The 72089-nt window shown below is 39.3% G+C and overlaps 1 protein-coding gene across 2 annotated transcripts; it reads left to right on the plus strand.

Moving 5' to 3' along the window:
• The first annotated feature begins 4139 nt into the window (after window positions 1-4139).
• LOC131691550 (zinc finger protein 239-like) lies at window positions 4140-17466 on the plus strand. 2 transcript variants are annotated; one of them, XM_058978069.1, is made up of 3 exons: window positions 4140-4701; window positions 8522-9064; window positions 16660-17466. In XM_058978069.1, the coding sequence occupies exons 1-3, from the start codon at window positions 4454-4456 to the stop codon at window positions 17252-17254; spliced, it is 1386 nt and encodes a 461-aa protein (XP_058834052.1). In that variant the 5' UTR covers window positions 4140-4453; the 3' UTR covers window positions 17255-17466. The 2 variants fall into 2 exon arrangements, with proteins under 2 accessions (XP_058834052.1, XP_058834044.1); XM_058978061.1 differs by lacking the exon at window positions 16660-17466 and having other exon boundaries at window positions 4143-4379; window positions 4450-4701; window positions 8522-9732.
• The last annotated feature ends 54623 nt before the right edge of the window (window positions 17467-72089 follow it).

Consider the following 72089-nt stretch of genomic DNA (forward strand, 5'->3'; position numbering starts at 1 on the left):
ACTGGATTAAATCATTTAACTGGAATTCTGACCGGTTCTAGTTAGTTTTCCAGATCCAGTGACACAACCAAACCGGAATAATAACTAGAACCAGCAACAAAATATCTAACACCACACTTGACATTGGAACTAAGTGAAAATTTAACCAAATCAATATACCTCATTAACCTTATGTTCATCCCTTCTGGATCACCCGGGACGGCCTTTTTTATGTCAACACTCCAACATTTGTCCAAAATATAATTCATTCGTAAAACTGAATCGTGTTGCTAAAGAAGTTATCCGAACGTTGTCCCAAAGTAGTCAAATCCTGAAAATAGACGACACACCTTTTTGAATCGGTTAACTCGTATGACTTGCAAACTCCAGGTGTATAACGTCCATACGTATACGAATAGGAAATAGAAAATATTGAGAAATTCCAGTGATTGGCATATATTTTGCTGTCGCAAAAATAATAGAAATAGAACTTAAAAAGAACTTACAGTGGAGAGTGATTGCCTTTTCTCTCAATTCATGCAACTTTAGATCGTGCATTTTTAGAAACCGTAGGGGATAATGTCGAAGCTCTAGAAAGAGTGAACAGTTTTGGATTGAATTGTGAACTACGTATTAAAACATTTCAAAAATAATATTCCGTTCATCATCGAGTATGAAATATACAAAACAAAAAACGAATTTCTAAAACATATCCGAAATTTCAGTGGTTGAATTCTTCTAGGCGCACTCATACGACCTTTGGTGATGTGATGACGATTTCAAGACATCCTAGCTCCGCAAATTTGTAATGCAAAGTGTAATGGTTTAATTATTAAGAACAAAAATAATATTCCGCAGCGATAATAGCACGTGTCAAAATAATTATCTCAAGTCTTTCGCAAAAAAATTGAAATAGAATTTGAAAGAAATCACAGTAGGCTGGCGTCATGTTTCTCCGACCGCTCCCATACGAATAGGAAATAGAAAATATTGAGAAATTTCAGTGATTAATTCCTACTATCGCAAAAATAATAGAAATAGAACTTAAAAAGAACTTACAGTGAATGGGTTAATTGGCTCGCACTCATGCGACCTTTGGTCATATGATGACGACTTTTCGGGAAACCTAAAAATAATATTCCGTAGTGATAATATCACGGTTCGGCACAGTTTGGCTCAAACTAGGATAAACTATAGAATTTCTTCGAAATTTCAGTTGAGTGGTTCTTTCTTCCTAGTAAAAGATGTACCTGCTCCGAAAATTCGTTGAAGGTAGCCAACAAGAAATGAAAGGCTGAAAACAGCTAAAAGTACTGCTAATAACTATAGCGATGACGAGGAATAAACATATTAACAAAATAAGATTTAAATTTTGGAATTTGTTGACTGAGAAATTTAAAAATTCCAGATTTTAAAGGTTCGAGATTTTAAAGGTTCTAGAATTTAAAAATACAAGAATTCAAAAACGTAAAAATTATGAAAATGAAAATTGTGTATTTATGAATAATACAACGAAACAAAAATTATTAGTACACAAAAATAGACCAATAAAACAATGACAAAATTTTATATATGCCGCAAATAATCAATCTAAAACTTTCCCAATGAACTGAAGTGCAACGAACGCATTAAAATTACGTTTCCGGGAAACATCATGCCCAGCTACAGAATCAATGAAGTTACTGGTATTATGATTTATTGAACATGGCGACCATGGCAGTTCGGTAACGAACTTATTACGGTCGCGCATATCGCAAGAGGAGTGAGCAAAAAAACAACCGAAGTAGAATTCGAAAGAAATTAAAGGAAGAAATGCAATTCAAGTAAGTTTAGCCTTAAACAACCATCCAATTTAAATTTAAAAAAAAAACTAAATCTTATTAACAAATATTCGAACACATTCGAAAGAAGCAACATTTACGAAATTTCAACGGACGATAAAACTGCTATCTAAATATACAAATAGTCAAACGATGCGATGTTTTTGGCCATCCAAAAGAAATGGTCAGGCAATTCACCCGACCCAAGTAGGCGTCTTTTTTCAAGAAGCCGCAGTTTGTTTTGGCCAATTTGTTCTTGACAATTTAATTCATAGGGCAACAAATATTACTTTGAGTTTTCTTACGGTATTAAACCGCTACGAAGACACAGCTGTCGGTGTACAGCATTGTAAATAGAAATACATATAGAAATTACAGTGGCCATATCTTTTAGCAGTTACGCAAAATTGATAGAAACTGAATCTGGTTGTCATTATTCGCACTCATGCGACCTTTGGTCATATGATGACGACTTTTCGAGAAAACTCTAATCAAGCAAAGTTAGATTAAAATTAAGCTAAACTGTAGTATTGTTCGGCACTGCTGATGCTTTTCCGGATCAACCTACCCAGTCAAGTAGCTCGTATCTACTAGCTCCAAATACTTGAAGCAGATGCCACTAATCACCATTTTTGTGGTACCTTACCGATACTCCAGCAATGTTGGCATCGAAAACTAGTACAACGATTCGCCTTCTTTCAGAAAAAATGTTCCGCCCGAAAAAAACATTCGCTGACATCTTGTCAATCGGTAGGTGGTAATCGTGGAAAACATCCTGTAAAATGATATAAAAGATTATATAAACACAAAGCCAACATTTTTTGAAGCACAATTACTCACACTCTGCGCACATGAAGCTACCGTATTTTCGACTGCATTCGAAATCGATTAGATGCCGCCGGCAGCCATCTTGAATAGACGACAAGATTAACAACGTGGAATCGGGTCCATCCTGGTATACACGAATGGTCTACAACGAATTCGAAATTCGTTCCAACGTGGTCTGTATTTTCATTAGTGACCGCAAAATTTACCTACGGAACGGACAGTTCAAGCGAAAATCACTTTGCCACGGCGTGATGCACTAAAAAATTATCGGAAAATTTATTAGCTTATTCCATCGAAAGATTGAATCTCAACTTACTTACTTTTGATAGCAAGCGATTTTCCACTTCACTAATTCAGACGTTTCACATTTTAGTCAAAAGCCCATTTTCACACTTCAATTATCTTACAAAAAACTTTTTAAAGCAAAATGGCACTCAATCGATACACTCTATTGAGGCACAGCATCGTCGAAGCACACTGTTCCACTATTCAGACCCGAATGATGCTGACTACGAACCGCAGTAGGCTATTTATTGCACGTTGTCGGTTACGTCTGTAGGCCTGCTCTGGTTGGTGTAGTGTAGGTAGGCACTCGCACCAATACCAGCGGCCGGTACAGTTTCATCAGGCGGGATTTGTTTTCCGCCAGCTGTCACGGACAAACAGTTTTGTCTGCCTGTCGTTGGACGTTTGTTGTATTAATGCGCATCGGTATCGGTGTCGTACTAATGGGGGGCAATGAATTTGATTCACCGCGCTTTGTGTGCGTTAAGAGCTGGAATGAAATAAAAATGATATGTATTTCAGCTTTTCCGTCGACAATAAAACTCAATTCAATTTATTTGACACGCACACATATTACATCGGGTTGGTTTTCCTGCAGCTGCCAAAGACTATTAAAATTTCTGACAGCTCATTTACTACCACAGATGCAAAGTCAAACCAAAGGAGTTTGGTTTGTTTGCATTACGAAATACCTAACCTCAACCGGTTTTTGCAGTGCAATTTTTTTGTTTTCCTCACGAAATAATTCGGACCATGTCTTTTTTAACGGGAGTAGAAAGGTCAATTCTCGACCAACGTATGATTACGGCGTAAAAGCCAACTGTTAAAATTCGCTTTGTCAAAATTCTGGACAAACGGTCACTCGCCAATAACAGATGTTGGGAGTAAACAGAAGAGAAAAGTTTTCTCTTGCATTTAGTGCTATGAACGGTGTTCGACGAGTAACGGTTTGTCCGGAATTTCCCTTTAAAGAGACAGTTGGCTTTTACGCCGTAATCATATGTTTATCGAGAATTTTGTCTGATAGAGGTTGAACTTTGTTTGCCTCCAACTGTCATAATGTTAAACTAATACAGTTACAGATTGTTAACTACTACCTGTTCATACGTATTGTCCTTTCTATTTCCGTTAAAAAACAAAAGGCGTGAGGAAAACAAAACTTTTTGCGCTGCAGAAACCTGTTGAGGTTAGGTATTTCGTGAGGAGAACAAACCAAACTCCTTTGGTTTGACTTTGCATCTGTGGTTGTAAATGAGCAGTCAGAAATCTTAATTACCCACGGGTACGCACAAAAACTAGATACTCCAATGAGTTGTTTTTGGCTGTAAACTTTCAAGGCGTTTTCGGAAAATCATGTGAAATTTCTTGTAAAACCTCCAGAAAATAAGTGTGTTTGACTCCCTCACTCCGTAATTCCAGTTTAGCGTGTCTTGATAGGTCTTGACGGGTGACACTTTTGTGTTTATAGTAAGAAAAGAAAGCGTGTGTTTGGTTAAAAAAAAAATGATTTCAGCTGGAATTGTTTACTAAATTCTAGTAATATGGAAATCAAACAGGAAGCGAATTTCGATCCAATAGCGAGCCAGTTCAGCATTAATGGAGCAGATCGGACGATAGAATATCTCAAACAAGACTGTGATTCAACAAACACATCAACGGCTGTGGAAGTACTTAATTCTAATTCGTCAAATGCGAAGAGTGATCCAGAAACGAGTAGTCAATTTTTCGAAGAGCCCAGCTCAGAGAGGAAAACAATCGAATCAAGAAGTTGCAATGAATATGATCAAAGGTGAGTTTGTGATTTTTTTTTCTCGTGGGTTGAGAACCCGAACTTTGTATACAGTTTACTGGAAGGGAACCCTAAAATTTTAAAATTGAGCGAATTTTATGTGTTTGGTTGGAGATGCAATTCGGCCACTTTTGGTTTTTCATAGGGTTTCGCAGGACAGTCTCGCACTTCTAGTTAAAATCGGTTGTATCACTGGAGCCGGAACCGCCGTCGGAAGCAAGCGAACCTGTGATCCACCTGTTTGCCCGGCTTACTCAAACATAGGGGCTATCTCTAGTTTAAGACGACAGTACGCGCAAAAGCGATGTGGCTTAGCCACATTAGGCGGTGGAAACAAAATAAAATTGGCAACGCTAGCAAAATGTAAACACAAATGAACACTCCGGATGAACCTATCGTCAATTGACATTTCGACGTGTTTTGATTCGAGTCAACAATATAGGCCCGATAGCTGGTGTGGCGGCGCTAGCGTTTAAACGTATATTATATCATATGATTATACAAGTTTTTTTAGTATATTTGTTCGATCATGGATGTCTGTTCTCTGTGTTACTTGACAGAAAATCTAGACTGGATGTCGTTGGCTCGAATCAAAACTTGTCGAAAGTAAACAAAGTTCATTTCATATCGTCAACATGGCGCCCAGGTGGTGAAATCATTAGAATTCAACGGGGTGCTGGAGCGTTACCAGGAAATTTTTATCTCCAGATAAAATTTTACTAAACTTCCCAGTTAAGCTCAGTCGGAATGCTAGCTGGTTCTAATTCGTATTCCGGCTCCGGTGACACAACCGATTCTAGTTAGAATGTTTAAGGGGTACCATTTCGATGCGGCTTAGCCGCATAACCGAGGCCTAGGAACTGAAGCGGAGCAAAGCCGCTGAGGATTCGCCGGACGAGGTGGCCATCGACCCGCCGTCGGAAGCAAGCGAACCTGTGACCCACTCGTTTGCCCGGTTTACTCAAACGTAGGGGCTATCCCTAGTTTAAGTCCGACTGAGCGGTAGCGACGTCGGACAGCACGCGCAAAAGCGATGTGGCGTAGCCACATTGGGTGGTGAACACAAAATAAAATTGACAACGCTAGCAAAATGTAAACACAAATGAACACTCCGGATGAACCTATCGTCAATTGACATTTCGACGAGTTTTGATTCGAGCCAATAGTATGGGCCCGAGAATCTATTAAAAATCTACTGAAATGAAAATCTGTCATTTCATTCATGAATTTTCCCCATACCTATGTACTTACTTGATACTTGATGGGCAACGATTCGCTTCGTTGAATCTATGCCGAGTGAAGAATTCTCCTCCACTGGACCCGGTCCTTGGCCAATCTCTTCCAGTCACCCTGGACATTGAGATCTTTTAGGTCCTTTTCCACTGCAAACAGCCATCGTGTTCGCGGCCTGCCACGGAGTCGTCGGCCTCTTCCCGGTACTCTACTGAATGTTATCTTCGCCTGTCGTTCTTCCGGCATTCGTGCCACATGACCAGCCCACCGCAGCCTTCCGTTTTTTTATTAGCTTGATAATATCTTTATATACTTGGTATAACTCGTGATTCATGCGACGCCGCCAGATGCCATTTTCTCCTTTACCGCCGAGTATTGTTCGCAGCACCTTATGTTCGAAGACACCGAACGCTCTACGATCAACTTCCTTTAACGTCCACGTTTCATGACCGTACAAGGCAACCGGAACTATCAATGTCTTGTACAACGCGAATATTGTGTTCGTCTGCAAACTACGGGACTTCAGCTGGCTACGAAGTCCGTAAAAAGCCCTATTTGCAGCTGCAAGACGTCTTCTCACTTCGCACCACCTTCACTAAAGTTCCAAGGTACACAAACTCTTCCACTTTTTCAAATTTATCACCTCCTAACATCACTTCACCACCAACATCACTATTGGACCCACGTATACTTCCAGCTATCATGTACTTCGTCTGGTGTTGATTGTGAGACCAATTCTTGCTGTCTCCCTTTTAAAAAGGCACGAAAGCCTTTTCCACGGCTCGGCGGTCGATTCCAACGATATCAATATCATCCGCAAATCCTAGGAGCATATGCGACCGTGTGACGATGGTACCGTTCCTTTGCACGCCTGCTCTCCTGATGGCAACTTCAAGAGCAATGTTGAACAGCAAGTTTGACAGCGCATCACCCTGCTTCAATCCGTCTAAGGTTACGAAGGACATCGAAATCTCATCCGCAACCCGAACACTAGATTTCGATGCATCCAGCGTTGCACGAATCAGCCTAATCAGTTTCGTCGGAAAACCATGTTCTACCATTATCTGCCATGACTCGTTTCTTTTCACTGAATCGTACGCCGCTTTGAAATCAATAAATCGGAGGCTCCACAGCTTGTCCATCATCACTTATCCTTATTCTGTTCGTTGACGCGCTAACATTCTCTCCACTCAACAATGTCTCGAAGTGCTCTCTCCACCTGGCTGGCACCTTTTCTCCGTGCGCCATTGACAGTTTCATAAAATTTCCGCATATCATTTCATTCCATACTGTTTTGCGCCTCAGTAATGACGTTCTCCTCATACTGCTTTTTCTTTCTGCTGTGAATTCTTTTTTCGGCTCCTCTTGCTTCCTTGTACCGCTCTCTGTTCTGCCGGGTACCAGACACTAACATCCGGCTTCTGGCAGCATTTTTCTCATCCGTCACTCTCTGGCACTCCTCATCGAACCAATCGTTTCTGGGTCGTCTCTGAGCAGTACCTATTACGCTGCTGTGCTCACCGCTCCCTGGATTGACTCCCACAGATTGTTGAGGTTGTCGTCTACGTTGATTCCCCTTATCCGCTCATCAAGCTTCTGGCGGACATGGTCTATTTGATTGCAAGTTTCGCCATTCGGATGCATGCAGGTGCGCTTACGGATGTCTTTGCGTGCAAAGTTAGTGCTGCTGATGGCCATCCCTCTAGCTGCAGCGAAGGTCACTAGTCTCAGGCTAGGTCGTCATTGGTTACAGAGTGAAGGCTCTCCTTACCAATGATTGGACGGAAAAAGTCCTCTCTACCGACCTGAGCGTTGGCGTCCCCAATAAAAATTTTTACGTCATGCTTTGGGCACTCTCCGTACGTTTTGTCGAGACATTCGTAAAACGCGTCCTTCACGTCATCGGGTTAAGCTTTAGTTGAAGAATTTGTCCCGTACCCTCAATACACGGAATCGCTCGCTAACCGGTTTCCACCTTATAACACGCTTCATCTGATTGCCGATCACTATAAAAACCGACTCCATGTTCTGCCTTTTCGCCGACGCTATAGTAGATGTTGTATTTGAAGGAAGTGTTGGCGTTGGGATTCACCGCCCAGAATTCACGTTCTCCAGTTCTAGGCTACCGCACCTCCTGAATCGCAGCCACGCTTACTCCAACCGTCTGCATTTCGTGAGCCAAAAGACTCACTCGTTCGGGGTTTATTCAAAGTCCTGACATTCCATGTTCCGAGTTTCCAATCATTGTCCTTATTTCGTAGCCGGGTCGGTTGCCGAATGTATCGTTCGTTTTTCTTTTCTTCTTTACTTTTCGTGGTAAGTGGGAGGGTTGGGTAGACTACCTTACCGAGGTCGCGCTACCTACATCGCGCTGGTGGGGCTGCCACCTTAGGTATATCTGACGCGATACAGCATTTCATACTCAGCCTCTGGATGTCAGAACAGACGCCGCACCTCCTTGGTGAACAGACGCTCGGGACGTACCTCCTCAATCTAGCTGAAGTCAGAAGGACAACAGTGCCCACACCCATGTACTCTTCATTAAACAACCCTTTTGTTTTTAATATTTTTTTTTCTATCAAACTAGCTCACCGAGTTCCCGTGCTTCCAGCGAGCAACAGGTAGCCTCTACCCCACGGAACCCCATGCAGACCAGCGTGACCGAAATCCTGCAGACCGCAACTCCAACCGATTCCACACGACCACACGAATGCGAGCTTTGCGGGAAACGATTCCAACTGAAGGCGAACCTTAAAGCACACTTCCGGATACATTGCGATGAACGGCCGTACGGTTGTGATGTTTGCGGCAAGGCCTTTGCAAATAGCAAAATTCTAAGGGAACATCGGTATACCCACACCGGTGAGCGACCGTTCAAGTGTACCGTGTGTGACAAGGACTTTGCCAAACCAGCTTCACTAGTGTTGCACAAGCGTCTGCACACGGGTGAGCGACCCTGCAAGTGCACCGTGTGTGGCAAAGATTTTGTGACCAAATCCAACCTCAACGTACATATGCGCCTGCACACGGGTGAGAGACCGTACAAGTGTACCGTGTGTGGCAAGGATTTCCCCGCAAGTTCACGTTTGAAAGAACACAAACGCACTCATACGAGCGAGCAACCGTACAAGTGTACCGTGTGCGATAAACAGTTTGCCTTTAAAACCAACCTAAACGTGCACATGGGCCTTCATACCAGCGAGCGCCCGTATAAGTGCACCGTGTGTGGCAAGGGTTACATACAGCGAACACTGCTAACATTACACATGCGCGTTCATACGGGCGAGCGACCTTACCGGTGCACAATGTGTGACAAAGACTTCACTTCAGGTTCTGCTTTGCATAAGCATGTACGTCTTCATACGCGACCGTACGAGTGCACTGTGTGTGGCAAAGGTTTTCCCCGCAAACTCGCGCTAGCCTCACATATGGCTGTTCATACTGACTGAAAATTGTGATTTCCGTGGCGAAGGATTCAAGAACGGTGTTCTACCGAAGGAGCACAAATACAGTGTTAACGAAAATGCGCGACTAAAAATTCGATCAGTGACTTGATAGGGACATTAATGCCCCGAAAATTGCGGTAATGAGTCACTAAACGAGCAGCTACTAGTACTAGTCTTCATAACATGAGATTTGTTACACTACACTTTCAACAAATTTGCTTAAAATATGAACAGTGTATACGCCGTTAGAAAAATAAAAGATGAAACAAGTTAAATAAGTACACTAGCACTGACAAAATTCCAGTAGTTTAAGTAGTGAAAAGTTTGTACCTTTCTTATATTTATCAAATAAATACGCATAAATACGCTTGTAACAAAAAAAGTTATTACATTGTTTATTACATTGTTAAAGACCCATACAGTAACTCAAAATTCACTTCAGTCAGTCTAGCTGGTTAGCTTCCGCCAGAATGTTGTTTCAAATGGCAACTACGTCGGAATCAGTTTTCATTGGAGCCAAAATTTTGGCATATGCCAGCCGGAAGTTCGGTTAATTTTCCCTAAATGTTTGCAATGTTTGTAAGTACTTACCAGTAAAGTTCAGCCAGAAATAAGCTGGAATTCCGGCTTTTTTTAAACTTTACTGGGTTAAATTTGTTTCAAAATGACAAGCCGTTGGGTATGGATCTGTCAAACTACATCTAGGACAGTGTTCCCAATGCGATGATTTAGCCACCTGTTCTAAATACTGTTAAATCGATTTTTTTTATAGTTAATCACTAATGTTGTAATGAAAAATAACAGTGCTCTATTCGTGATTCAAATTGTGGAAAATTTAAAACAGAAGAGTCGAGCTGTTCTCAATCTGATCCAAAAAAGAGCTCGAAAAATAGAACTTCATTTCAGTGTTGTGACCGATCGGTTTTAATCGGTAAAAAAGATAGTAATGTAAAATAGAACAACCCATATAGAATACATCAGACAAAGAGAACAGAGAACCATGATCGAACAAAAATATTTAAAAAACGTGTGTAAACATTTGAATTAATATACGATAAACATTAGCGCCGCCAATCCAACTTATTCCGGCTATCCGTCAAATCCATTCCGGAACCGGTTCGAAATCCTGAATGGATTCAGTATGGAATCTTGCTCCAAGAAAACAACCGATTCCGACTCTATCGGTTCATGCATTTGAGCTGGAATTCATACTGGCAGTCCGAACCGGTTCCGGACTAGTTTGACTGGGTAGAGGAATAATCGCTGTCAATTCAGTCGAACTCAGCCACAAAAAAACATGACGACAGTACTCCTGGTTTGGATATCCCCAGATAAACTCATTCCGGAACCGGTTCGGATTTCTGAATGGAGTCATTATGGATTCCAAATCAAATGCAACAACCGATTCCGACTCAGAATCGGTTGTTGCATTTGATTTGGAATCCATACTGACTCCATTCAGGATTCCGAATCAAATTCTGAATGGTTTGACCGGGTCCCAACTACCTTCGAAACCGTTAGAGATTTCTACACAAGTGAAATGCTGTAGATGGATGTCTGTTCTCTGTGCATCAGAGTTGCAAATAGCTTTAGTGCGAATTCAACAGCGAATCACTTTACATCAATGTGTGAATTTTTTATGATAAACTCTTTCGGTTTTTTTGACAGCTTAATCCCCTGCATGTTCAACCAGAATGCTGGCTGGCTCTAATTAGTATTCCGACTCCATCGACACAACCGCTTCTAACTAGAATCAGTTGTGTCACTGGAGCCGGAATACGAATTAGAACCAACCCCATTCATTTTCCGGCTGAACATTACTACCCTCTAAGAACGGTTGGTTTCAAAATCATCCAATGACGGACGTTCGTTGGACCAATTTGGACAACGTCCAAATAACCGTTCAACGAACGTCCATCGTTGGACCCGTGTTGAACGATTTTGAAACAAATTTTTGAGCGTCTCAGTGGGTAGGTTAACACGAATAAACAAATACAAATTATGTTATAAAATTACCATTACCACGACCACACCTTCCATTGAACTACCTTGGTCCCTATTGTTTTGCAGGAATAACTGTCAAAAATTCTAACCCATGTGGCTAAGCTCACTGTCAAGGAAGACGGACGGGCGTGTTAACACAGTTTTATAAAATCAACTAAAAATCATTCTGAAGTTTTAAAGGTTGAAAAAAAAAAAAAAATATATATATATATATATATATATATATATATATATATATATATATATATATATATATATATATATATATATATATATATATATATATATATATATATATATATATATATATATATATATATATATATATATATATATATATATATATATATATATATATATATATATATATATATATATATATATATATATATATATATATTGTTATATTTGGAAAGATGAGCTCTATCGGTTTATGAAATAAAAGGAGAATTTTATTCTTCATTTAGTGACCAAATTTTCGAAATCCTTAGTTTTTTACTATAAAACCTGATTTAATGCATAGGTAAAAATAAACAGGAATCATGAACGCATCATGTTATGCTTTCATTTCCAAGAAAAACTGTTCTTAAAAACGCGGAACTATGTATTACGTACCTTTGAGATGTTTCAAGATTATGCGACCTTCTTTGCCGACCTTTGGCAATAATCAGTGCTGCGAAATTTCATATGTCTGCTGACATTGACCGAAACCAACATTCAGATTTAACCCATTCAAATTTCACACTTTGAAGTCAGAAGTTGACATCTTCTACATTTCCGAACATAAGTGTAATCTATATTCGGCGCACTTTCGCTGAATAATCGCTTTCAGAGCTAGCATAGAAACAAAATTCAGTTTGCTTCTGAAACCGAACATATCCGAACCTGAGTCCGCTGTATCGGCAGAACCAATAAACGAGGACAACGAACAAAACATTTCATTCATCGCGGCGGGCATGAATCGAATTTCGTATCTCGTTCAAGCTCACGCAGGGGTGTCAATTTTTTTAAGCTCTGGCAATAATTTTGTGCCGATGAGACCTCCAAATAAAACTCTTGCAGCCCAATACATAAATCTTGCCTTTATTTCGGTGTGGTTTAATGGCGTTTTATTTTAGTGTGACAATTTCTTTTATTGAAAATATAATATTGAAGATATATTTTATTGTGAAAATATATTCATCATCGAAATTCTCCGTACATTTAAGATTCGAGCAGTGAATGGCACAAGCTGCACTTTATTACCACCAACCCGGAATTCTATTTTCCGTTCTGCATCCGTGTTTATATCCACGAATGCTGGATCGAAAAAACCGGTAAACATGTATAGGTGTTTCAACGGCTAGATACAAATATTTTAACATTTTTAGGGAAAAGATAGTCAGCGAATAGTGAAGGTGACAAGATAACTAGTAAAGTGGGATTTAAATATTGCGTGTTCCACTCTTCAGTAACTGACACCAGTTTGCTACTAGTTAGACGATATATCCAAACTAAATGCAAATGGGCGTCAGTTAGAAAGCTAAAACGTAGTTGATATCCCGATGCTGTACTCTCCATAACAGGAATTAGTGGGCTGCGTGTCGAGTAATCATCTCATCGTGGGGATAAGCGCGAGAGGTTTCGTATTAGAGATGCTGGATGCTTCATACTTGTTCATGAACAAGTCGAGAGGAGTATGTTTTAAGTTAGACATTGACAGATCGATTGGAATAGTGGCCATTTGCGAATGAAAGAATCCTGTACTGCAACCACAGACTAACAGATATAACACTATGAAGGAATTCCCTTAAAAATTATCGATCCGGCAATTTACCCAGAACACTAGCTCCACCTTTTATTCAAGGTCCCAAACACTTATTTGCTGGTGGCTTACCCCTCAGACTTGGGAAAAAATTTTAACTAGTGGTCTATCCCCCATATACTTGTTCATATGTGAGTGGCTCCATAATTTCAAAAGCGGCCACAGTCCCAACTACAAATATATTTGTAATGACCGTAAAAGTGGGCGAAGCATTATTATCGAGTGTTATGTCTGTTAGTCTGTGCTGCAACGACGAGCTGGCTACCTCCTCAAACAAAACAGCTATTGTTACCGAACACAGACGTCCCTACAAAAAATTTTCTACCATATCCGCAGCTAAAAATGGTAAACATCCTTTCTTTTTTGCTCTCATATTTAAAATAAAACACATTTCCTGAGTCAAACATCCATGTTTCCGATCTGGTGTTCAAAAATATATAATCATCAACTGGTTTTCCAGTATATTTTAAAATTACGGCTGTTGAGGAGCGCATGAAAGTTGGCAGATGAAAAACGGTCGGTAAAGCAGGGCGTACTGAAGACCAATCGATTATAATGGCCTAAGCCGTTTCAATGTTAACCTCAGACAGATTACGAAATACATATTTTAATCCATTCAAATCATTAGATCGTTAGGTTATAGCATAGAGAACAGACGTCCATCTTCAGCATTCAACTTGTTTAAAATCTCTAACGGTTTCGAAGGTAGTTGGGATATCCAAACCAGGTGCGCTACTGTCGTCATGTTTTTTTTGTGGCTGAGTTCGACAGAATTGACAGCGGTTTCTCTTCTACCCAATCAAACTAGTCCGGAATCGGTTCGGACTTTCAGCATGAATTCTAGCTCAAATGCATCAACCGATAGAGTTGGAATCGGTTGTTTTCTTTGAGCAAGATTCCATACACGCTTACCAGCCGTCACCTAATTTTGGGTAGAATTCTATCCAAAATGGACTAAAGTGCATCTCCTCACTTTTGGGTAACAAGCTTTGAACGTAAATTTTGGGTAGTGCGAGGACTACCCAAAATTTGGGTTACAGATAACCCAAGCCCAAGTCGGATAACCCAAAATTTGAATACTGAGCGGATAATCTAAAATTTGAGTACTGAGCGGAAAACCCAAAATTCGAGTAAAAGTTTGAGTACTGAGCGCATAACCCGAAATTTATAACAAGCGGATAACCAAAAATTTCTATAACATTCGGATAACCCAAAATTTAGGTTTCCAATATATATTATATGGATGCTTGGCATTCTCACTAAGAACAACCATCAATATGGGTATCATTTGAAAAGTAGCCATTCGTAGAAGCTGAAAATTGATGATTCGTCAATTGAACATTTCGTCGCATCTTTTAGAATTACCCCGTTTACTAAATTCACACCGCTTGAGGTTTTTGCCTGCTTTTGATCAATAGACTCGAAACAATATGGTAGAATTGTTGCAGCCTGGAACATTTGGTATATAATTGCCAAACTGTATCACTTTGTAGCTGCTATTGTTACTCATTACTTTAACCTGCTTGTGTCAGGGGCAACAAATGTCAATCTAATGAGCCCATCATATGTAAGAGCGAGAAAATATTTAATCATCGCTAGCCGCTGCAATTGCCCTCTAGTAGTTATATTCTATTTCAACTCTAGTGATATGCATTTCTGACATTTCCAAAAAATATGAATCATCAACGTCCCATCATGAGTTCAATGTGTCTTTCGAGGTCCGATCGGGTTTCGGAATGATGCGGTGGCCGCTATTTAAATGATATGAAAAACACAACATGAACCCACAATCAAAAAATAAACAACGTTTCAGTACTCACCGACTCGTGTTTTAGATCCAGCGCTAATTGCTTTATCCTAGGTTTCTAGGCTGAAATAAATTAATCATTAATTTTATTTAAAATATTGCATTATGCATTATAATTACCATTCTTTTACAGAGCCACTTCATGCAATTTTATTCACAACAATAACAATGGCTGTCAAAAACATTACCTACTACTTTGTATGAGATGGGCTACCCAAAATATAAGTACGAAGCGATGAACTTGAATTCGAGTAGACGTCATTATTCAATTCCTACCCAACACGAAGTTCACAGCGACCAACTCAAATTATGGGTAATCGTAATATATTCGTAATATATTGTTATTCAACTAAATATAGAGGGCGTAATAACTCGATTTCACATCCGTCGAAGTTAAAATAAACCCTTCTAAATATTCTTAGTAAGGCCACAGAGAACAGACATCCATGATCGAACAAAAATATATAAAAAACGTGTGTAAACATTTGAATTAATAAACGATAAACACTAGCGCCGCCACACCAACCTATCCCAACTATCCGTCAAATCCATTCTGGAACCGGTTCGAAATCCTGTATGGATTCCGTATGAAATTTTGCTCAAAGAAAACAACCGATTCCGACTCTATCGGTTGATGCATTTGAGCTGGAATTCATGCTGGAAGTCCGAACCGGTTCCGGACTAGTTTGAGTGGGTAGAGGAATAACCGCTGTCAATTCTGTCGAACTCAGTCACAAAAAAAAACATGACGACAGTAGCGCACCTGGTTTGGATATCCCAACTACTTTCGAAACCGTTAGAGATTTTACACAAGTTGGACGTCTGTTCTCTGTGGTAAGGCGGTTCAGTTAAATAATCACAAAAAAAATATATTAGTGTTTATGGTTATTTAGAGCAATAGTTGCAATTTTAAACATAAAACTGGTTTGTTTACATTTTGCTCTTAGACCCTTCTGAGAAATCGTGCTAGAATTTGAAATCAATATTTTTGACAGCTGAAGTGAAATGACACTAACAGATAAATAGTAAATAAACGATTGAGCCGGCGAATCTTTATCTAGAGAGATTCAGCGTCGTTAGTTTTGTTATTGTTCTTGTTTGTGAAGTCAATGATATTTTAGTGAAATGAATGAGTCCTTACAGGTTAAACTGGAGACAAATAATTCCGATCTAACAGGTGTCATCGGTGCTAGGTATGCTGATGGTATGGAAGGAAACGTAAAGCAAGGCTGTGTTGCTGCCAATGAACTAACAGATATGAATGTGCTTAATTTCGATTCCTCGGAACCAAATAATGGATCAGAAAATAAAATCGGCCAATTCTTTATTGAATCTAACTCGGAGCGACCAACGATCGTTGCAGAAAGACGTATTGAATCTGTTGAAAGGTAATTACATTATTTTATTCTATTTATTTCTTGACCAGATGTATAAATTTTTTTGCTCGGTACTCATACTGACAGCGGCGAAAAACGGACGTGCTATTATCCACCGAATGACGTTCAAAACAACGATCATCCACCCAACGACCTACCGTCAGCATCTCCCGTCGCGCCCACTGATTCCACTCAGCATCACGAATGCGATCTTTGTGGAAAACGATTTCTCTACAAAAGGTACCTACTGCAACATCTCCGCGTACATCGCGGCGAACGACCCTTCAGCTGCGATATCTGTGGTAAGGCATTCTACACCAGCTGCTTTCTAATGCAGCATAGGAACTGGCACACCGGTGAACGACCGTATAAGTGTCCTATGTGCGGTAAAGATTTTGCCTTTAAAAGCAATTTTACCAGCCACGTGCGCGTTCATACAGGAGACATTAGGCGGCACAAGTGTGACACGTGTGGTAAAGAATTCCAGTCAAGCTATTACTTAAAGAAACACAAACGCACTCACATCAACGAGCAGCTGAGGTGCACCGTGTGCGACAGGGACTTAGTCTATCGCGCTGCCCTAACCTTACACATGCGCCGCCATACGGGTGAGCGACCGTTTACCTGTTCCGTGTGTGGCAAAGATTTCGCTGCCAAGACTAACCTATCTGCGCACATGCTGTGTCATACGGGTGAGCGACCGTACAAGTGCACCGAATGTGGCAAAGGATTTGCCCGTAAAACTACGCTGAATGCACACATGTCCGTTCACACTGGAGACTATCCGTTCAGTTGTGATGTGTGTGGCAAAGGATTCAGTCGGGAGATGCGCATGAAGGAACACAAACTTGTTCATGTAGATGGCGAACCGCATAGGGTATGATGTTGGAGGAAGCTTCAACAATCCATACTGGCACACGGTCTCTCGAATCAGTGTAATGTGGCTAAATCATTCATCAATGTATGCCTATTTTGGTTCGAGTATTGTATGCTTTAATATGTAGTATCTAAACAACACGTATTGCTCGAATAGTTGAGTAATGGGAACATAAACGCAACAATAGTCCGTGGCAGGTTTTTGTTATTTTCGACTGATTGACAAGTGCAGTTCTTATTCCGAAAAAAACCCAGGCTTAGTTATGGAATTTGCGTTTCGAGTTTGTCTCATCAGAATCCGACACTAACTTAGTGGCAGGACTAACCCACACTCATTCATTTATTTAGTTCAACATCAATTTCAAGATAACACTGAATCAAAAATTTGCTCTCCAACGTCGGTTACGCCCAACACTCGCCAAATCACGTTCCGCCTGGTCCGCCCATCGTGCTCTCTACGCTCCTCGCCTTCTTGTACCAACCGGATCATTAGCGAACACCATCTTTGCAGGATTGCTGTCCGGCATTCTTGCAACATGCCCTGCCCACTGTATCCTTCCAGCTTTGGCCACCTTTTGGATGCTGGGTTCGCCATAGAGTGCAGTGAGCTCGTGGTTCATCCTTCGCCGCTACACACCGCCGAAGATCGTCCTTAGCACCCGTCGCTCGAAAACTCCTAGCGCTTGCAGGTCCTCCTCGAGCATGGTCCAAGTCTCGTGCCCGTAGAGAACCACCGGTCTTATAAGCGTTTTGTACATGGTGCATTTGGTGCGGGAGTGAATCTTTTTTGACCGCAGTGTCTTCTGGAGCCCATAGTAGGCCCGACTTCCGTTAATAAGGATCCTAGGTAGACAAAATCCTCCACTACCCCGAAGGTATCCCCGTCGATCGTAATTCTGTTTCCTAACCGGATCCTCTCATTTTCGGTTCCACCTACCAGCATATACTTTGTTTTGGACGCATTTACCACCAGTCCGACCTTCGCTGCTTCACGTTTCGGGCGTCTGCCACCGTTTCAAATGTTCGGGCGATAATGTCCATGTCGTCCGCGAAGCATACAAATTGGCCGGATTTCGTGAAGATCGTGCCCTGGCTGTTGAGCCCGGCTCGTCGCATCGCACCTTCCAGAGCGATGTTGAATAGTAGACACGAGAGTCCATCACCTTGTCTCAGTCCCCGTCGAGATTCGAATGGACTGGAAAGTTCACCCGAAATCCTTACGCTGTTTTGTACACCGTCCATCGTTGCTTTGATCAGTCGAGTCAGCTTCCCGGGAAAGCTGTTTTCGTCCATGATTTTCCATAGCTCTACGCGGTCGATACTGTCGTATGCCGCCTTGAAGTCGACGAACAGGTGATGCGTTGGGACCTGGTATTCACGGCATTTCTGGAGGAGTTGCCGTACGGTAAAGATCTGGTTCGTTGTCGACCGGCCATTGATGAAGCCGGTTTGATAACTTCCCACGAACTCATTTACTTTAGGTGATAGACGACGGAAGATGATCTGGGATAGCACTTTGTAGGCGGCATTCAAAATGGTGATCGCTCGGAAATTCTCACGCTCCAAATGGTCGCCTTTCTTGTGAATGGGGCAGATCACCCCTTCTTTTCACTCCTCCGGTAGCTGTTCGGTTTCCCAGATCCTGACTACTAACCGGTGCAGACAAGTGGCCAACTTTTCCGGGTCCAACTTCATGAGTTCTGCTGCGCTACCATCGTTGCCAGCTGCTTTGTTGTTCTTGAGCTGTTGGATGGCATCCTTAACTTCCCTCAATGTGGGAGTTGGTTCATTCCCGTCCTCAACTGCACTGACGTAGTCAAATCCTCCGTTGCCTTGGTCATCTGTACCTACATTCTCCTCGCCGTTCAGGTGCTCGTCGAAGTACTGCTTCCACCTTTCGATCACCTCACGGTTGTCCGTCAGCTTCTGGTAGAACTTCCGTGTATCTTCAGTGCCGTTCTCAAGCAGTTCCATTTCCTCGCACTCCGCTTCTTCCAGGCGGCGTTTTTTTTTCTCCCGGAAGAGGAGTGTCTGCTGCCTCCGCTTCTGTTTGTATCGTTTCACATTCTGTTGGGTTCCATGCGCTGCATTCTTCTCCTCCAAAACCGCTCTGCACTCCTCGTCGAACCAATCGTTCCGTCATCTCCGTTCCTCGTACCCAACAATGTCCTCAGCTACGTTGTTGATGGCTGCTTTTACTGTTCTCCAGCAGTCCTCTAGAGGGGCCACGTCGAGCTTTCCCTTGTCCGGCAACGCTGCCTGGAGGTGCTGCGCGTATGCAGTGGCGACATCTGGTTGCTTTAGTCGCTCCAGATCGTACCGAGGCGGCCGTCGGCACCGTACATGAATAATGACGGATAGTTTTGGGCGCAATTTAACCATCACCAGGCAGTGGTCCGAGTCGATGTTAGCGCCACGATAGGTCCTGACGTCGATAATGTCGGAGAAGTGCTGTCCATCGATCAGGACGTGGTCGATTTGCGATTCCGACTGTAGCGGTGATCTCCAGGTGTAACGATAAGGGAGGCTGTGCTGGAAGGTGCTACGAATGGCCATGTTCTTGAAGGCGGCGAAATCAATGAGTCAAAAGCCGTTCTCGTTCGTCAGGTGGTGAGCGCTGCACTTTCCAAGCGTCAGTCTGAATTCCTCCTCCTGGCCTACCTGAGCGTTTAAGTCTCCACTGATGATCTTGACGTCGTGGCTTGGGCAGCGGTTGTATTCTCGTTCGAGCGTAGAAACCGTCTTTGTCATCATCGGTGCTTCCGGAGTGAGGGCTGTGCACGTTTATTATGCTGATGTAGAAGAAACGGCCCTTGATCCTCAACCTGCACATTCTTTCGTCGATCGGCCACCAACCGATCACGCACCTTTGCATATCGCCCATCACAATAAAAGCTGTCCCTAGCTCATGTGTGTTGCCGCAGCTCTGGTAAATGGTATGATTACCTCTAAACGTTCGCACCATGGATCCTGTCCAACACACCTCCTGCAGCGTTATGATTCCGAACCCGCGCTCTTTGAGAACATCGGCGAGTACGCGGGTGCTTCCGATGGAGTTTATGTTTAGCATTCTTATCTTGTTGGCTTTTCTCTGCAATTGGTTTTTTACGACTGACTCGCAGGGCCTGACACCAACCCCCTAACTTTCCGGAGGACCATAGTGTACAATTGAGCTTAGAGTCCTTCACTGGCACTCGGACGATGATCAGCCGCCTCTAACATGGGGAACAGACGCTGTTTTGAGCCGATCCTCCTGGAGATCAGCAGCAGGAAGTAAGAATACTTGTGAGCACTACGATACCAATACCAATATATCTTATGATGCTCTTAAAGACCCTCTTGAAACCATGCTACCAACGGCCTAGAATGATCCTTTAGGCCCTGCACTACCTTTCCGAAGCTCTCATTTTTCAGCAGATTCATTCTACACTTAAGGACTTCGTTGAGATCCGAGACGAGCTGTCTTCTTTGGAACTACCACCTAAAGATGTTACGCAGGCGAATGTGGTATTTCGTGTCACGGTCAATGGAAATGACGTTTGCTTTCACCGGGACTTTTCTGATGCATGCCCTATCTGCAACATCCAACGCTTGCTGAAACCTTTCCAGGCAGTTTTCGATGTCATTTGTATCAAAAAGAGCAGAATTTTCTTTCAACAGCTCTCTGGAAGACCACCCAATTAACCCTTTCCTAAGATGGATCGGGGACGCAACAGCTTCACCACCGAATTCGCAAGTTACCGGAAAGTGATCGGAGCTGAGTTCAGAGAGGGTTTGCGGCTTAGAGATTTCAGTGTTGGACAAGAAAATAACCAGAGTAGAGGGCACATCTGCCGGAGAGAGGAATGTGGGTTCATCACTATAATACCCAAGTTGGGCATCTTCAAAGAGTAGGGAACCATTCTGATTCTACCTGCTATTTCTCCACAGGTTATGTCGTGCGTTAAGGTCACCGCCCATTACGTATTTAGCGTTCGATCTCGAAAGTTTGGACAAGCCGTTTTTGAATTGTTTAGCCAAACCATTGGTAGTGTAGCATTGATGCGGACAGTAGACAGCGAAGATTCGATTCCAACTCCTAAACATTCGATGACGGTTGTGCCAAGGTTGCGGCAGCATTAGAAATTTGATGCCCTTTTTCGCTATGATCGCCACGCATGCTCCGCGAGAGTGTGTTCGATCCATACGCACCGTGGTGTAGTTTGGTATGGAGAACGGGATATCAGGGGAAAGATATGTTTCGGTTACGATACTTACATCGATGTCGTTTGTGTTGATGAAGTTCACCAGCTCTATCTTTCACTCGGATAGAGTGAGCATTCCAGTTCATCAGGCGGAGGGGTTTAACAGCCATAACAAATGACCATCAGCCCCAGAACATAGATCTGCGGCCTTATTCTGCGCGGCGTGTGACGTGAGGTGACTAAACTCACCTCACTTTACGTGACTTTTTTCACTCGATTCTTAGAGTCGACTCGGGTGAGGTGAGATTCTCCATTGCGGTTAAATGGGCGTCTCACGTCACCCGAAGTGACTCTTCAGAATTGGGTAAGCAAAGTCACGTAGAGTGAGGTGAGATTAGTCGTCACACGCCGCGCAGGATAGGGCCACACATTTCAGTTAAGATGCCCGTCAGTTGCTCAGCTGAAAACAATGTCGCGGATTGCTGGTTCGGGGAACCATCTTGGCCACCATTGGCCGCAAGTGCCCACGGGCTAGTGGTGGATGCTCACGGTCGAGTTGAAGACGTATCCTGACGAAAGGTTGAGCTGTAGGGACCCCCGGATGATTTCCAGGAGGACTTATTGAAGGAGTCGCAGTTCTTGATCTTCTGTCTATAAATTGTAGCAGGCTATTTATACCAGCAGATATCATATGAGTTCGGGTATATCCAGCTGGTAGCTAGGTGCTGTCATCAATACCATAATGCCGTTCACTACCCACTGACTAGTAGACTGTCATTTCGCTGGCAGATCGTTTGCATTCGGACAGGTAAAGCGAGTGAAGGGGAATAGAAATAAACAAATTTTTGGTATTTGATAAAATATATACATACATACTACCTGCTTATACCAGTTCAAAACACGGGTGGGTACAGAAACCGACTTACATGGATTACCGCCAGGGTGGCCAGATAGAATTCCTTAATATCGGTAGGGTCACTAAAAGTTTATCGGTAGGACGGGTTGTTGTCCCAAAAACGTAGTATTGACATAGAATTGTAAAATACTGACAACACAGATCTCAGACCAAATCCAACCCAAAAAATGAATGTTGAGTAGGATGTGTCCAATATCAATAAAAATCGGTAGTTTTCGGTAGGAATAACAAAATATCGGTAGTTTTGCCTTGGTCGTCTGTGAATCGGTAGGGAAGACCAAAATCGGTATGACTACCGATAAATCGGTAGGTCTGGCCACCCTGATTACCGCAGTGATTAGGTTGTATTCACAATCGTTCAACACGGGTTCAACGATTGACGTCTGACGATTTTGAAACCAACCGTTCTTAGGGGGTTCTTGCTGATGACAGCTCCCGCTAAGCAGTGATGCCAGATTTACAGACATGTCTGTATTTTATAATCTTTTGACAGTCACCAAATTTTCTGGCAGAGACCGTTCTATCCAACCAAGACTGGTTTAGCAGTCCTGTCAGATTTCTGCGCGCATCCTGTCCGGTTAGCTGAACTAGGGTGAACTCGGTTTCGCTCGCGTTTTCTGGCAAATTTTGACAGGAACCGAGCAAACCTCTGTCATAACTCGGAAATAAACCATGCAAAGATCCTGACAATTCCTACCTGGTAGAATTTTAGCACGGATCGAGCAAAACATCTGACAAAGTTGTGGCAGGAAGCATACCGAAACTCTGACCGTACATTCTTGGCTGGATTGTGGTTAAAAGCGAGCAGCATCGGTTAGTTTAACCGCTTCTGTCAGAAACGGTTATTGCATTTGATCGAATTCTCTGCCAGAATTCTCACATAAATCGCACGAAATACTGGCAGAAGCGCTGCCAGAATCAATTTCGCTTTGCTCAACTTTTCCTAACTTTCTGCTTGCCACGGTGACTAAAAGAAGTTCAGCAAAATTGATTCCGGTAGAGAATTTGCTCAGATGCAACAACGACTTCTGACAGAAGCGTTTAAACTAGAAAAACTCTAGAAAGAGAACTGCGGAGACTCCATTTTGGATCGATTGGATTCGTTTTAGCTGTCAAAAAACCGATTCAATCGACCATTACCTATGCTTATAACATTGGACGTGTTACCATATAATGCCGGGCATACGTTGTCAACAATGCTGGTTTTCTCTTCGCAGTTCCCTTACTAGAGTTATTCTAGTTTAAACTAACCGATGGGGAAGGAGTGGCTTTACGAGACGAAAGATAAAATGAACGCTGAAGCCGTCCCAGATGCTGATAGGAAAAAAGAAAATGGAAACGGCTCTAAGCAGCGTCTGTCACGGAACGGGCGGTCGGTGCTTCGTCAGCTATATCCAAGATGGCTGTTCCATCACGAAGCTGGATGTCATAGCCCTCGTAAGGTGGTATGCCGAATAAACAAACAACCAACCCCGAAAGGGTTAACAATAGATACAGGATGGAACAATCGGTAAGGGGCGGGGGAAAGGTTTAACGGAAACTGATTGAAAAATTGATACTTGGAACGTCAGAGCCCCGCGAAAACTGCCCTCTACACTCGGAAGCTGCAAAAATTGAAGGTGAAGATCGCAGCCCTTTAGAACATTCGTTTACGCAGCAATGGTGAATGGATAAGCAGCAGCGGCGGTTCATTAGATGGAGGCCAGTGAGTGACCGTACCTGCGTGCTTGATCAATGCTGGTTCTAGCTCGTATTCTGGCTCCGGAATATCGGTCGACCTCAAAGTACCCGATTTCGTCGGTCGACTGGGAAATTTATCAACTGTCAAATTTTAGTAGAACCAATCCGCATTCCGACTCATTTTGCGGCTGAACTTACTGGGAAGAAGCCAATGCTCTCGTCTTGTGTTAGGTTTAATTCAGCGAATCACACTCGTTAATAGGTTAGCGTGTATGTCTACTGGCGCATACAATGTTCGACGAGGAATGTGATATTATGTACTAATGCTGAAATGCTCAAAATTAAACACGGTTTTCCATGAACATTCTTTTATTACAACCATCATGTTACGTTCAAATAATTTATACTAGCTTACACTGTAACCTTAACCTACTGATAGTTACATGTTTAATACGCCAGCTGATTTGTGTCGTTGGCCGTTACCCACTATATTTAATTATGTCTGGTTCGCAATTGGGATTGGTGAGATCCTATGAAATTGTTTCTTGTTTTAAAATGAAACTAGGAGGCCTTGAAATTTTGAATGTTTCCAGAAAATAAGCTATCAAACAGAATACCAATACGATTTACATCATTCAACCTAGTCTGTGCCTACTTCGATAGATTAAGCTCGACAGAAGCGAATACGTTTTGTTCTACCTACTATAAGGAATTGCTATGAGCTATGAGCTACCGTTCACTTATGGTTGAAAGTTGAGTTATGACGTGAAAATTTTTTATAGCCAAAATAAAGAATCAAGACAGTTAGTTAGCAAGAGAAAGATTGAGCAATTAACTTCGGTTAAAAGATTAATTAATTGGTATGGGAATCCTAAGCAGCAACCGGCCCCGACTAACTCGGTTTCGCAATCGGTTAGAATTCCGTTCAGGGGTTCCTCAGTTAAATGCTAGTATTTAAGAGACATTAAGATTAACGCATGGACCAACTAACGGTTGGTAGACAATATAATCTGACATTTAGATCTGGCTAAGAGAAGAAGTTTAATCGTTACATGGCGACCGTGACAATAGAAAGAAGGCTGTGATAGCTCATCCAGAGCAAGAGTAGAAAAATAAAAAGAAAAGCTACTAAAGGAGTTTTCCGGACCAAAAACTAAAGTACTATCGCCTCGGACCAAGGTCACGACAATGGCGCAGTAAATATTCTAAAACGACCTAGTTTTGAAGAGATGCACAAGCTCAATCAAGATTCATAGACGCCAAAGTAAATTAAAAAGAACTTCAAAAAACTTGACGGTGAAGTTGCTTCGTGGTAGCATTCTTGTGGAATTGGTTTTGCAGATCGTCAATAGAGTAAAATGCTTTTTTTCTAAAGTTTTTCGTCATATGAAAATGGTTGATTTATTACCAAATATTCCAAAATAAACGTATGTGACTGTAGATAGAGAAGAACGTGAGACCGAAAATAGAAACAGGCGAATTTGATATGTTTGATCATGCCACATGGCGACCGTGGCGAAGAATCAAAGATGGATTTGTTAGTACCAATAGCTGTGTTAAGCTATCCAGTACTATAGTAGCAGTAAAACATGCAGCCTTTTGCAGCTATGGTTAGACACACAATCATGAACCACGAATCGTTGTCGCCGCGGACCAAGGTCACGACAATGGCGCAGTAAATATTCTAAAACGACCTAGTTTTGAAGAGATACACAAGCTCAATCAAGAATCACACAGAACATAAGTTATAGTGTTAAATGGCGACTCGGGCAAAGGATCAAATGTTGGCAATACAAGATAGAAGCTACAGCCGTGTACAGGCTTGAGATTCAGACTAGGATTATCAGAACAGAACACAATGATTTCAATGTACCCTCATAAAGTTAGAAGCTAGAACAAGCGAGTTTGGTCCTCGATGCGGGAGGATTTTTTTTTAAATGGCAACAATGGCTACTAAGCGTCACGACAACGCAACATTTGATGCCGTGACCAGGATAATACGAATAGGAAATAGAAAATATTGAGAAACTACACGGGTTGGATGAACTATGGTTCTGCATTGATGCACGCTTCGCTTGACAGTAAAGTGAAGTAAACAAATCAGTTCAGTGGTGAAGAAGACGAACGTTATTTTTTGATAAAGTCTATAACGGCTTTTATACTAGAACACAACAAGTTAATTCGATTGAGTACCTCAGAACCAACAAGTTGGTTTCGGTGTTTCATCATCCGAAATCTCTATGCTGGTGCGTTACGAGAATGAGGCGAAGTAGCAGATAAAAAATGAATTTCTAAAACTTAACCTAAATTAAAGTGATTTTGGTATCTTTTCTAGGGTTTCCTGCATTAAGCTTTAAACAGTAGCAGGATAGATGTTTAGAGCTGGACAATTTACCACCAATCGATTTAAAATATTTTCAATCAGTGAGTCTGTGATGAGAGTCCGCATAAGGTAGCTCTTATAAAAGAAAATGTAAAAAGATTTAAAGTGACAACATTTGGCCCTTCTAACCGATTAAGTCTGGAACAGAGTGCTTGTGTTGATAAAAGTAATATTCTATAGTGGAAAATCACAGTTAGTTGAAAGAAAATTCATGGTTCGTGACAGTCATTGAGCTACCACATGAGCCACATAATTGGCGCAGTCGGTAGGATAGCAGTCATGCGACCTGTAAGTCATAAAAACCAATCCCTACATGCACCAATGTGAATCCTTCTCAGGTCACAGGTCATAAAAACCAAATTTAACATATCCTTTCATCAGGCCACTTGAAACGAGGCCACACTCATATTTTCCCACAGATCGTAAATTACTTGAACGATCGTTTTCAAATCCAACTTGCATAACCAGATGGGCGCATTCCAGTTAAACCATTCTGGGTCGCACCACTTGTTATAGCAACATTCTCACTAGGTCATTATTATGCTGAGGCGACAAATAAACAGCCTTGTGTAACCAAACAAAAGCACTGATAGCAACCAATGCACCCATACTTATTCATTGATTTGTTTTCCCTTTTTTTACGCTACCCGTACATAATTATGTACTTTGAAATTGTAACTGACTCCTCCCATTTTGATGTACATAGAATAGTTTAAGTCAGGTTAGCTAGTAAGATTTTTAAATGGAATAAAGCAGATTATGAAAAACTACCAACAAGGGTACAGGCTAAAAGTTTAAAATATCACGTATCCAAAAACACTCATATTTTCTCACAGATCGTAAATTACTCGAACGAATTTTTAAACCCTAAAAATAATATTCCGTAGTGATAATATCACGGTTCGAGCACAGTTCGACTTAAGCGAAAGAATTTGTTCTGAATTGTAGTTGTTCAATTGCTCAAAATTAAATTCTAAAACGTTACAAAAAACGAATTTCTAAAACATATCCGAAATTTCAGTGATTGGTTATTGAATGTGGAGCGGCCTGTGAACTGGCGCTGGCTAGTGACCAGTATCGCAATCGCTCCGTGCTAGTATCTATTTAATCATGACTCTATTTTCCTTCCCAGTATTGGTTGATGTCTAACTCAAATATTCTAAAACGACCTAGTTTTGAAGAGATCAACAAACACACCAAAATTGTGGAAATAAGATTGAATTCAAGTTGCTCCTGCAGAGAAAATTGCAGGAACTTCAAAATTACTTTCCGAAGTTCTTTCTACGCGCACTCATGCGACCTTTGGTCATATGATGACGACTTAAAAAGATCTCAATCCCGTAAATTTGTAATGCATATTGTAATATTGTGAAGCTGCAGTGGTTTGATCTACAAACGGCAAAAATAATATTCCGTAGTGATAATATCACGTGTCAAAAGAAATTGCTTGCACTGGTTCGCAAAAAAATTGAAATAGAATTTGAAAGAAATCACGGTAGGCTGGTGTCGTGCTTCACTGACAGTACGCATACGAATAGGAAATAGAAAATATTGAGAAATTACAAGGATTAGCTTGTTTTCTGCTTTCACAAAAATAATAGAAATAGAACTTAAAAAGAACTTACAGTGAATGGTTTAATTATCTCGCACTCATGCGACCTTTGGTCATATGATGACGACTTTTTAAGAAAGTTACTGTCTTCTATTAAAAATAATATTCCGTAGTGATAATATCACGATTCGAACACAGTTCGACTCAAACTAGGATAAACTATAGAATTTCTTCGAAATTTCAGTGATTGGTTGACTTGGCTAAAAAACGAATTTCTAAAACATATCCGAAATTTCAGTGATTGGGTATGTGCTTTCACTCAAATATTCTAAAACGACCTAGTTTTGAAGAGATCGGCAAATATCAGTCTAGCTATATCGAAGTATGCGCACTCATGCGACCTTTGGTCATATGATGACGACTTCAAGAGATCTCAGTCCCACAAATTTGTAATGCATATTGTAATATTGTGGTTTGATCGTCAAGGGCAAAAATAATATTCCGTAGTGATAATATCACGTGGCAAAAGATCTTGCTTGCAACTGGTTGCAAAAAAATTGAAATAGAATTTGAAAGAAATTACAGTAGACTGGTGTTGTGCTTCACTGGCAGTTCACATACGGATAGGAAATAGAAAATATTGAGAAATTTTAGGGAGCTATCCAGAATGCAAAGAAGAGAGCTGGACTACATCCATACAAGGTACAGAACTTCCCAAACCAAATATCAATACATAAAGACGTCAGTCACGACAATGGCGCAGTAAATATTCTAAAACGACCTAGTTTTGAAGAGATGCACAAACACATCCAAGATTCACGCTAGCAAAAAAAATTAAAACGGACATTAAAAAGAACTGGCTCTGGTGCTGAAGAACGATCGAATTGATCAACACATGGCGACCACAGCGGAAGTACCAGAAAGTAAAAAAAATCGTTTCGAAGAAAATCGAAATCGTAAGAATTTGCCTGTTTCAAATACAACCAATCGGAACAGTTTCTATCATTCGAATTAGAGCTCATTCTCAGGCTCACAATCTCTATCGTCGCGGACCAAGGTCACGACAATGGCGCAGTAAATATTCTAAAACGACCTAGTTTTGAAGAGATGCACAAGCTCAACCATAAAAAGATAAAAATAATAGACGAACTCAAAAAGAACTTGCATTGATGGTGCTTTGGGGTCCTATTCCCGGGGGAAATAAAATCTGCAGACCATCAATGGAGTGAGATGTTTTTTTTTGTTTTTTGAAAGAGGTTTATTTATCTCCAAGCGCTCCTCGCGATTTGATTAATGTGACTGTTAACATATGGCCGTTAGGATAAAAATGAGCGAAATCAGATCATCACATGGCGTTAGGTCAAAGGTGAAAAATTAAAAATCATTTTAAAAAAGTTGTTTCTGTTCTTGAGTTGGAAGCAACGGTTAGTTTAAGTTTGAATCAGTTATTTGACGTACTTTGTGCTGTGGACACCTTTACGGAATTTGCAAGTTTCTTGTCGCTTGGTTTGGTGTTACCTGTTGCGATATAAACGGCGAGTGCAAATAAAAAATATACCTCACCCCGCGCCGTAATTGGCAGAAAATCAGTGAAAAAACGGTCGAATTAGGTGATTACTTCCTTCACCCTATCAGGGTCAAAAATAATATTCCGTAGTGATAATATCACGGTTCGAACATAGTTCGCCTCAAACTAGGATAAACTATAGAATTTCTTCGAAATTTTAGTGGTTGGTTTTCTGAGACAAAAAACGAATTTCTAAAACATATCCGAAATTTCAGTGATTGGTTATCCGTTTTCGGTCAAATATTCTAAAACGACCTAGTTTTGAAGAGACCGGCAAATTCATTGCCCTACGGTATACGAATTGTAAATAGAAATATATAGAGAAATTTCAGTGGCTGAGTCCATTTACTCGTTAGTATGTACTGTGATAAAAAATGAATTTCTAAAACTTAACCTAAATTAAAGTGGTGGTGGTATCTTTTCTAGTTTCTGGCAGTACATGAAAGCTCTAAAAACTACCAGGATAGATGTTTAGAGATGGACAATTCATCACTAATTCATACACGGAATTTTCAAGTAGTACTTATAGTAGTGCAGAGTCCCTAATTTTCTCCGGTTTCAATTCCGGGAAAATTTCAATCATCCTTTCAACACCATGGGGTGCTCGACTCCATGAGGTAGTCAAATCATAAAGACTTAGCCTTAAGCTAAGCCAGTTTCATTGACGCTGCGCTTTGCATACGCGAAAGCAATGTTTAATGATAACGAAATTGTTTGTTTACGCCGCCGCGACCCTACCGTAGCAGGGGCAAGGCACTACCTCGGAGAACGACCCATTGTTTTTTAATTGAATCGGCTAGCGACCGACAGCTCTAGTCAAGAGCTTTAGAAATGTTTTCAAAAACGTCGTGCATCTCTCTCTCAGAGATGCGCGAAAGTGATCTAAACCCGCGTGGTTAAAAAGTCTTTTGAACCAGAGTTAAGCAGGCAATTGTCATTAGCACGCGCAACCGGGTGCGTCGCGTAGTCTCGTGAGAATTCGACCGTATGTTAGTGATACTTAGTGCAGCGCCCATAGTTTTCGGCCAGCATCAACCCTGGAAAATTTCTCCAAGTGGTGCACCATGGAAGCTAATTTCCTGGGTTACATCACCAGCTACAGCCTTAAGCTAAGCTGATATTTTGATGCACTCGCGCTTTCCAAGCCATACGCTTACGGAAAAGAATAAACACTTTGTTTAATTAAACACAGTTTGTTGCTGCCAGCAGCAGACGGCGACGCTATTATAGAAAGTAAAGGCTTCCGAGTATGAGTCATAGTGAACTACTGATTCATCCACCGGGGTCTTTACTCTCGCGAGCGTGGAAAGAATGTTTTGTTTAGGTCTGAGACTCTCCAAGAGAGAAGTCTACACAGACGAAATGATAAAAGTCTTTTGCGTCAGGTCGTTTGGAGGGAGTCGTGAAAAGTTACTTAGGGTTCGCACGCGCTACAGGCGCGCTGGCGAAGAAGTAAGTCGGATAAGCAAGTCGAAGAGTTCAGTCGTTGTAGTCAGTCGTATTAAGGCAATTAGTGACCGCACGGATAGAAGGCGTGCGCGTGTCGGTCAGTCGATATAAGTTAGAGTTAGCACGCGAAAACCGGGGTGCGTCGTAAAATTAAGCGGAAAATTCGACCGTATGTGAGCATGTAGGTATATGCCTGAAGGTGTAACGCAGAACAAATAAAGATAGTGAAACTTAGTGTTTTTTTTTTCTGTGCGATATTTAAATGAGAGAAAACGAAATAGCTTACGTCCACCCTGCTCCCGTCATATAAAACCAGTGGCCACCCGGCGGCTACGCTACATTAGTGGCTTTTCTGTTACCATGAAAGTATGTGTGTAAATGAGAATGCAGATTGCAAGTGCCAACATTTGGTCCTTCGAACCGGATAAGTGTTGAGCGAAGCAGGTGTTGGTGTTCGTAAAAATAATATTCCGTAGTGATAATATCACGTGTCGAAAGAATTTGCTTGAAAGTGATCGCAAAAAAATTGAAATAGAATTTGAAAGAAATCACAGCAGGCTGGTAATGTTCTGCACTGACAGTTCGCATACGAATAGGAAATATTGAGACATGGCTATATTTATCAAACTCACCGATATCGTAAAAATAATAGAAATAGAACTTAAAAAGAACTTACAGTGCTCACTGTTCGTACTCATGCGACCTTTGGTCATAAAGGGCGAACACGAAATTATTGCGACACATTCAACAGGGCATAACTTTTTTTTGCCATTGGGTAAAAATCAACCAAATTTTGCACACTTTCTCATTGATGTGTATTGTTTACATGCTGTCATAACATAAAATAACCAAACCAGAAATGAAACGTAACACGAAACCGCTATAAAATAACAGCGTTCTCGGTTATGCAATATTAAGCATTTCCTTATTTTCCTTTCCACTGTTTTGTCAGTTGCATGACTATGTCAACACAACGTTATACTGGTTCATTGGATAGGAATGAACTTTGTTGATTATTCTATAGACACGCCCCGACAGCGTGTAATTTCCCCTGCGCGTCAAGCTTTAACGTGACTGGTTGAAACAGTAAATAATATTGTAGACGTTGAACCGCGTTTCTCGCTTAGGTAATAATGTAAGCAGTACTAGATTTAGGCAGGCTAGTTTTTAAGCAATGAGCAATAAAGAAAATGGTACAGTGTGTTTTCGTTCAGCAATGTCTCACAAGAGTAATGTTTCGAACTGGCCTAAGATGACCATCCCAGTTGGCTACGGTGTTTCCCAGACAGTCAAAGACGAGAAGGACATGTTAAGAAAATGTATTTCTGTCTTTTCTCCAATAACCTAATTTTACCGCAATTGCGTGTGACTGTCAAAGAGTGAACAGTTTTGAATTGAACCATGTATTCCACAGTGACAATAACTTGCAAAGAAACGAGTATACAAAAACAAAAAAACGAATTTCTAAAACATATCCGAAATAGCAGTGGTTCAATCTTTTTACGCGCACTCATGCGACCTTTGGTCATATGATGACGACTTCAAGAGATCTCAATCCCGTAAATTTGTAATGCATATTGTAATATTGTGAAGCTGCAGTGGTTTGATATTCAAACGGCAAAAATAATATTCCGTAGTGATAATATCACGTGTCAAAAGAAATTGCTTGCACTGGTTCGCAAAAAAATTGAAATAGAATTTGAAAGAAATCACAGTAGGCTGGCGCCCTGTTGCGTAGTTCGCATACGAATAGGAAATAGAAAATATTGAGAAATTACAACGATTGGCTTTTGCTTTCTGCTTTCACAAAAATAATAGAAATAGAACTTAAAAAGAATTTACAGGTGCAGGTATTTCTATATTCCTCGTACTCATGCGACCTTTGGTCATATGATGACGACTTCTTGAGAAATTTTCAAACAAAAATAATATTCCGTAGTGATAATATCACGGTTCGATACAGATTCACTCAAACTAGGATAAACTATAGAATTTCTTCGAAATTTCAGCGGTTGCTTTCTTTGGGGTAAAAAACGAATTTCTAAAACATCCGAAATTTCAGTGATTGGTTATCTGCTTTCTGTCAAATATTCTAAAACGACCTAGTTTTGAAGAGAACGACAAATTCACCACCTTTTCGCATACGAATTGTAAATAGTAAATAAAAATACTACCACAGAAGAATCACATTACCAATCTACTCGTGAGGCGATATCATGAAGAATGCTATCATCAAGCAGATAACACAGTCTTGAACAATCGCGCTGCGTTTTTACATCATACACGCACAGGCCGTTTTAAGAAACGTGAAAGGTTGTTGTCAAAGATGTGTTCTGAATACAGCCCAAGTAGCAGTGCCAAGAATGGCTCCTCTCCCACGAGTAAGGACTAATCTAAGTGCATTTCCGTTTGAATACAGTGGAGTGAACTATTTTGGACCCTTCTACGTTCAACAAAGTAGAAATGTAAAGGAAAAAAATGGGGAGTAATTTTCCATCGCCTAGTTACTCGAGGGATACATATCGAAATAGCGGAAAATTTGAGCAAAATTTCCAATGTCGGAGAGGTAAGGTCACTCAGCTTTATAGCGACAACGGAACCAATTTTATTGGCGCCGATAGAGAGTTGAAACGACTCCTTCGCGATCTCAATACTAGAATGAGACAAGGAGAAGCAGCGGAATTGGAAATTTCGTGGGTGTTCAACCCTCCAGCAGCCCCACATTTTGGAGGCGTTTGGGAAAGGTTGATCGGAGTTATAAAAAGGGCGCTCAACGCCCTGATAGACGATATGTCGAAAAGGACGCCTACCAGTGAGGTGCTGCGATCAGTTTTAGTCCAAGCCGAGTGGTTATGTTATCCACCCTCAAATGATCTAGCGCAGGGGTCTGAATTATCTGCCGTACCGGATAAACGGCGAAAAAATACACTATAGGAGTGAGCGAGAAGGGTGGATAGCTAGGACCAAACCATAGATGAAATTTATAGCTTAAGAATTTGTATATATAGCTTTAGGATTCTAAAATAAAGTCAGTCGTTTATCAATAGCAGAAGTATCAGTCGTTGAGTCGTTTTTACCAATCGCAAGGAATCAGTCCGTTTATCATCAAGAAACCGATGACATTTACTTGTATTTACTTGTAGCTTTTCAAAAAAATGTCACAAAATTTGTCAATTGAATAAAGTCAAAAAACGAATTTCTAAAACATATCCGAAATCGCAGTGGTTTATTCTTTCTACGCGCACTCATGCGACCTTTGGTCATATGATGACGACTTAAAGAGATCTCAATCCCGTAAATTTGTAATGCATATTGTAATATTGTGAAGCTGCAGTGGTTTGATCTTCAACGGCAAAAATAATATTCCGTAGTGATAATATCACGTGTCAAAAGAAATTGCTTGCACTGGTTCGCAAAAAAATTGAAATAGAATTTGAAATAAATCACAGTAGACTGATGTAGTGCTTCACTGACAGAGTACGCATACGAATAGGAAATAGAAAATATTGAGAAATTACAACGATTGGCTTATGTTTTCTGCTTTCACAAAAATAATAGAAATAGAACTTAAAAAGAACTTACAGTGGTCGGTTTGATTCTCACGATGGCACTCATGCGACCTTTGGTCATATGATGACGACTTTTTACGAAATTATCAAGCTAATCTCAAAAATAATATTCCGTAGTGATAATATCACGGTTCGAACACAGTTCGACTCAAACTAGGATAAACTATAGAATTTCTTCGAAATTTCAACGGTTGGTTTCGTTGGGCAAAAAACGAATTTCTAAAACATATCCGAAATTTCAGTGATTGGTTATCTGCTTTCTGTCAAATATTCTAAAACGACCTAGTTTTGAAGAGAACGACAAATTCACCACCTTTTCGCATACGAATTGTAAATAGAAATATATAGAGAAATTTCAGTAGTTGCATCAAGGTTGCATGTTGTCAAAAATAATAGAAATAGAACTTAAAAAGAATTTGCAGTGAAGGTGTTCTGTTGTTGTTCTCACTCATGCGACCTTTGGTCATATGATGACGACTTTTTGAAAAAAAAATCAATCTAAATCCAGCAACAATAATTGTTTTCTGCTAAATTCTGACCGCAAATCGCCTTTGCATTGTTGCACTATCACAAATAAATTGCAATATGTAAGTCGTATGTCTTTCTTTATCAAATTGCGATAGCGTGTTATAAATCGAAGCATGAGATACTTATTATGACACAGGGTAATTTCAAGACATTTTTATTGTAAAACGGCTGTGATGTAATAATAATGCACATCCTTCCAATACAGGAAAATGGTAATAGTTATCCCATCTTTGTTTTCCCAAACCAAGCTAATCGCGTTGGCGTACCTAGTAATGCGCCTATGCAATAAATACAACAACAAAAAACACGAAAGATATAATCCAACGAGAGGTTGCCCTAAACAACGTCCTAACGAAACAGTAGAAGCAGCTGATAGAACCACAAGCATCCATCGAATGAAAATCACCAAGGCATCCATAGTCAACAAACATCATTCTGAATAACCAACTTATAATGCAAGGCTGATAGAACCACGAGCATTCATAGGTTAGTATTTTCGTAACAGTCCAATGCAACAAATTAAATTGCAATATGTAAGTCGTATGTCTTCCTTTCCACAATTGCTTGGTTTTATCGCAATTGCCCATGACTGCAAAACTTTCTATCTTCTACCAAAAATAATATTCCGTAGTGATAATATCACGGTTCGAATGCAGTTTGACTCAAACTAGGATACACTATGGAAACTAGGATGAACTATAGAATTTCAGCGATTGATTTCGTTGGGCAAAAAACGAATTTCTAAAACATATCCGAAATTTCAGTGATTGGTTATCTGCTTTCTGTTAAATATTCTAAAACGTGTCTTTTCGTATACGAATTGTAAATAGAAATATATAGAGAAATTGCAGTCGTTGAATCGAGGTTGCATGCTTGCAAAAATAATAGAAATAGAACTTAAAAAGAATTTACAGTGAAGGTGTTCTAGTGTTGGTCTCACTCATGCGACCTTTGGTCATATGATGACGACTTTTTAAAAAATCGAATTAAATCTAACAAAACTATTTTCTTTTCTGATGAATTTCGACCGCGGATCGCGTTTGCATTTTATCAAATTTTCATTGCAAAAATGCACTATCGATATTGAAAGCTTGCTGAAAATACCAAATAGAATGTATTAACTCGTAGCTTTTAAAAAAATGTCACAAAATTTGTCAATTGAATAAAGTCAAAAAACGAATTTCTAAAACATATCCGAAATCGCAGTGGTTTATTCTTCCTACGCGCACTCATGCGACCTTTGGTCATATGATGACGACTTAAAGAGATATCAGTCCCGTAAATTTGTAATGCATATTGTAATATTGTGAAGCTGCAGTGGTTTGATCTTCAAACGGCAAAAATAATATTCCGTAGTGATAATATCACGTGTCAAAAGAAATTGCTTGCACTGGTTCGCAAAAAAATTGAAATAGAATTTGAAAGAAATCACAGTAGGCTGGCACCCAGTCGCGTAGTTCGCATACGAATAGGAAATAGAAAATATTGAGAAATTACAATGATTGGCTTTTGCTTTCACAAAAATAATAGAAATAGAACTTAAAAAGAATTTACGGTGCAGGTATTTCTATATTCCTCGTACTCATGCGACCTTTGGTCATATGATGACGACTTCTTGAGAAATTTTCAAACATAAAAATAATATTCCGTAGTGATAATATCACGGTTCGATACAGATTCACTCAAACTAGGATAAACTATAGAATTTCTTCGAAATTTCAGCGGTTGGTTTCGTTGGGCAAAAAACGAATTTCTAAAACATATCCGAAATTTCAGTGATTGGTTATCTGATTCTGTCAAATATTCTAAAACGACCTAGTTTTGAAGAGAACGACAAATTCACTACCTTTTCGCATTCGCAATTGTAAATAGTAAATAAAAATACTACCACAGAAGAATCACATTACCAATCTACTCGTGAGGCGATATCATGAAGAATGCTATCATCAAGCAGATAACACAGTCTTGAACAATCGCGCTGCGTTTTTACATCATACACGCACAGGCCGTTTTAAGAAACGTGAAAGGTTGTTGTCAAAGATGTGTTCTGAATACAGCCCAAGTAGCAGTGCCAAGAATGGCTCCTCTCCCACGAGTAAGGACTAATCTAAGTGCATTTCCGTTTGAATACAGTGGAGTGAACTATTTTGGACCCTTCTACGTTCAAAAAAGTAGAAATGAAAAGGAAAAAAAATGGGGAGTAATTTTTACTTGCCTAGTTACTCGAGGGATACATATCGAAATGGCGGAAAATTTGAGCAAAATTTCCAATGTCGGAGAGGTAAGGTCACTCAGCTTTATAGCGACAACGGAACCAATTTTGTTGGCGCCGAAAGAGAGTTGAAACGACTCCTTCAGGATCTCAATGCTAGAATGAGACAAGGAGAAGCAGCGGAATTGGAAAATTTCGTGGGTGTTCAACCCTCCAGCAGCCCCACATTTTGGAGGCGTTTGGGAAAGGTTGATCGGAGTTATAAAAAGGGCGCTCAACGCCATGATAGACGATGTGTCGAAAAGGACGCCTACCAGTGAGGTGCTACGATCAGCTTTAGTCCAAGCCGAGTGGTTATGTTATCCACCCTCAAATGATCTAGCGCAGGGGTCTGAATTATCTGCCGTACCGGAAAAACGGCGAAAAAAATACACTATAGGAGTGAGCGAGAAGGGTGGATAACTAGGACCAAACCATAGATGAAATTTATAGCTTAAGAATTTGTATATATCTTTATATCTTTAGGATTCTAAAATAAAGTCAGTCGTTTATCAATAGCAGAAGTATCAGTCGTTGAGTCGTTTTTACCAATCGCAAGGAATCAGTCCGTTTATCATCAAGAAACCGATGACATTTACTTGTATTTACTTGTAGCTTTTCAAAAAAATGTCACAAAATTTGTCAATTGAATAAAGTCAAAAAACGAATTTCTAAAACATATCCGAAATCGCAGTGGTTTATTCTTTCTACGCGCACTCATGCGACCTTTGGTCATATGATGACGACTTAAAGAGATCTCAATCCCGTAAATTTGTAATGCATATTGTAATATTGTGAAGCTGCAGTGGTTTGATCTTCAAACGGCAAAAATAATATTCCGTAGTGATAATATCACGTGTGCAGCGCCCATAGTTTTCGGTCAGCATCAACCCTGGAAAATTTCTCCAAGTGGTGCACCATGGAAGCTAATTTCCTGGGTTACATCACCAGCTACAGCCTTAAGCTAAGCTGATATTTTGATGCACTCGCGCTTTCCAAGCCATATGCTTACGGAAAAGGTTTGGAAGTAGTCAGGGGTAATTACGCGTAACAGACGCGTGACGTGCAGAATGGATATAGTCAATAAACCTAAGAAACTGTGTTAACTCATTCGATTGATAAACTATTGCCTGCATGTTTGATAATCAGTGGCCACCGTCGGCCGCGTCTGTACACGTGTCAAAAGAAATTGCTTGCACCGGTTCGCAAAAAAAATTGAAATAGAATTTGAAAGAAATCACAGTAGGCTGGCGCCCTGTCGCGTAGTTCGCATACGAATAGGAAATAGAAAATATTGAGAAATTACAACGATTGGCTTTTGTTTTCTGCTTTCACAAAAATAATAGAAATAGAACTTAAAAAGAATTTACGGTGCAGGTATTTCTATATTCCTCGTACTCATGCGACCTTTGGTCATATGATGACGACTTCTTGAGAAGTTTTCAAACATAAAAATAATATTCCGTAGTGATAATATCACGGTTCGATACAGATTCACGCAAACTAGGATAAACTATAGAATTTCTTCGAAATTCCAGCGGTTGCTTTCATTGGGTAAAAAACGAATTTCTAAAACATATCCGAAATTTCAGTGATTGGTTATCTGCTTTCGGTCAAATATTCTAAAACGACCTAGTTTTGAAGAGAACGACAAATTCATTGTTTTTTCGTATACGAATTGTAAATTCCAGTGGTTGAAGCAAAGTTGCATGCTTACAAAAATAATAGAAATAGAACTTAAAAAGAATTTACAGTGACGGTGTTCTAGTGTTGTTCTCACTCATGCGACCTTTGGTCATATGATGACGACTTTTTGAAAAAATATGCTGCTGAACTTCGACCGCGGATCGCGTTTGCATTTTTGCACTATCTCTGCTACACAAATAAATTGCAATATTTTAGTCTTTCTTCTTATCATGACACTACATAATTGCAATGCATTTTCATTGCAAAAAGGTAGTATCGACATTGAAAGCTTGTCGTTGGGATTTAGAACCGACTTGGTTCTAGCTTAGCGACATTTTGGTGGCTCCAGAGAGGAGCGGAGCACAATCTTCCTTAAAATTTTATTAAACATATTTTGAATAGTTTTCAACTATTTAAATTGAGTATTGAGTTTCTTTCTCTATAATTGGAAAGATTGTTAGAGATCGATTAACAGATATTTCTAAGCAAATATGGAATTCGTGGTGAATCCCAATGGCCATTGTCGCCTTTGTACAAAGAAAGATCGAGCAATGGTTGAGATGATAACCTGCTCCGATTGCGATAGATGGTTTCATCTATCTTGCGTAAAGTTAGATAAACGACCAGCACGCCCAGAAGCGTGGTATTGTTTGAAATGCCAGCAGCGTAACCAAGATTACGCTGAGCTGAAGAAAGACTTGGAGGTGAAAAATAGGGCACCCCAAGCAGAAGGAGGAAGCAATGGAACTCATGCAAATACACGAGAGGACAATGTCGTCTCTCGTGAATTCTTTTCAGAATACTAGTATGACAGAAAACTCTTCTGACTGGAGTATATACTTGAAAAGGCAAGCGCTAGTAGCCTTGCCCAAGTTTAGTGGGAATGCCAGAGAATGGCCTAATTTTAGAAAGATCATGGAAGAGACCACAAGGGAAGGTCAATTTAATAACTTAGAGAACCTAACTAGGCTCCAGACTGTACTGGAAAATAAAGCATTAAAGTGTGTTCAACAACTTATGTTGGACCCAGAAAATGTTGAAGAGATGATGGAAAAACTTGGTGATGTGTTTGGCTCTCCCAAAATAGTCTATGAGGAATTAGTTAATGAACTATATAAAGCCAAAAGAGACGTTGTGGAAATTTCAGACGCCCTCGAAAACTTAGTCAATAATATGACTACGTTAGAAGCAACGGGATACCTCAACGATACGGTTAAAAAATTAAAGTGGGTAGAGACCTCACAGACCAATGCTCTGAGGCACTGTACGCCTACGGTAACAGATGTGAGCAATTGGTCAAAGCCTACGGCCAAAGTATATATGGCAACGTCACATGCAAAACCGAGGTCATTCAATGACGAGAAGAGAATTCACCTGCATCAAGATTAGGCAAAAAATTATCATGGGACAAGAAATCAATCTCGAAGGAAATGTGTAACCTGCACATTAGGTCACAATCTAGAGAATTGTGAAAAGTTTAAATACTTACAACCAGAGAGGCGTCATGAAATAGTTAAACAAGCTAAATTATGCTTTCGTTGTATGCGCTCTAATCATATGGCCAAGTTCTGCAAGTCGAATAAGAACTACAATAAGGATGGATGTAGGCTAAGACATCATCCACTGATACACATCGTAGAGAATCAAATCCTTCCGGTTGCACTCCACTCCGGAGGTAAACAAGTAAAAACACTGGCCTTTCTCGATGCCGGTTCATCGCTAACCCTCGTTGACGAAGATATAGCTGATAAGCTTGGACTTCAGGGTAATAAAGAAACCTTGCGACTAAAATGGACGTAAAATATTTCAAGCGTCACAGACAGCAGAACAGTAAATCTAAAGATCTCTGGATCAAGTAAGAAAAGGTTCTCATTAAGAAATGTGAAAACCATAAAAAATTTAGACATACTTAGGTAAAGTTCCTCTTACCGAGTACGCGTATGATAAACCCAAGCTATTAATAGGTCTGAGTCATAGTCACCTGTTAGTTTCAAAACAAAACGTATCAGGAAAACTAGATGAACCCATCGCTATTAAAACAAAACTGGGATGGCTAGTGTTTGGTAAATCAAATAGCCAACACGTGATGGTCATTCAGCAGGAAGATGAACTGAGGAGTATGATGAAACATTTCTTCTCCACAGAAGATTTCGGAGTCAGAGCAGTTCCAAATCTGCCTGCTTCTAGAGAGCTTAAACGCTCAAAAGAAATAATAAGAAACACTCTCCAAAAAAACAGGAGAACAACTATGAGATCGGACTACTTTGGAAAAACGATGATGCTCAATTTCCAAAGAGTTATGAACACCAACCGATTGTGTTGATCTTTCGCGTAAGTAGTGTAGTGAGTCCATAAGTGCAAAACAATAGCAGACGTCGCCAATTGAGGAAGTCCCTACCAGTACCAAGACGTTAACCGGAGCAGAGAAGTATCCTCATTACAACTAAGTATTTCTTTCTCTTTCCCTATTCAGGTACAACCCGCTAGGGAACCGTAGCTATCATAAGTCGTACTTCCGGCTTATGAAAGAAACTCTAAAAACAAAGAATTTTTTTTTTCTTTAACAATTCAACTCGTTAAGGAAGCAAGTGCGAAGCTCGGTAACACGTCGTTGCTAAGCTAGAACCAAGTCGGTTCTAAATCACAACGACACCCGTAAATTTGTAATGCATATTGTAATATTGTGAAGCTGCAGTGGTTTGATCTTCAAACGGCAAAAATAATATTCCGTAGTGATAATATCACGTGTCAAAAGAAATTGCTTACAATGGTTCGCAAAAAAATTGAAATAGAATTTGAAAGAAAGCACAGTAGGCTGGTATTGTGCTGCACTGACACTACGCATACGAATAGGAAATAGAAAATATTGAGAAATTACAACGATTGGCATGTTTTCTGCTTTCACAAAAATAATAGAAATAGAACTTAAAAAGAACTCTTGCGACCTTTGGTCATATGATGACGACTTCTTGAGAAGTTTTTAGACATAAAAATAATATTCCGTAGTGATAATATCACGGTTCAATACATTCCGAGGGGTAAATATATTCGATTTTCATTTTGTCGAATATCTTCAATCTTGTTAGTATTTTCGTAACAGTCCAATGCAACAAATTAAATTGCAATATGTAAGTCGTATGTCTTCCTTTCCACAATTGCTTGGTTTTATCGCAATTGCCCATGACTGCAAAACTTTCTATCTTCTACCAAAAATAATATTCCGTAGTGATAATATCACGGTTCGAATGCAGTTTGACTCAAACTAGGATACGCTATGGAAACTAGGATGAACTATAGAATTTCAGCGATTGATTTCGTTGGGCAAAAAACGAATTTCTAAAACATATCCGAAATTTCAGTGATTGGTTATCTGCTTTCTGTCAAATATTCTAAAACGACCTAGTTTTGAAGAGACCGACAAATTCATTGTCTTTTCGTATACGAATTGTAAATAGAAATATATAGAGAAATTCCAGTCGTTGAATCCGGGTTGCATGCTTGCAAAAATAATAGAAATAGAACTTAAAAAGAATTTACAGTGAAGGTGTTCTAGTGTTGTACTCACTCATGCGACCTTTGGTCATATGATGACGACTTTTAGAAAAATCGAATTAAATCTAACAAAACTATTTTCTTTTCTGCTGAATTTCGACCGCGGATCGCGTTTGCATTTTATCAAATTTCGATAAATCGAAGCATGTTATAAATCGAAGCATGAGACTTATGATAATTGCACTAGAAAATTGCAATGCATTTTCATTGTAAAAATGCACTATCGATATTGAAAGCATGCTGAAAATACCAAATAGAATGTATTTACCTGTAGCTTTTCAAAAAAATGTCACAAAATTTGTCAATTGAATAAAGTCAAAAAACGAATTTCTAAAACATATCCGAAATCGCAGTGGTTTATCCTTTCTACGCGCACTCATGCGACCTTTGGTCATATGATGACGACTTCAAGATATCTCAGTCCGTAAATTTGTAATGCATATTGTAATATTGTGAAGCTGCAGTGGTTTGATCTTCAAACGGCAAAAATAATATTCCGTAGTGATAATATCACGTGCCAAAAGAAATTGCTTGCACTGGTTCGCAAAAAAATTGAAATAGAATTTGAAAGAAATCACAGTAGGCTGGCGCCCTGTCGCGTAGTTCGCATACGAATAGGAAATAGAAAATATTGAGAAATTACAACGATTGGCTTTTGTTTTCTGCTTTCACAAAAATAATAGAAATAGAACTTAAAAAGAATTTACGGTGCAGGTATTTCTATATTCCTCGTACTCATGCGACCTTTGGTCATATGATGACGACATCTTGAGAAATTTTCAAACATAAAAATAATATTCCGTAGTGATAATATCACGGTTCGATACAGATTCACTCAAACTAGGATAAACTATAGAATTTCTTCGAAATTTCAGCGGTTGCTTTCATTGGGGTAAAAAACGAATTTCTAAAACATATCCGAAATTTCAGTGATTGGTTATCTGCTTTCTGTCAAATATTCTAAAACGACCTAGTTTTGAAGAGAACGACAAATTCACCACCTTTTCACATACGAATTGTAAATAGAAATATATAGAGAAATGTCAGTAGTTGAATCGAGCTTGCATGTTGTCAAAAATAATAGAAATAGAACTTAAAAAGAATTTACAGTGACGGTGTTCTGGTGCTGTTCTCACTCATGCGACCTTTGGTCATATGATGACGACTTCAAAAGATAATGGTCCCGTAAATTTGTAATGCATATTGTAATATTGTGAAGCTGCAGTGGTTTGGTATTCAAACGGCAAAAATAATATTCCGTAGTGATAATATCACGTGTCGAGTGCAGTGCTTGCTTCGTAGTACATTGGCATTGAAGCCCTCCAAGTTAACACTGGCACAATGTTTAGAGTAGGCAAATTTCTACCGATAAAACGGTTGTGAACGTTGCGTTTCACAGAAATTAGAAACGCTAGTCCGTAAAAAAATTGAAATAGAATTTGAAAGAAATCACAGTAGGCTGGTATTGTGCTTCACTGACAGTGCCGCATACGAATAGGAAATAGAAAATATTGAGAAATTTCAATGATTGATTCCTGCTGTCGCAAAAATAATAGAAATAGAACTTAAAAAGAACTTACAGTGAATGGGTTATTTGGCTCGCACTCATGCGACCTTTGGTCATATGATGACGACTTTTAAAGAAATGTTGCATCTTCTACCTAAAAATAATATTCCGTAGTGATAATATCACGGTTCGAACACAGTTCGACTCAAACTAGGATAAACTATAGAATTTCTTCGAAATTTCAGTGATTGGTTGATTAGGTTAAACACGATTCAATTTGGAGAACGCCTACACAGTTCTTGATTTCACTCAAATATTCTAAAACGACCTAGTTTTGAAGAGACCGGCAAATTCGCTAATTTGTTGGCACTGGTAGTTGAAATATATGGAGAGATTTCAATAACTAAAGTACTCTGCAGATTTGCAAAAATAATAGAAATAGAACTTAAAAAGAATTTGCAGTGGAGGTATCCTGTTACTTTTCGTACTCATGCGACCTTTGGTCATATGATGACGACTGTTTAGAAAATTTAAATCGAATCGGTCAGACATATCCTCATCTTTGGTAGGATTCAACCGATTGACATAATCTCAGTCAGCTAAACAAATCAATTTGCAATATGTAAGTCGTATGTCTTTTTTTCCCAATGACTCAATTTGGTTGCAAATGCGTGTGACTGTCAAAGAGTGAACAGTGTTGAATTAAACTATGCAAAGACAAGGTAACCATTTCAATTTATCAATCTCGAACGTTGTCACGGTCTGTGTTATCAGTTGGACGAAAAGGAAAGGAGACAGTAAAACACGGTAGGCCCGGAAAATCCTAACGAAAGTATTCGGTGTTATTGCCGAAGTGAGAGAAATAATGGCTGCCAAGCGCCAACATTGGTCCTTCGAGCCGGATAAGCGTTCCGGCAAGCGGGTTAGTATATTCGGAAAAATAATATTCCGTAGTGATAATATCACGTGTCAAAAGCATCTGTAGAGCTAATCGATAAAAGTGAAGAGAGAATTGAAGTAAATACAATAAACTCATTCTTAGATACGCGAGCCGAAACGTTAGGGTAGTATTGTTTTCGCTGTGTCGATATGAGAAATAGTGAACGGCAGAGTATCGCTAAACGGATTCGCAACTGTCAATCAAGACTAGTTCACTGGTAAAAGTATTCCTTTCCTAATAGCTTATTTTCCAAGAACATTATCATAAAAGAATGTTCGGCTGTAAAAGATGTATTCTATGATTGTCGAAAATTGGTATTTTCGTTAAAATTTCACTACAGTGTTAACGGTTCGACACAAAACAGCACAACGGTTTCCTAAATGAATGATAGAGCTGAAACTAATTTTCATGAATATTCCAAATTCTAAACCTTCTAAAACGGCTGTATACGTATCTATTATAAAACAGAAAAAGACTTACAATCACCACTTACTCATATGATCTTTCGTCACTTTTGTGGTAATTTGTCGTGAAGATAACCGCCAACGTTTAGTCCAAAAACGAACATACTCCGAAACTGCACCTGGTTAGTCAGCTGCTATAATCAAACTTCACTAATCATTTTCGTTCAACCGCGTGGCAGCCTCAGTCGTCTAGTTCGGTTGAACCTCCGTTGGTCCTCGTGAAAATTTTCAGGTCCCCATCTAACGGCGGTTGACAAACAATCTGTAACAAAAAAAAAAAAACAAACAAATAAATGACATTAGAAACTGATCCGCCAAAATTCCGGAAGCGAAACTTACCCGCAATGAAACGCCGCAGCAGGCAGAAGTTTTCTTCCACTGCTGATGGTTGTTCTTCTTTTGTCGTGAAAATTTTCTCTTCGTGTCGCCATATTTTATTGCCATGTTTCTTCAAGATGGCTGCCGGTTCACGAACAAAAATCATTTATGTAATTTCCCGATGACGAATCGTACCATTTCCGGTACAGTTTTCTTTTGCGATCCGGGTTGAAACTGGCCATCGTGTCACGATGCCGAGCTTCTTGATGAAATATTGTATCATCAATTTCCTTTAACGCATCAAACGCCTTCCACTAATTTGCAGATGAAGTTTCGTCACCGCTTTGATTTTTCTACATTTTAACCAATCACATTAAATTTAGACATTCGTATCGATTACCGTCACTCACTCCATAAGCTGGGCTTTTATTAGCAATTGTAACCTCTTTTTTTCTATAAATGGCGTCGATTGGTAATTTTCCGTACACTGCTTCGTCCTATGCGTTCTTCACTGTTTCACGGTTCAAAATTGAATGAGGCCGACAACGAATCGCAGTAGGCTTTTTATGGCACAAGCTTCGGTTGCCATCGTCGTCGTGTCCGGTATTCAGCAGCCCGCTTCACACTCAGCGGGTAGGCACAGTCGCTCTTACCAATACAAATAGCGATCGTTGCCGGCCGGTAGGTTGAATGCCGGCAGGTAGAATATATGAACGGGCTGGGTGAGTGGTTGGGTTAGTGGCGACAGGCGAAGTTAAATCGAATGGAATAATTTCGCTCTCACACACACACTAACGTTTAGAATAGGTATGCATATCTTTACATTCGAAAAATAGCTCAAAATGTAGACTGTGAGACGGCGGTCACAGAAATTGTTAATTTTTTGGCAAGCTGTACTCTTTCAGCAATGAGGGGTTACTTTCTTCTAGAACAGACTAATTTACTACCCGTAATTGTGTGCCTACAGATTTCTCAAATAATATCGCTTATGATTTGCTGAAAAGTACACGAACTAAGATACATTTTGCTTAATATTTTTCGTTGAATCTGTCGATCATTGAAGTAATCAGAGGACTTTTCAACACTATATCAATTTGTGCGTTATTCAAGTATCTTTGGAGCTCGGTTATTATTCGAGAATCGAAATACTGTAAGAGTTCTTTATAGATTCGATCTCAAATTTATCAGAATCCATCCCGGATAAACCATTCCTATTTATTTTAATTTATATTTATTTCATGTTAGGCGAAACATTTTCGCATTACTCCGACAAGCTTGTTCTACTAATTTTCAAAATTTTAAGGTTCGATTTAAAATAATATTTGTTTTCTGGTACAAATATAATATAGCAAGTGTTGAAGAATATTTTTCATCGTATTTCCAAGTGAATCCCAAGGAATATTCAAATTTGTGACATCTCATTTACAAACCACAGATATAAAGTCACACCAGAGGAGTTATGTTTGTTTTTATCACGAAATAATTCGACGCCATTTCTTTTTTAACGGTAATAGAAAGGCATACTGCTGAATTCACTGGGGCAACTGCCAGAAAAAGCGCACGGATTTGTGGAGCAGATAATTCAACATTTTTTCAGCAGTCTCGATTGTAATTTGCTGCATTCGCTTACTGGAAAGTAGGTCTGTAGATGAGCCTGCTGACCTAATTTTCGTATCGCATCTCTGGATCTGATGAGAACTTCGGATCAGATAAACGAAGATATTTTGGAACTTGTTTCTATTAATAAACGCAGCCAAAATTCAAACGAAAATTTATGTTTCTTGTACATTTAAATGTACAATACTTCCCCTCCGTCAAATTGGACGTCGGTATCCCCGTTTGCCAGAAAACCGGGCAGCCGCAGCAGCAATTCGTCAAGGTAGAATTCAGCTACACATATCACAAAATACTGGATATGTTTTATTAAAAATATATTTAAATTTGCATGCCTGACAGAAATTTTTGCAGGGAAAACCGTTAATAACCGTAACCCAGTTAAACTCATTCCGGAACCGGTTCGAATTTCTGAATGGAGTCACCATGGATTCCAAATCAAATGCAACAACCGATTCCGACTCAGAATCGGTTGTTGCATTTGATTTGGAATCCATACTGACTCCATTCAGGATTCCGAATGGTTTGACCGGGAAGGCGAAAAATTCTACCAGAAACGCCCAGATAAACTCATTCCGGAACCGGTTCGGATTTCTGAATGGAGTCAGTGAGTTGGAAACTCAAATACAACAACCGATTCCGACTCAAGCGGTTTCAGAATCGGCTGTTTCATTTGAGCTGGAATCCATACGGGTTCCACTCAGGATTCCGAATCAAATTCCGAATGGTTTGACCGGGCGTTTGTTGAATTTGAACCGGCTGGTTGGCAAAGTTCTGCCAGCCAGATCCCCACAAATTCTGACGGCCATTTTATTTCGCTACCGGGGCCCATATTATTGGCTCGAAACAAAACTCGTCGAAATGTCAATTGACGATAGGTTCATCCGGAGTGTTCATTTGTGTTTACCTTTTGCTAGCGTTGCCAATTTTATTTTGATTCCACGAGTGGCATCACAGGTTTGCTTGCTTCCGACGGCGGGTCGGTGAGCACCTCGTCCGCCGTTCCGGTTCCTAGGCCTCGGTTATGCGGCTAAGCCGCATCGAAACAGAGGTTCCTGAAGGGTATCGGATGGTTACCGGAACCCAGTAAAGTTCAATCGTAAATGAGCCGGAATTCAAGTTGGTTTTCTGGCACCAGTAACACAACCAATTGTAACTGAAATCGGTTGTGTCACTGGAGCAGGAATACGAATTAGAACCAGCCAGCATTCCGGCTGCGCTTAACTGGGAAGTTTAGTAAAATTTAATCTAGGAAATAAAAATTTTCTGGCAACACTCCAGCACCCCGTTGAATTCTAACGATTTCACCACCTGGGCGCCAGGTTGACGATATGAAATGAACTTTGTTTACTTTCGACAAGTTTTGATTCGAGCCAACAACATCCAGCCGGCTATCTGGGAGGAGTTCTGCCAGGTATACGTCCGAGCGGGTAATTTTTATTTCCCGGGTGATTTTTTAAAAGGCCCTTTCGACAATTAGCTTGAACTCTTATTTAGTAACTAGAGTGGTTTAGATAACAATTAAAACGGTTATTGATTTGTTTTTTTTTGTATGCTTGAATGATGTCATTTGGTTGGCAAAAAATTTTAACGTTTAATACAAGTTTCAAGCAAAGCTTAAGAATGCGACCTTTTGCTGTCAATGCGACATTTTGGTCGCTTACGATACGTCGTTTTCCTACGGACTAATTTCTTTTCAACAGGGTACATAGAACTATTGCAACCTGTTTTAATCCTATTGGTGCAATTGGGTCATTAAGCCGTAAGCTGTTTTTGATTTTTTTTCCGATGCAGCTGTCGTTAAAGATACGTAATCGGTCTTTAGTTTTCACTTTTTTATACGCAAATAAATAAAAATTGTTATAAAATTGCATTACCACCACAGCTTCCGTTGAACCACAGATAACAGACGTTTAGGCTTGCTACTGAAATTCCAAATAAATCAGACGTCTGAAACACGTTTGGCAAACGTTTGTAGATGGCGCAGTGACCAATACAATGCAGTTAGAGTGCAGCTGTCAAACACATGCAGCAAACAGTTGCGCAGATGGCAAAAGTGAAACATGGATTTTCAACGTTTATCAATTTGAAAGTTTACACAGGTTTTTGAAGAAATTTTGTTCTAGCCTAAACGTGTGTTATCTGTGGTTGAACTAACTGTCAAAACTGCTAACCCATGTGGCTAAATTCACTGTCAAGGAAGACGGATAATGTCAAACGAGGGCGTGTTTCCATAAATTTAGAACAAAATATATTGCTATATTTAGAAAGATGAATTCTGTCGGTGCTCACTCCTCCAAACTATGATTTATTAGATATAAAAATATATTGTTATGTGATGACTAACGCTTTTTTTTTTCTTAAAAGAAAAATGATTGGTATTTGGAAATAATTTTAATTCGATAGGAAACCAGCGCAGCAATATTGGTTCATTTACTTGGTTGGTTTTTTTTTCATTCAGAGACCATCCGGAAAGTCTTCGCTAAGCTTGCAAAAATTTCCATCATCGCTGCTAACGTTGTTCTCATTTAGCCCGGCAGTCACGTCGGCGACGTAGTTCATGCGACGGTAGTATTATGCACCTTAGCTAGTTCACTGCAATTGAACATATTTTGTGAAAAAACACTAATTCATTTTTAAAAAGCGTATGTAGAGCTTTGAAATAATTTTGAAGAAGTCAGATTTTGGCCCTTTCATACTGACTGTGCGAAACCAAAGGAACACGTTATTTGGAAAATGTGGTGGAAAAATGTGCACGACTTTTTATAATTTGGTTAAAAGTTTTATTTTGAGAATCCCGTTCGTGCGTATACCCAAGGCGTTAGCTATAGGTACACAAACAGGGATCAGAGAGTGAAGTCATAAAAAAGTCTACCTACCGAGCCAAATTAGAATCCACCTTGGCTACTAGAGATGGATTCCAATTGTGCTCGATAGGTAGACTTTTTTGATTTCACTCTTTGCCTAACTGTTCTCTGTAAACTGTGCTTTCATTAGCCCACCGATCGCCGGCATCTAGTTTTACCCGCCTAGCCCCCTTTACGTTTACTGGGTGTCGTATCCTCGCTAAAATTTCCACAAGCTGAACGCAAATAGATATCAGCCCACAAAATTTTAGCAACCGTTGCTCTCGAAAATCGTTCATTTAATGAAGCAATATCCCTCCTTTACCAAGCTACCCGTCTTCCGACTAGGACTTTGCGTTTTATGTCGCGTTTCCCCTGCTCTTTTTCTTCCCTTCAGAAATATTGTGCCTTGCAGGATAATAGCTCGATATGCGATTATATGAAAGCTCAATTGAGATAGGCGCGTGACAGCCGCTATATAAATTTATAGGCAGCTTTTTCCTTGAAGCTTTCGAAAAGCACACAGCTGGCAGAAAAATAAAGCTCCACTGAAATCTGCTTGCGAAGCAACTGCGGCTATATTTGATGCGCCTTTCAGACGCCCGCAATGTGAGATTTTATTATAAGCGCGACAATATTTCGTGTATGACAAATACACGCAAATAGTTTCAGCGTGTACTACGCACGTGTACACGTTAAACAAATAATATAATTTCTTGGGATATACACATATAAAATTTTTACTGTAAATAAATTGCTAATATAGTTTTTAGTTATATGCCAACGAAAAGAAATTTAACTATTTTTTTTAATGCTAATTTTGAAATAACTACCCTGATACTTGTTATTGTTATTTTCCTTAGTGATTCTAATGAATGCCTTTTCACGTGACACCGAAGATTTATTAGAACGCCATCATTAAAATTGTTAAATAGACTTATTTATGTTAAATAATATACAATAATATTTTCATCTTTATTATTCTTTAATGCCAATGGATTCACTACACTGGGATATATGCTACACGCCAGAAACATCTGTCTCAAGAAAGGGCCTGCCAACAGCAACCACCCGGTCAAACCATTCGGAATTTTATTCGGAATACTGAATGGAGTCAGTATGGATTCCAACTCAAATGCAACAACCGATTCTGAAACCAATTGAATCGGAATCAGTTGTTGCATTTCTCTTAATGTGTCTAAATCATTTATCTACACTATTTGGCCACTTCGCAAGGTTTTGAGGGATAAATTGAGGTTTCTTTTGTACATAATAAGAGAAAGTAAAAAAAATTGTATATAATTAAAAATATAGTTTCACCTATCGAGCTAAAAATTTGCAGAGTTGTTCTGGGAACTTAACTGGGACCCAAAAAGTTACTCGGAGCCAAATTTTATTTTTTTCATATAACCATGTCCCACTCTAGTGGTCATGTATCTTAACATTGAGAAAATCGCTTTTTCTCCAAATATTTTTTTCTCGAAAACAGTAAAATTTAATGTGGATTTGCTGTGTCAGTTTTTTGCTGAACAGTAAAATTAATTGTTACACGAAATTTTATTGTAAATGTGCTGTGAGAACTTTGCATCAATGTTGAAACGGTAATAATTATAATATTTATTGTTTTATGATTGTTTGTAGGGTGAATGCTGTTGTAAAATTATATTCGGGTATCTAGTAGATTAATTTTACACAACGATTAACGCTCGGTTGTGTTACTGGAGCCGGAATGCAAACTAGAACCTGCCAGCATTAAAGCTCAGTTGAAAAATGAACCGGAATGCTGGCAGCTTCTAATTTGCATTCCGGCTCCAGTAACACAATCGATTCTAGCTAGAATCAGTTGTGTCACTAGAGCAAGATTCTAATTAGAGCCAGCCAAAATTTTGGCTTGTTTTCCTACTGGATTTACTGGAAACTTGGCGGAATTCAATGAAATCATCCGAAAATCGATTCAAAATCCTGAATGGATTCCATCTCAAGTGCAACAACTGATTTAATCTGAATCGACTGGTAAACTTGAGCAATATCCATACAGAATCCGTTCAAGAGTCCGAACCGGCTCTGGAACGATCGGGAGCTTCCTCTCCCATACCATCTAAGAACGGTTGGTTTCAAAATCGTCCAATAAAGGACGTTCGTTGGATCAACGTTGGGCGACGTCCAAATAACCGTTCAACAGAGGTCCACCGTTGGACCCATGTTGAACGATTTTGAAACAATTTTTCGGACTTCTCAGTGGGTAGTTAAACCCATACCGGAACCGGTTCGGAATTTCGAATGGAGCTAATAGCCCAGTCACCGTGGCAAGCAGAAAGTTGAGCAAAGCGAAATTGATGCTGGCAGAGTTTCTGCGGGTATTTTGCGCGATTTGTGCGAGACTTCTGGCAACGAATTCGCTCAAATGCAACAACCATTTCTGACAGAAGCGGTTATACCAACCGATGCTGCTCACTTTTATCCAGAATCCAGCCAGGAATGCACGGCCAAGATTTCTGCACGCTTCCTGCCTTTGTCAGGATCTTTGCACAGTTGATGCCCGAGTTATGCCAGGGTTTTGCTCAGTTCCTGTCAAAATTTGCCAGAAAATGCGAGCGAAACCGAGTTCGCCCTAGCTCAACTAACCCGACAGGATACGCGCAGAAATCTGACAGGGCTGCCAAACCAAGACTTACAGAAATCTATCAGAGCGGTCTCTGCCAGAAAATTTGCTCACTGGGCTCCCTCATAGTTAAACCCATTCTGGAACCGGTTCAGAATTCCGAATGGTGCCAGCATGGATTCCAAGTTAATCGATTCCGAGTTAATCGGTTTGTACATTTGAACTGGAATCCGTACTGATTCCATTCAGGATTCCGATTCAAATTGCAAATGGTTTAACCGGGCTTGGAAAAAATTCTGGCGGCCGAAAGAAAATTTCAGAATTGCAGTAGCTAAGTTTTCAAAAAGCCCCGGTGATCGGACAGGTGAGTATATCGCGCTTACCGCTAGCAGCCAGCGGGCGAAAATTGGTTAGCAGACATTCTGGTGTACGGTTGAGAAGCCCAAATAATCGTCTCAAAATCGTTCAACACGGGTCCAACAATGCACGTTTATTGATCGGTTATTTGAATGTTGTCCAATGTTGGTCCAACGAACGTCCATCATTGGGCGATTTTGAAAACAACCGTTCTTTGAAGGTCGTGGCTGCTAAACAAACATCTCAATCTATACGACCGTTTCTACCAGGATTTCGCCCATTGACCTATTCTCATAGTCACGTCACCTCGTGGCTAGAGGAAAATTTCCTTCTAGTCACTGGGTGACGTGACTGTGAGAATAGGGCCCTTATTTGACGTCTAGGACACCAACACAGTTGCAACGTGTATAGACAACATGCATATAACGCTATGTTTTCAATTCGTCATCTGATTTAACCTCATTTGGCAAAAATTTCACCCGATTTAACCTCAACCTCGCACTAACACAACTGCAAATCGACCCAGTTAAGCTCAGCCGGAAATTAAGCGGAATTCTGGGTGATTCCAGTTCACATTCCGGCTCCAGTGACACAACCGATTCTAGTTAGAATCGGTTGTGTCACTGGAACCGGAATATGAACTGGAATCACCCAGAATTCCAGTTCATTTCCGGCTGCCAGAATGACCACAACCGCTAGTTTATTGTTTTGTTTGTCAGATTTGATTTTCGAAGAAAATGAAGAATGTAATAATTTATAATTATATTGGATGTCACGTCGCATACTTCAAATCGTAAACTGCCACCGGAGATAGTTTTTTCTACGGAATTTTAACTTTTACAATTAAACTTTTTCACAAACCTAGTAGAACCTTCAGACCTTCTATTATTTTCATTCCTCACGCCGCGTAGATACTCTGAAACAAAAGAAGAATAAAGTGGAATGAATAAATCTCCATAGATCTTTCATTAGGGCCTAAGTCGAAATGTACTCAAATGAAGAAAATATCAGTTTCAATATTCGACGTCTGTGTCGAAATAAACTAATTTTCAAATACAAGGCAATGGTCTTCTATAAGCGGCAACTACACAATGGCGGAGAAAAAAGTAACATGAACTTTCGAAGCGGGTGAATTCTACTTGTCATTTCGGAATTTGGCACCCAAGTGAAAACGTCACTGAATCGAGCCTGCCTAGTTAAACCCATTCCGGAACCGGTTCGGATTACTTAATGGAGTCAGTATGGATTCCAACTCAAATGCAACAACTGATTCCGATTCAATTGGTTTCAGAATCGGTTGTTGCATTTGAGCTGGAATTCAAACTGACACTGAATTCAGGATACCGAATCAAATTTCGAATGGTTTGAATGTATGCAAGCCAATTCTTCGCCCGCTGACAGACGGGAGGCAGTCGTCTGGCAGCCAGCGTTGAGCGGGTAGCAGCGGCTACCGAGTTAATCTCAGCCAGAAATGAATCGGATTTCTGGCTGGTTCCAGTTCGTATTCCGGTTCCAGTGACACAACCGATTCTAGTTAGAATCGGTTGTGTCACTGGAGCCCGTGTACAAACTGGAACCAGCCAGAATTCCTGTTCATTTCCGGCTGAACTTTACTGGGTAACCTATCGAAGAACTTCTAAACAGCCCTCTAAGAACGGTTGGTTTCAAAATCGTCAAATGAAGGACGTTCGTTGGACCAATTTGGACAACGTCCAAATAACCGTTCAACGAACGTCCATCGTTGGACCCGCGTTGAACGATTTTGAAACAATTTTTTGGACGTCTCAGTGGGAGGTGTCGTGTTTCGAACTTTAGCGCTTCTTTTTCACTGGTTATGTTTATTGTTCCAGAACAATGTGTAAATAAGTAATGGTCTTTGTGATATCTCATAGTAATGAAAGAGGGTTGCGTTCCTTTTAATACATTTATTTAATCACACTTTTTGTAGAACATAGTTTCTTAGAAAAAAAAAAACATTTTAAGCGCTATCTTACCACTAATACTATTTGCTTCTAAAAACGGCCTTGTTTTTAAGAGTCTAACAAGTTAATCGTTTTTGGAATGCTTACTGCAAAAATCAAAATACAAAAAAGGGTCTGAATACAGTCGTAGAAATAACAGAAATAGAACTTAAAAAGGAATTTACAATGGGTATATTATTTTTTTGCACTCATGCGATAGATGATAAAAATAAAATTCCGTAGTGGTAATATCACGGTTCAAACTTGGATAATCTACAGAATTTCTGCCAAATTTCAGCGATTGGTTGACTTGGCTAAAAAACGAATTTCTAAAATATATCCGAAATTTCAGTGACTAGGATCGCAGACTGTACTACCGTGGATGAGTGGAAGTGATCACAATTTGTATTACAAATTAGAGCAGAGTTACTTGCAAGAGATGAGTATCCAGCAGAAAACCAGTGAAGAAGACAATAGAGGAACTAGAAGAGTCTACGGCCATTCACAAGGAAGTACATGTTTGTACCATTCACGAAAAGAACTACTCGGATTGGTGGCAAGTTGTTAAAGATGTTATTATTTTAAGGCTAAGGAATAAGAATCAAGTTAGGAGGAACGGAGGAAACGAGAAAATTCGTACTAGCGTAGTTTCGCAAAAATAATAGAAATATAACTTAAAAAGAACTTACAGTAAAAGTGTCGGCATAGATTATTGACAGGATACCGGTTTGAATCACAGATTAGACATGAGATAATCAGTATAGGCCATAAACGCATGCAAAGTTTAAACTCGCATAGCAAAAACTTTGCACTGCACTGAAAGCACAAGATGCAACCTCATCCCAACAAACAACGAAAGCTGAACAAGTCTTTAGTACGAGGAAATAACCCGAACAATAGCTGTTCCAACAATTATCCAGCTAGATTGTTTGTTGGGATATTTACCAATCAGAGAAGAGATTGTGTCCAACATGTGCAGTAGTTGTTACTAAACAGAGTATAAAAGAAACCGTAGGCGACGTTCCTGGCCTATTCGTATTTTGTACTTCGAATTCAAAGGTTCCAGCGTCGACGATTGGTGTCGAATTGATTTCCAAGCATGCTCCTCAGGGCATTAGCTCGCTAACAATGCTTTGTAAAGAATTGAAATTTTCCAATTCCAAAGAACTGAACCAACTTCATCGTGTATGCGTTTGAGCGTGACATCAAGAGATGTCGTGAATTTGTAATGCATATTGTAATATTGTGAAATTATAGTGGTTTGATCTTCAATGGTAAAAATAATATTCCGTAGTGATAATATCACGCGTCAAAAGAAATTGTTTCGTTTCCCAAAAAATAAAACGAAATAGAATTTGAAAGAAACCGCAGTAGGCTGGTTGCTCAACTGGCAGGAAATAGAAAATATTGAGAAATTTCAGTAATGGAATATGTACTTTCGCAAAAACAATATAAATCGATCTTAAAAAGAACTAACAGTAAAAGTGTCAGCTTGAGTCGTAGATTATTGATAGGATACCGGTTTGAGTCGCAGATTAGAGATGAGCGACCAGATATAAACATATTCAATTGATTCCAACGTAAGCTGTAGTTGAGCTCAATCCAAACCCGAATCAAGCGAATAAAGGAATAGGAATAAAGAAATACATCTGCATTCGTTAACAACCATCAGTCGTACATTCATCAGTCGAAGATTTGAAATAAAGAAAATAAAGCAATTCAAAAATAATATTCCGTAGTGATAATATCACGTATCAAAAGATTTGCCTGAACTAACCCGCAAAAAAAATTGAAATAGAATTTGAAAGAAATTACAGTAGGCTGGTATCGCGCTTTACTGAGTTCGCATACGAATAGGAAATAGAAAATATTGAGAAATTACAACGATTGGTTTGTTTTCAGCGTTCGCAAAAATAATAGAAATATAACTTAAAAAGAACTTACGGTGGTCGATTATTGTGTAGCTAATGTCAAAAATAATATTCCGTAGTGATAATATCACGGTTCGAACATAGTTCGACTCAAACTAGGCTAAACTATAGAATTTCTTCGAAATTGCAGCGTTCGGAAAAAAACGAATTTCTAAAACATATCCGAAATTTCAGTGATTGGTTACCTGCTTTCGCTCAAATATTCTAAAACGACCTAGTTTTGAAGAGACCGACAAAATCATTGTTTTTGGTATACGAATTGTAAACTAGTATAAACTATGGAAACTTTGCCCGAACTGCTCTCAAAAAAATTGAAATAGAATTTGAAAGAAATCACAGTAGGCTGGTGTCATTTTTTTGATGGGTCCTGTAAAATGTGACCCAGATTTAAACACACATTCGACGAGACAACTTGTGAAGATGGATTTACCGATCTAGAAAACCTGCATCGATTGCAAAGATGCTTGAAAGGAGACGCGCTACAAGCACTGCTTTTAGACAAAGTTAGGCAAATTATAAATAAATTAGAAGCTGCTATATTCACCTGGTGAAGATTGCAATAGTTGATTACTTGGCAATGACTCCATCCCACCATAAAGAAATCAATCTGCATTCGTTAACAACCATCAGTCAGCCCGATTTCAGTAGCTGATTTTCTCAGACAAAAAAACGAATTTCTAAAACATATCCGAAATTTCAGTGAAATATTCTAAAACGACCTAGTTTTGAAGAGTTTGGCAAACTCATTGCCTTTTCGTATACGAATTGTAAAAAGAAATATATAGAGATTTCTTTCAGTGGTTGAATCGCGTTGTCTTTGCTTTTCCAATTGCTTGAAGTTCAGCGAAAAGGTGACCTTTAACGAACCAAATCAAAAAACGAATTTCTAAAACATATCCGAAATTTTAGTGGTCATACCATTCAAATCGTACTCATGCGACCTTTGGTCATATGATGACGACTTTCAAAAAGAATCACAAATTTGTAATGCATATTGTAATATTGTGAAATTGCTGTGGTTCAACCTTCAAGGGCAAAAATAATATTCCGTAGTGATAATATCAGGTGTCAAAAGATTTGCTAGAAGCAATCCACAAAAAAATTTAAATAGAATTTGAAAGAAACAACAGTAGGCTGATTTCGTGCTTCACTGACAGTTCGCATACGAATAGGAAATAGAAAATATTGAGAAATTATAGTGATTGGCATGTTTTTGCGCTTGCAAAAATAATAGAAATAGAACTTAAAAAGAACTTACTGTGGTCGGTTAGACTTTCACGTTTGCACTCATGCGACCTTTGGTCATATGATGACGACTTTTCAAGAAATTATCCAGCAAATATCAAAAATCCGTAGTGATAATATCACGGTTCGAGAACAGTTTGACTGAAACTAGGATAAACTATAGAATTTCTTCGAAATTTCAGTAGCTGGTATTCTCAGATAAAAAACGAATTTCTAAAACATATCCGAAATTTCAATGATTGGTTATCTGTTTTTGGGCAAATATTCTAAAACGACCTAGTTTTGAAGAGACTAACAAATGCATTGTATTTTCGTATACGAATTGTAAATAGAAATATATAGAGAAACTACTGTGGTTTGCAATATGTAAGTCGTATGTCTTTGCTTTTCCAATTGATTGATTGTCAGCAAAAAGATAGTCTTTAACAAGCCAAATCAAAAAACGAATTTCTAAAACATATCCGAAATTATAGTGGTTAATTCTTATCTCATTCACTCATGCGACCTTTGGTCATATGATGACGACTTCAAGAGACTTTCTACAAAATTTCGCAAATTTGTAATGCATGTGAAATTGCAGTGATTCAATCTTCAAGAGCAAAAATAATATTCCGTAGTGATAATATCACGTATCAAAACATTTGCCTAAACTAATCTACAAAAAAATTGAAATAGAATTTGAAAGAAATCACAGTAAGCTGGTATCGTGCCTCACTGACAGTTCGCATACGAATAGGAAATAGAAAATATTGAGAAATTATAACGATTGGCATATTTTCTGCGTTCGCAAAAATAATAGAAATAGAACTTAAAAAGAACTTACGGTGGTCAGTTTTATTTTCACGATGGCACTCATGCGACCTTTGGTCATATGATGACGACTTTTCAAGAATAGTTAATCTCAAAAATAATATTCCGTAGTGTTGTAGTGTTGCTAGGCGAGCTCTCGAGAGAACAGAACAGTAGTTGCCGAATTATCTGACGTCCTGGACAACTTAATAACAAATATTCAGATAATTCAACAATATGAATACCTTCACGACCACCACCTCGGCGAAGACTTAGTGAAGAAGCTGCCATTTAATTTACAAATGAAATGGGCAGAAGTATTAACGCAAAACACCGGAGTGCCAAAACTTTCGGATTTTAATGAATGGCTCAAACCCCACGCCAAAATATCTCGAAATATGTTCAACACTCAACTGCATGAACAAAAATTCAATGTTAACATACATCAAAATACCCCCAGAAACTCCTAAAGTTTTAAATGCAGCATTTGATCCGACAATTACAGACCATCGGAATGCAGAACGCTAAAGAGTATGAACTCATAACAATCACTGGCCCCAACCAAAGGAATTTAAAATAAGTGAGGAAGCGAAGCAGTTCGTCGGATTGCATACGAACTCCAGCGAGTTAAGTTAGTTAAGGAAATAGAAAATATTGAGAAATTATAGTGAATGGTATGTTTTTTGCGCTTGCAAAAATAATAGAAATAGAACTTAAAAAGAACTTACGGTGGTCAGTTTTATTTTCACGATGGCACTCATGCGACCTTTGGTCATATGATGACGACTTTTCAAGAATAGTTAATCTCAAAAATAATATTCCGTAGTGTAATGTTGCTAGGCGAGCTCTCGAGAGAACAGAACAGTAGTTGCCGAATTATCTGACGTCCTGGACAACTTAATAACAAATATTCAGATAATTCAACAATATGAATACCTTCACGACCACCACCTCGGCGAAGACTTAGTGAAGAAGCTGCCATTTAATTTACAAATGAAATGGGCAGAAGTATTAACGCAAAACACCGGAGTGCCAAAACTTTCGGATTTTAATGAATGGCTCAAACCCCACGCCAAAATATCTCGAAATATGTTCAACACTCAACTGCATGAACAAAAATTCAATGTTAACATACATCAAAATACCCCCAGAAACTCCTAAAGTTTTAAATGCAGCATTTGATCCGACAATTACAGACCATCGGAATGCAGAACGCTAAAGAGTATGAACTCATAACAATCACTGGCCCCAACCAAAGGAATTTAAAATAAGTGAGGAAGCGAAGCAGTTCGTCGGATTGCATACGAACTCCAGCGAGTTAAGTTAGTTAAGGAAATAGAAAATATTGAGAAATTATAGTGAATGGTATGTTTTTTGCGCTTGCAAAAATAATAGAAATAGAACTTAAAAAGAACTTACGGTGGTCGGTTACTATCTAGCTAATCTCAAAAATAATATTCCTTGGTTCGAACACAGTTCGACTCAAACTAGGACAATCTATAGAATTTCTTCGAAATTTCAGTAGCTGTTATTCTCAGACAAAAAACGAATTTCTAAAACATATCCGAAATTTCAGTGATTGGTTACCTGCCCTCGCTCAAATATTCTAAAACGACCTAGTTTTGAAGAGACCGACAAAATCATTGTTTTTGGTATACGAATTGTAAACTAGGATCAACTATGGAAACTAAGATATAGATATTCAGTGGTTGGTTTCGTTGGGCAAAAAACGAATTTCTAAAACATATCCGAAATTCTAGTGATTAAATCTTATCTCATTCACTTATGCTACCTTCGGTCGATGACGACTTCAAGAGACTTCTAACAAAATTTCGCAAATTTGTAATGCATATTGTAATATTGTGAAATTGCAGTGGTTCAATCTCCAAGAGCAAAAATAATATTCCGTAGTGATAATATCACGTATAAAAACATTTGCTTGAACTAATCTACAAAAAAATTGAAATAGAATTTGAAAGAAATCACAGTAAGCTGGTTCGTGCTTCACTGACAGTTCGCATACGAATAGGATTAGAAAATATTGAGAAATTATAACGATTGGCATGTTTTCTGAGTTTGCTAAAATAATAAAAATAGAACTTAAAAAGAACTTGCAGTGGTCGGTTTTACTTCCACGATCGCACTCATGCGACCTTTGGTCATATGATGACGACTTTTTACGAAATTATCAAGCTAATCTCAAAAATAATATTCCGTAGTGATAATATCACGTATCAAAAGATTTACCTGAACTAACCCTCAAAAACTTGAAATAGACTTTGAAAGAAATCACAGTAGCAGACTCTGCACGTAGCTCTCCACGAATGAATCCTGCCATCGCTGCTTTATCTCCACTAACAGCCACCGCATGGTAAACGCACATTCCTGTAGAACTCACTGCTGTTACTAGCACGACGGTACCTGGTTTCTGAATACATCCACTAGGCTTCCTGCCATGAGCCGGGGTAATCAGGTCCAGATCGTCTGCTGCATCCGCTGTTCCCATTGTCCAAGCACATTTACACCGTTGAAATGTATTCTGAAAAATAGAAAACAAGCTGTGATGAGTATTTAAATTTCCCATCTGCATTGTATTGTACTTACCTTTTTTACAATCAGCAAACATTCATCGTGTTCTTTTAGTGACGGTAATATCGGCTATTTAGGTCGATATGTTTGTTTATTCTACGCACTTTACTCGCAGCAACTGACTAACACAATGCTTGAACTAACTACCATAATGAAATGCAACAGGGCAACATTTCCTCGCAAATTCGAATGGAAACATAATTTTTCACACTTTCCTCAGCCACAGAAATCGTGGTTTCAAACTAAAACCGAGTGGGCTTTCCGCCACACCCGGTAACCGGCGTTCACTGTTCGAAACCGAATGATGCTGACTTGGAACCGAAGTAGGCTATTTATTCTGCTCGCTCGGTTTCGACAATCAGCTGCCTGGATTGTACTCAGCTGGTAGGTAGGGTTGCTGGTACCAATTATAAGCCACTCGATACCGACCCGGTAGGTTGACATTTCACCGGTAGGCATATTGGCGACGTGACATGGTAGGTAGAAAGTAGGGTAGTGAGTGGAAAAATACACATTTTTTGCAAACTGTACTGTACCTATGAAACGGTTTGGTTCAAATCATGAATAAATTAGCGTCCAGCCAAATTCTGTCTACATGAGACTCTTCATTCAAGCTTTTATATAGATCAAAAAAAAATCACGATGAAAATTTGATTACTTGGTGATCGATGACTTGATTTCATTTGTGTTTAAATTGATTACTGATTTATGATAAACTAATTTATTAGTATTATTGCGTGCACGTGATACAAATTCGGATCACTATTTGGCCTTAGATAAACACAGATAATATATACAGATTGATTCGGGAGAGTGAGGTCGTCTTCACGCAGCCAGGTTTCCCGCGTAATCACTAGAAGAAAGCGCTAGATGGAATTCTTGTGTTTTCGTTCTTATTCCTCTCACATTCTGGTAGTAAACGATAGAAAGCTCGAAATGTGCAACAACTTCGGGACTAGGCAATACAGGAAGTGTATCAAGCAATGTAACTAGTTGGGTGGAAGACGAAGAGCAGTGGAGATCATCGTTGCTGACAACGTTGCCAATGTTCCAGATTTATCTGGAATCCTCCAAATTTTTCTTAAATGAACAGACATTCGTTCAAGAGATTTTGCCAGATTTTTAAAATTTTGGCAGATATTCTGAATTCTATGTTACAGCGAGGTTACCATTATGCCAGATTTATCTTATCTGGAACAGTAGAGTTTTTTAAAGCTCCCAGCGGAAAGTCAAATCTCTTAATTTGTCAGATTTTTAAATTAGAGAAGTTGTTACACACAAATTTTGGAAATTTGGGTCATATTCGATTAAAACACGTTCTATAAAGACCAAAATGTATGCCAAATTTCAATGACTTTGAGGTCACTGTCAAGTGACAGATTTTACCAGATATATTTAGTTGAATTTAGTTTAGATTTTCTCCGAAAAACAGTGGCAACCCTAGTTGCTGAGTCGGTTACAAAAAAAGCGGAATCCGACTTTTCAAACTCACGATAAGCAATCTCAATTGGCCATGTCGACGCCTTATCTTTGAGATCCGTGGGTATGCCAACTTTGTGGGACACAAAATTTCAGCCTGCTAGCATCTCTGCAACGAGGAACCAACTTAACGACAGTGATGTCCGAATTTCTGAGTTTTCCCACGGCCAGTTTGGTAACACTTTCATAAGGGACATCGGGCGAAATTCCTGACAGATACAACCGAAGCTATTTATCTTCACGATTCATAGCGATGGATGATGCCAATGAACCGACGGCATCAGTATTAGAAGGATTGGAGTCTGCATCGTCTTTCCTTTTTTTGCAGAATTAAAAGAAAATTGCCGTGATACAGGAACCAGCGTTTTTGGTACATCGTCGATCAAAGATTAGAATTTCCACCTTTAAGGGCATGTTCAGGAGTGTTTTATTTTGTATAGGAGTTTCAAAGTAGAACTGGAACTGAAACACTCAGGGCATGTTCAGGAGTGTTTCATTTCTAGATTCATAATTTTGACAGTTCTATAAAATAAAACTGAAAATTTTAAAACTAGAACTTGCTGTCCCCAGCAGCAGTTTTCGCGGGTGTTCCATTCAGTTTCAAATTCAAGACTCGCCATGCCTTCAAATTTATTTTTCCCCAGTCCATCGGGTGCTGAAAACTGTCAAAATTAGGAATCTAAAACTGAAACACTCCTGAACATGCTCTAACTCTTCCAATATGAATGGTATTTTTAAGCTTGCTTTGCAGGTGTCACACATACAAAATAAGTTAAACTTGTTAAGGGGGGTAAGAGCAAGACAGAACTGATCAAAACTACAGGCACCTTATACACAGACTTGTGGAAGCAAAAACAGTGCAACTAGCAACCATGAATCTTTCCTGACACCACGGGCCCTATTCTCACAGTCACGTCACTTAGTTGCTAGAAGGGAGATTCCTTCTAGTCACTAGGTGACGTAACTGTGGGAATAAGGCCGCTGATCTCCGTGTGCCAAAACGAGAAATGTGAGAAGTTGTGCGTCTTTATTTTGATTAAAGATACTTTATACATAGACTAGCGAAATATCAAAAAGTGCAGCCAAACGAACATGATGGTATTGAGAGGGGAAGCGGTGCAAAGCTTATGGGATCTTTCGTGGGGACCTATTCTCACAGTCACGTCACCTAGTGACTAAAAGGAATTTCCCTTCTAGTCACCAAGTGACGTGACTGTGAGAATAGGGCCCCAGGAAGGCGGACGACAACTGATCAATGTAGATGTTTATGGCTCTTTTGACTGGCAAAAATAAAACACAGCAGCGGCGATGATGTTTATGTCGTTTCTGCTTAAGCTATCCGGTAGACTGTGGCCATGAGGAAGAAGAAGACACATGACGTATCCAAACGAGCATGAAAGTTGACATACACACAATAGAAAAAACGTCAAATTTCATGCTCGTTTGGATACGACATGTGTCTTCTTCTTCCTCATTGCCACACTCTAACTAGAGTGCTCTAGTAGAGTGCGCTATATTTCGTAATTCCTAGCTCTAAAATGAGCTTGTTTACGACATCTCAAAGACATCAACATTTAAGAGTACCGTGTAGTGTCTTCTAGTAAAAGTTTGCACATGATTCCTTTTGCGTATCATTCTGTTTTTGGAGGAAAAAAATTTGCTCCTTTTTACTACAGTTCGTTACCAGAAAAAAATTGCTTCGGAGTACTTCTAGTTTCTCGTGGTACTGGAACAAACCTATTTCTACCCATACTTTTGATTGTTGTGAGTTGATTCATTTCGTTGAGAAGAGAATTTTGATTCCGGAGAGTGATGAGAAGGGCCCATGGCCGATTTGCAAATCTTCAAGCGACATCAGCTGGTCTTACGATGACTCGATTCTCAGTAGAATCATACGCCACATACAAATCACACAGGACACAGACGGTTATCGAAAATATTGTATTTCACTTCACGCTGGAGAAGGTACGATTCTCAAGTAAACAGATCACGATGGCCAAAAAATCTGTGTCTGGCAAGCGCTCTGTGGATGTGGCAAAGTTATTAGGTTCTTAATCCCATTTGAGACGATCAACGGATAAGTCTACAAAAACGAATTCCTCCGAGCCACATGACGAAATACGAAGAATCACTTCTGGTCTAGACATTGTTCAAATGGTGAGCAATAAACTCGCCCAACTTCATCATTCCTCATACAACAATGAGTACCAGACTACCGCATGTTAATTCTGTTAGGTTACTGCACATTGCGCGAATGGGGTTTTAAGCGAAACGCCACACATAATCTTCTATTTCTAGCCTACATGTCCTGTTATATACTCAATTGTCACTCAATGTGGTATGATGCTTTATTTTTCAATGCTAGTATCCCACGCATGACAGACCCACTTACCAAGCAGTTTTTGGATCAACTCATTAAAGTGCCTGGTGGCGGCCACTCGAACTAAGAATTTTATACGTAATTATTGGCCTACTTTGCTCAAATTTGAAAGTCTTAAGGTGGCATAGAGAACCATTCCACTATACATCTACTCGCACCTGTTTAATGATAGGGGGCCCATATAATTCAATAGCGCCCAGGGGCCCCGAGGGGTCTTACGATGGCCCTGATTTTATGTTGGTGGCTTGCTTTTGCTCTCAATTAACCAATTTCTACGAACCAAAGTACTAAACAAAATAAATTACTGAGTAGGGAAAGTGATAATATCGGTTCTCACGATAAAGAAGAACAAGTCTGTCTTTACCAGGAGGCATGTTGGTGGACACGAATGAGTCATAGTTATGCTGCCTAATCTCGATCCCCACCAGCAGAAGACAAAAGACTAGCCTGTAGGATATTAAGCATGTTTCTAATGACACTTCTAGTTTTCCGACCTGTATATTTCACATCCTTGCTTCCAATTGAGTACTATGGCTCTAAATTTGCGTAACTTTCTCTACCAAGTAATCTCTAGCTGATTTAATGTCGGTAAAAAAGAAAATGTGACTACATATTAGGGTTAATAAAAAATGAAAACAGATTCTGTAAAAAAAATTCCCGTCACTACCATACATTTTACCACAAATTAGTATCCACCACAGCGGCGTCATCTCTTATCAAAATCGATGGAAGTATTTTCTCAATTGATATACTATTCCAAATTTTAAGCAAACGAAAGACTACCTAAAATTGATTTTATTTTAATTTCAATTTTGGAGTCTCCTTAAATAATGTAAATTTAGGTAAACCAAGTTGAAGGTAGTGTTCATGTAACCACGGTAAAACCATTACTCATTTGCTAGGTTGTTTACACTCAATCTTGGGTAGTGTACACTTTAAGTTGAATTTACCTAATTTAGAGTGAAGCTCAAACGACTTATTGGTGAAGTCGAATATTTCGTTTTGTTTTTGACAACACTAATATGTGCGCGAGAGAGACAATACTAAAAACTACCTAAATTTAAGTTGAAAGAACCTATTTTTAGCTTTGTTCTATTTTTCCGTGTAAGACTGTTATGTCCCAATAAACGAGGAGTTGACTAGGGGGATTTAAACAGATGAGATGCGCAGTAGGCTATTGAAATCACAGGCTACCTGCCGTAACTAGCCGTTTTCAAAAAAAAATAGCGAGATAATGAAAAACGGTCGATAAAGCAGGGTGAACTGAAGACTAATCTCGCGTGTTTTTTGAAAAGGGCCAATAAGCATGCTGTCAAAATTCACTTTGGGAGGAAATTCTGGACAAACCATTAATCGTCGATTATAAATCACAGCAACAAACGAAAGAGAAAACTTTTCTCTTTCATAAGATGTTAATATCCATTCTCGGCGAGTTACGGTTTTTGCAGAATTTTCTCTCAAAGGGAATTTTGACAGCATGGGTATTGGCCCTTTTCAAAAAACGAGCAGGAAATAAACAGTCAACAGAGAGGGTTTAACAACTCGATTTCACCTTAAACGAAGTTGAAATAACCTAAGTAAAATAAAGAACGCCCCCCAATTTCGTTCGAAATTAAGGACACACTCTTTTAAATAAGGGCATTTAGTAGCCCTGCCTTTGCAGAAAACCGGTTGAATTCAATAAGAGCCCTTCTGAAAAATTGTACTAGGCACCTATATTTTTCTAACACGGTTTCTGAGATATTAATAAGCATATTACTTATACGCTCACACTGCCCATTGAATACCAACAGTAACGCCACCTGGGCACCATTTTAGCACTTTATACTCAACTTTGTTTACGAGTTTCGAATCGAACCAGTAGCATTGACTAACATCTTAAAACTGCTCGCGAGGAGGGTTCTGTTGTAAGTTGAAAGTGTTAACACAGACAAACAGACATAACACTCCAAAACAATGCTTCGGCCGCTTTAACGGTCATTTTAAATATATTTGTAGTTGGGACTATGGCCACATTTGAAATTATGGCGCCACTGACATATGACCAAGCATATGGGGGATAGACCACTAGTGAAAAATTGTTCCCAAACCTAAGGGGTAACCCATTAGCAAATGAGTGTTTGGGACTGTGAATAAGAGGTGGAGCTAGTGGTCTGGGAAAATTGCCGGATTGATGTTTTTTGTGGGAGTTCCCTCATAGTGGTGTTAGTCTGTGGTGTTAACGTTATTGATTGCATATTTGGCTCGATTTATCAGTAAACACTAAGGTTTTGTTTACACGGCTTTTTTTACACATGCTCTATTACTCCATGAGGAAGAAATTGATTTTAAACCGTCTTTATGCAAGAAGGGCACAAAACCCAAGTATTATTAGTCCAGGTGTTTGACTACGTCTCTTTAGAACCACGGCACTTGACTAATGCACCGGGCTGACGCTAAGTCCAAAATTGGAAACGCTACTTGTAAACACACTAAATGTCTTCTAACTTACGATGTCCCGTGCGTGAAGAGACCTACTGAAATCGAAACCAATATAGCATTTGCCTGCTTAGGATCGATTTCAGTAGCTCTCATCAGCAAATAGAACCTCTTCACTCACGGGACATCGTAAGTTAGAAGTCGTTTAGTGTGTTTACAAGTAGCGTTTCCAATTTAGGACTTAGCGCCAGTCCGGTGCATTAGTCAAGGGCCGTGGCTCTGAAGAGACGAAGTCTAAACGCTAACACCTGGACTAATTTTTTACACGGTTTTCGCAATTAACACGGTTTCTGCCTTTTGAATGCATAGAATTTAGAAGATTTTTGGAAAAGTGAAGAAGGCGATCTTGAAGATTCTTTCTGACCCACACTTCAATAAATTTGGTTGCTTTTGAAACAGGATTACAGAGCAGACGCCAAATGTCCATGTCTAAGGCCATTTTGAAAACCAAGATAGCGACTTCCGGTCTAACGGAATTCCCTATAACCCAATCAGTATGCATATTTTCAGAGCGGGCCTAATAAGCGCATCATAGACATCAATGTTGGAGGCCATTTTAAAAACCATCATGATGGAAAATTCCGGTTCAGTTGAATTCTGTTTGTCTGAGTTATACTGAATAACGCTAAGCCGATCATCGCCATTTTGTATTTCCAAATAACCTCAAACATTTATCTCCATCATGCGCTTATTAGGCCCGCCCTGAACATGATTATGCCTGATTGGGTTCCGTTAGACCGGAAGTTGCCATCTTGTTCAGAATAGTCTCAATATCTGGCGTCTACTCGTCAATCCCATTCCAAAAAAAAATACACATACTCCTCGGTAATACTATTCCGAAAACAACCATATTGTTGAAGTGCGGACCAAATGGAAACCTCAAGATCGGACGTTTCCACTTTTACAAAAATCTTCAAAGGAATCAGAATCAAAACAGAAACCTTGCTACTTTCATAATGCGCACAAAAACAAAATTTGTTCAAAAATCGTCTAAGTCTTTTGCCTTCAAATGGACAAAAGAACATTTTTGATAAAACTCGGAAATCACCCTTTTTCCCAAAATCGCCTAAGGCTTTTGCATTGAATGTAACGCGGGTTTTTTGCACATTTTTCGGAATTAACGCGGTTTTTTACATGGTAAACCCGCGTATTTGTAAACGAGAGTGCGACAAATGACGCTGTTCCTGGCATACGGCCTCTTCTCTTCCGAGACATACAATTGAAGGTAAGAAAGAGTGGTGTGATAGTCAGTTTTTTTACTTACCTTATTGAGTTCATGTGCCCTTTGCCAGAGATGTGTGAAACAAAGAATAAATGGACTTTGTGATAAAGGGCAGAAACTACAAGGTTTTTCAGTTAATATTGTTTATTTATATATTTTTTCATAACTTGGAATTCTTATACTTAAACAAACATCGTTTTACTGCTAAATATATGTTCATCTAACTTTCTCTTGCTAAGATATAATAATACTATTAAAATTCGATTCGAACTAGCATAAACGATAGAACCGCACAGTTTAGCTCTTTTTTTCTTGTAGCCATAAACGCATTTGTAAAGTCAAATCAAAATTTAAATTTACGAAACTTTCTTATTAATGAACGCTCACAGTCATGTCACCCAGTCAATAGAAGGAAATATCCTTTTAGTTACTAAGCGACGCGACTGTGAGTATAGGGCCTATAGTTCTTCCATCTTACAACGTTCGTATGTTACCCCTTACCAACTAACAAATTATACTTTTGTAAAAACAAAAAGGTTAAATAAAAATATTTTTTATTATACACTGAAACAAGCGACATTCACTGCATCCAGTTAATCAACAAAAAATGGTCCTTCAAACCAGATAGTCGTGGATGTGAATGCAAAATGTTTACTCAAAAATATTCCGTAGTGATAATATCACGGTTCGAACACTGTTCGACTTAAACTAGGATAAACTATAGAATTTCTTCGAAATTTCAGCGATTGGTTGACTTGACCCCAAAAAACGAATTTCTAAAACATATCCGAAATTTCAGTGGTTGAATCTTCTTACGGGACGCACTCATGCGACCTTTGGTCATATGATGACGACTCCAGGAGATCTCAGTTCCGTAAATTTGTAATGCATATTGTAATATTGTGAAGCTGCAGTGATTTGATCTAAAACGTACCAGAAAAAGCTAGAATTCGATCGCAAAAAAATTGAAATAGAATTTGAATGAAACATCAGTAGGCTGGATACGTGCTCCATTGATAGCTCGCATACGAATAGGAAATAGAAAATATTGAGAAATTATAGTGATTGGCATGTTTTTGCGCTTGCAAAAATAATAGAAATAGAACTTAAAAACAACCCTCAGTGAATGGGTTAATTGGCTCGCACTCATGCGACCTTTGGTCATATGATGACGACTTTTAAAGAAATGTTGCATTTTCTACCTAAAAATAATATTCCGTAGTGATAATATCACGGTTCGAGCACAGTGCTACTCAAACTAGGATAAACTATAGAATTTATTCGAAATTTAAGCGGTTAGTTTCATTGGGCAAAAAACGAATTTCTAAAACATATCCGAAATTTCAGTGATTGGTTATCTGCCATCGATCAAATATTCTAAAACGACCTAGTTTTGAAGAGATTGGCAAACTCATTGCCTTTTCGTATACGAATTGTAAATAGAAATATATAGAGAAATTTCAGTGGTTGAATCGCGTTGTCTCTTCGTAAAAATAATAGAAATAGAACTTAAAAAGAATTTACAGTGGAGGTATTGCTATTCATGCGATCTATCTCAACTAAACAACTCAATTTGCAATATGTAAGTCGTATGTCTTTGCTTTTTCCAATTGCTTGATTGTCAGCGATAAGATGGTCTTTAACGAACCAAATCAAAAAACGAATTTCTAAAACATATCCGAAATTATAGTGGTTAAATCTTATCTCATTCACTCATGCGACCTTTGGTCATATGATGACGACTTCATGAGACTTCCTACAAAATTTCGCAAATTTGTAATGCATATTGTAATATTGTGAAATTGCAGTGGTTCAATCTCCAAGAGCAAAAATAATATTCCGTAGTGATAATATCACGTATCAAAACATTTGCCTGAACTAATCTACAAAAAAAATTGAAATAGAATTTGAAAGAAATCACAGTAAGCTGGTATCGTGCTACACTGACAGTTCGCATACGAATAGGAAATAGAAAATATTGAGAAATTATAGCGATGGGTATGTTGCAGAATTTGCAAAAATAATAGAAATAGAACTTAAAAAGAACTTACAGTGGTCGGTTTGACTTTCACGATCGCACTCGTGCATAGATAATCGTCAAAAAAGACGAACGCAATAATCATCATAAATAATCGTCAAAAGGGACGACTGCAAATACCAAGAACCAGCTTAAAAAGGTTACAACGATAAAGCAATTGTACATACCTGCAGGTGCGGATTCGAAGGATGAATAAGGAGAACAAAGATGATCTAGCGACGATCACAGATAAGCCCGGTCTAGACAGAAGTGAGTTTTTTTTACCAATAAGCTCCGCTATGTATAGACGGCTAGGGAACTGATTGTTTACCGGCTCCAAGAGAATTAGAAATTTGAAATTATCCAATGACTGGCAAGGAGCGTGGGAATAACATACTCTGGTAGGAGTGAGCGAGAAGGGTGGAACGCTAGGACTAAGTAGGAAGGTGAATAATTAGATTAGGAATTTGTATATATAGCTTTAAGAATTTGAAAATAAATCCGTCGTTGTATGTTTAACAAGCAGCAGTAGTCGTTTTCTTTTAGCACCGCATGGAATAAGTTGTGTTGGTTCGTTCGAACAATTCCCTAGAAGTATCAGCGTCATCAGGACTAGAAGTTAACATGATAGAGAAGTATCCTTTTGAATCTAAATATTTATTTTTCTCCTTACCAAGGTAGACTAGGAAAACCGTAGTCATCATAAGTTCGTACTTCCGGTTTATGACCTACTAGATTGCCCTTCGGGTAAAAGAAATTTTAAAAACAAAAAAAACTCTTTTATCA

This window comes from Topomyia yanbarensis, chromosome 1 (genome assembly GCF_030247195.1).
Source record: "Topomyia yanbarensis strain Yona2022 chromosome 1, ASM3024719v1, whole genome shotgun sequence".
NCBI lineage: Eukaryota > Metazoa > Arthropoda > Insecta > Diptera > Culicidae > Topomyia > Topomyia yanbarensis.

Excerpts from the sequence above, each read along its gene's own strand:
- LOC131691550 (XM_058978069.1), top strand. The coding sequence starts at position 4,454 with ATGGAAATCAAACAGGAAGCGAATTTCGATCCAATAGCGAGCCAGTTC. Across the intron at positions 4,702-8,521 it reads TGCAATGAATATGATCAAAG|CTCACCGAGTTCCCGTGCTT; the intron begins GTGAGTTTGTGA and ends CTATCAAACTAG. Across the intron at positions 9,065-16,659 it reads ACGAGCGAGCAACCGTACAA|CTGCGATATCTGTGGTAAGG; the intron begins GTGTACCGTGTG and ends ACGACCCTTCAG.